The 70,798-nt window shown below is 45.9% G+C and overlaps 4 protein-coding genes across 18 annotated transcripts in view; 1 reads left to right on the top strand and 3 right to left on the bottom strand.

Moving 5' to 3' along the window:
• The window catches only part of PIGT (phosphatidylinositol glycan anchor biosynthesis class T), a 10,216-nt gene extending 4,712 nt beyond the window's left edge, over positions 1 to 5,504 (bottom strand). For 2 of the 7 annotated variants that reach the window (XM_054541460.2, XM_063720434.1), the window contains exons 1-8: positions 5,087 to 5,429; positions 4,735 to 4,912; positions 2,454 to 2,581; positions 2,038 to 2,138; positions 1,842 to 1,928; positions 1,208 to 1,295; positions 1,002 to 1,099; positions 738 to 903 (exon numbers count right to left, since the gene is read on the bottom strand). In XM_054541460.2, coding sequence (XP_054397435.1) covers positions 738 to 903; positions 1,002 to 1,099; positions 1,208 to 1,295; positions 1,842 to 1,928; positions 2,038 to 2,138; positions 2,454 to 2,581; positions 4,735 to 4,912; positions 5,087 to 5,273 — 1,033 coding nt within the window. In that variant the 5' untranslated portion in view covers positions 5,274 to 5,429. 7 annotated transcript variants of the gene reach the window in all.
• Positions 5,505 to 10,821: 5,317 nt separating this feature from the next.
• On the bottom strand, positions 10,822 to 46,174 carry DBNDD2 (dysbindin domain containing 2). 8 transcript variants are annotated; one of them, XM_054541373.2, is made up of 4 exons: positions 45,906 to 46,174; positions 12,823 to 12,969; positions 12,491 to 12,628; positions 10,822 to 11,491 (listed from the first exon to the last, which is right to left on the bottom strand). In XM_054541373.2, exons 1-4 carry the CDS (start codon positions 45,910 to 45,912, stop codon positions 11,283 to 11,285), a joined length of 501 nt encoding a protein of 166 aa, XP_054397348.1. In that variant the 5' UTR covers positions 45,913 to 46,174; the 3' UTR covers positions 10,822 to 11,282.
• A 129-nt stretch (positions 46,175 to 46,303) lies between these two features.
• TP53TG5 (TP53 target 5) lies at positions 46,304 to 52,045 on the top strand. 2 transcript variants are annotated; one of them, XM_054541364.2, is made up of 5 exons: positions 46,304 to 46,466; positions 47,016 to 47,090; positions 47,286 to 47,416; positions 49,073 to 49,586; positions 50,618 to 52,045. In XM_054541364.2, exons 2-5 carry the CDS (start codon positions 47,016 to 47,018, stop codon positions 50,720 to 50,722), a joined length of 825 nt encoding a protein of 274 aa, XP_054397339.1. In that variant the 5' UTR covers positions 46,304 to 46,466; the 3' UTR covers positions 50,723 to 52,045.
• A 3,350-nt stretch (positions 52,046 to 55,395) lies between these two features.
• On the bottom strand, positions 55,396 to 61,195 carry SYS1 (SYS1 golgi trafficking protein). Its single transcript, NM_001168576.1, is given in 4 exon segments — positions 55,396 to 57,699; positions 58,890 to 58,957; positions 60,563 to 60,727; positions 60,941 to 61,195. Coding segments are annotated over 3 exon segments (471 nt in total). The 5' UTR covers positions 60,725 to 60,727; positions 60,941 to 61,195; the 3' UTR covers positions 55,396 to 57,458.
• Positions 61,196 to 70,798: the final 9,603 nt, after the last annotated feature.

The raw sequence follows: 70,798 nt of genomic DNA, 5'->3' as shown, positions 1-70,798 counted from the left end.
CTCACGTACCGCTGGGCATGCAGGAAGGGTACTGGGGGGGCCTCTGTGTAAAGAAATGTCAACAGTTAACAGCTGCCAAAGGTAAGAATCACTCCCCACCCCAACTGCCCAGGCCATGTTCAGAGTCCCAAGCCAGTGAGTAGATGGAGGAACAGCCCTGCCACTGAAACTGGGAAATCTGGGTTCTGGAATCATCCCTGTCTTCCCCAGCCAACAAGCAATAATGACAATAAGTTGCTAGTATTAAAGTGCTTATGTGACGAACACCGTGCCCCCTTCGAACCCAAACCAGGTCCTCTCAGGATATTCTGCTCTTTCACTTGGTAAAGGGAACTGAACACAACTGTAATTAATTAACTGACACCTGCCCTAGCTAGTAGACATTATATTTCTTGAGTGCAGTGTCCTCTGTCGTATTCAATACTCTATGCCTGGCACTTAGTATGAATTCATAAGTATTTGGTTGATGAAGCAAATGCATGAACTAACTCCATTTTTCACATCATCTCATTCAATTCACTAAGTATACTCTTTATTTTTCAGATGTGGATGCTGATGCTTGGGGAGTTTAGGAACCTACCCAAAATCATAGAGCTTGGAAGAGCTACAGTCAGCAGCATATGACTCTGGAGATCTGGTCTAAATACAACCCTATCATCTTACGGCAAAGACGTGGGATTGTGAGTCTTTTCTCTGTAGCCGTTGCAACCCGGCAGTCCAACCACCCACCCACTCACCATTCTCTGGGGGTCTCTTCCACTTGAGCTGGATGTTGAGGTTTCGAGAGTTGTTGATCATGGCGCTGTCAAGCAAGTCATAGATGGCATAGGTCTTCCGAGTGCCTAGGATGACGTCCTGATATGTAGTGGTCGGGGATGGGTGCACCTCTAATGTCTCGTTGTCCTGGGGACACAAAGGCAGGGCTAAGAAGCAAGCAGAGAGGGTAGGCTGGTCTTGGGGACCAGGGGTGTGTTTGTGTGTGTGGCTGGAGACCTTGTTACCTGGTTGTAGTTGGTGATATCCACATAGACTCGGCTCTCTGAGGCCAGGGGGCAGGGCTCCGTGAGGGTTCGGGAGAACATCCGGAAGAGGGACCAGTCTGAGAAACAGAGAGCAAGGCTGAGCAGGGGCCAGGCCTAGGCCTAGTCCACATAGATAAGGCAGGGCTGGCATGGGTGGGTACAGATGAGTTGCCAAGGTAACTTACCTTTCTTCCCCTGCCCCGTGATGAAGGCATCAAATACAACTGACAGGGTCTGCCTCAGCTCCCAGGAGATGCTAGTACAGCGTGCATTCTATCACAAGGGCCAGATGGCAGCAGTGAGGGGGTATCACTCTTACCACACCAGCCCCAAAAAAGACTCCTACTCAGACTCAATCCCTCATCTATGTATCTTCATATCCATCGATTTGCTACCACCCACTGCTGAGCACTTGACCTCGTGCCAGACCCCGTGCTGACAACTGTATGTGCATCAGTTTGATAAACTATCACAACAACCCTAGAAGTGGATTCTACTATCAATGTCATGTGGCAGGGTGGGAAACCAGGCTCAGGGGAATGAAATGATTCACCCAAGGTTACGCCAGCTGGCAAGTGACTGAGCTAGCAATTGCACCCGCATAGCTATTGTTCTGAACCACTATTTTCCATGACAAATATTTATTCAGTGCTTGCTAGGCAACCACTGTTTTCTTGGTGCTTGGCCAATGCCCTGAATAACCGTCATCACATCTACCACTCAGTACTCACTCAGCCCGAGCCGGACACTGACCACATGCTTTACATGTACCTTCTCTGAGCCCCTGGATGGCAGCTTCCTCTACTCCCCATGACTTACTCTGCAAACAGGGCGGATATGCACTGCCTGGGAGTGGTAGCTGGTGTGGAACAAGCGATCTGCCTTCAGCAGCACAGAGAGGCCTGCCTGGAGGAGACGGAAAGAGATAAGAGAAGCCCTGTATGGAGCACTTGGCATGGGGCGCAGGCTCTCTATACACCCCCCCGCCCCTGGCTGCCAGGCTGTGCAGCCTCACCTTGGAACTACAGGGCAAGAGCTTCTTCCAGGGGGTGAGGTTTTCAGTGCAGACCACCTCCCGTGGCAGCACAGCATAGCGCAGAAAGTAGTGGTCAGTGTCTGAGGGAGACAGAGGTCTGTCTGGGGTGGGCCTTGGGCTCTGACCCCTCAGGGTCCACACTCCAGAGATGGGAATGACCCTCCTGCTCCCCACACCACCTCTAGCACCACAGTCTGGACAGTCCCAGCTGGGAGTGGGACTCCCTTCTCTCCTTGGGAAAAGGCATGCAGAGATGGCACAGTATTGGGGGCCTGCACACACAGGGGACTTAGGATCTAGCCCAGGCTGAGGAAGCAGGAAACTGAGGGAAAAGGAGGCAAAGGTTTGGGCAGGAGGTAAGAGGAAGAAGGAAAGGGCTGTAGGGGTTATCTCACCATTGGCCAGACCCAGGGGTTTGAAGGAGGCAGTGGGAGTGACCGTGTTGGTGGAGTCGATGAAGTTGAGAGAGGCGCAGAAGATCCCTGAGAGGACATTACTGAGCTCCTTCCAAGATTTATCCACACTGGATAGAGACACAAATCCACTCACTGTCCTGGGGCTACCTCTGCTCCCTCTTTCAAAGTCCACAGCTGGCTGCTAAACCTATGGTAGGAGGAGGCTGTATTCTTAACTATTAGACGGGCCAGTTGATGGAGCTGGAACATTGCTGCCCCACCCAGCCCACTTGCTGGGTCTCATCCTACTCAGCCCCTTCTTCCTCACTCTCCTCTGGACACCTCTGCATCCCCATGGGTCTCTGCTCAGGTGATTCTTCCTTCCTTGCAAGCTTTTGCTCACTTCTTTCTGCCTACCTTCATGATCCAGCTCCAGTTCTTACCTCCCCTCCAGGAAGCCTTTCCTGCCCTCCTTAAGCACAGTCTCCTCTGTGCAGTCACGGTTCTGACCACCCAAGCATCTTACTAGGTCCCTCCTGGGAGATGGCTAGGTGGCAGCAGCGTGTCCTGAGCACCTTTTCTCCCTAACTAGGCTGTAAGCAATTTGAGGACAAGGACCAGTCTGGGTCATCTATGTACTTCCCCTGACACCATGGAAAACGCCTCATATATCAGAGCTGAAATGAGCTCACTGATCTTCCTTGAATGTGCTGGGCTGGGCAAAACAACACATACTGCCCTGTGTATACTCTGGAAATAAAGGTAAGTCCTGGTTCTACTATCATGGTGAGAAGTCTTATATCCAAAAAAGCTCACTGAACATGGGAAAAACAGCTGTTCTAGGATTTCATAAAAACATCAAATTAAATTAATGTTCTTTTCTTGGAGAAATATCAAGAGAGATTTGCTCTCAGTAATAGAGAAAGCATAAAACTTAATAAGCACTAGAAAAAATTCTAAGCATTTGCTCCACATTTCAGGCAATTACGGGCTGAGGGAAGACAGTGACAGCAGAGTAGACAGGAAAGGGTAGGGGAGCCAGAGTTGAGGCAAGAGACAAAGTCTTGGCAAGCTGGGGAGTCATTGCTTATTCCTTATTCCTTAGTGTTGTCCAGTGGCTTTTGATAATTCTATGTTCAGAGCTTGTCAACTGCTCCAATCCTTAAGCCTCAAATAAAAATGGCAAACTTGAAGCCTGAAAGCTCTATTAAAACCATAAACACGCTTCATTTGGTATGCACAACATTGACCCGCACAGCACTTAAAAAATTTTTAAATTACTTGCTGATATTCGAATTTGCCAATTTTCACATTAAATTCCAGATTTCTGGTATCTCTTAAAAAATGAGGCCAGGTGTGGTGGTTCTTGACTGTAATCCCAACACTTTGGGAGGCTGAGGCAGGAGGATCACTTGAACCCAGGAGTTCGAGACCAGCCTGGGCAATATAGTGAGACCTTGTTTCTACAAAAAATTTTTAGAAACATTTGAGTCTGACCACATTAGGCCTCTATTCCCACATGGCAACAATCCATAGAAGCTGAGTGGCAGAGCTGTCCTCGTTAGAATGTCACACAAACTCTCTAGCCTGCCACAATTCCTGCTGCTCCCTTTTACTGCCCTAAAACTTGTTATATCATACTTGCACTATCGATTACTTATAGTGGGATGAAGAGGAAAATGAGATATATTTCTCATTCCTGCGTTTGTCCATTTTAAAAATACCTTTATTCATTTCTTACCTGTGTGGCCCATGTAGACATGTTTGCAACCACTGCACAGAAAGGTTCTATTCTAAACAGGATAGCCACAGCAGCCACTGGGAAATAGCGGTTTGTAGTAGGCACAGTAGCTAGACCTGCCCCCTCCCAAACAAAAGCAGTTCCTCTAACATTGTGATGTAGCATCCTGTTGGCCAGTTGTAACCCACAGATATGTTATGGTTGGCCTTTGTGGTATTTATTATCATTTAAAAAATATTAATGAATGCCTTTTAAAAGGTTATCCAGTTGCCAGTTTTCTACTGCCTTACCTCCAACTAAGCATGAATTGTTTGCTATTTGCCTCTCCAGAGATATGCATGTGCTACCTCAGGTCTGAAAGTTTTAGGATTGGGAAGTTTATTCATCTGTGGTAACATTTTTTACTTCCAATGCCAGCTCTACCCCCATGGAATCGCTGCCTACTGGAAATGCTGTCTACAAGAGCAGTGGCAGGATGACAACACTTTCCCAGCCACATTCCCTCCATGGCCTGCAACGGGACCCAAGGTGTGGACTCACTCAGTGACAGTGTCTTGGAACCAGACCCAGAGCTCTGCACCTGATGGGGCCTGCAGGAAGGGTGGCCCCCAGTATCGGGTCCTCCAAAAGCCTTGTGTGAATGACAGGTGCAGCTCCCGTAGAGAATACTTCGAGATCAGCTGCCCCAGGGCTTTGGGAAAGAGCCTGTAATGAGACACTGGGGAAACGGGAGCAGGTGAGTGACGATCCCCCACCTCGTCGGGGTCCACACCCAGCATCCCGAACTCCACCCAGGAATTACGCCCCGCCCCCAAAGTTTGCCTCCACCCCACGGCCGGCCAGCCAGCAGGCACTACGGAACTCTTTCTCTGGTCAGATCTCGCGCCCTCACCTCCTTCCCGCTGAAGCTCCGAATCCCAGCGCGTGCGGAACTGGAATGTTGCGGCTACGTCCCCGGAAGGCAGCGGGGTGATGACGAGTTCCTCCCGCAGGCTGTCGCGTGGGTGTTCTGCCAGGCACCAGCCGCCGGGCCCCAGGAGCAGCAGGACGAGCAGAGAAAGCGGAATAGCAGCCGCCATGCCTGCGGCTACTTCCGCCTACCCAGCGGCGCTCGGCCCCATGAAGAGCCGGTATCCAATAAGAAGGGCGTGTGAGAAGTGACTTCCGGTGTCGTCCCGGAAACCGGGATGCGGTGATCAGAGCGACCGCCTGCGCAGGTCGCGAAGATTGCCTCAGAGTTGGTGGGTCTAAGGGGGTACTGGGAGGACACGAGAGGGAGTAGGCAGGGCGAGTAACCAGCTTGAGGCCGCACCCAGTTCAAGGCGTTTCCACCCACCAGGAAATGCTTAATAATATGAAGCTCCGTCACTGCCATTTTACCCATTTGATAGTTGAGGAAACATTGACTGAAAAAGGTTAATTACTTTTGGGAAAACCCTTGTGGTTTTAATTTGTATTTCCGAAAGTAAGAGGAACCTCCTGCCCCTCTTAGCTTCTAGTGTCTCCATTTGCTGCAAAACCCCCAAATAAGTGGTTCTTTTATTACGAAAATGTTTAAACAAAATTGAAAGAATGAGCACCTGTTACAATAAACCTGTTTTCCACCACCTAGATTCTACTATTTACATTATACTATACTTGTACTTTACCACATATTTGTCTATACATCCATCATTCCATCTTGTGTTTTGGTGCACTTTAAAGTAAATTGCAGACATTAGTACACTTTCCTTTAAGTAGTTAAGCATGCATATAATTAACTAGAGTTCAGTATTTGATTGCGTTTTGATGTAAAATTCACATACAGTGAAATGCACAAATCCAAAGTACACATTCACTGAGTTTTGACACATGCACACACGTATGTAACCCGAACTCCTATCATGATACAGAACATTCCTAAAACCCCAGAAAATTAGCAATACCCTTTCCTAGTCAATCCCTGCTCCTCTACCACCTTCCAGAGTCAATTAGTACCCTGATTTTTTCCCACAATAGATTAATCTGTTCCAGAACTAAATATAAATGAAATCATATAGTATGGATACTGTGTAAGGCTTTTTTTTTTTTTTTTTCTCATGGGAATAATGTTTTTCAGAATCATCCATGTTCTTGCATGTATCCACAATTCTTTTTATTACTGCATAGTATTATTAATTTATCCATTCAACTCTTGATGGGCACTTTTAAAGTTTTTGGTTATTATTAACAAGGCTGCTGTCTGTGCAAGCTCCTTTGTAGACGTATATTTCTCATATCCTTTGGCCAGGTATTTAAGAGTGGAATTGCTGGGTCAGAGAGCAGGTGTATGTTTAATTTTATAAGAAACTGTCAGACCTTTCTCCAAAATGTATCATTTTATGTTTCCATAAACTATGAGTTTCCATTGTTCCACATCCTGGTCAGCATTTGAAGTTTCTAATTTTTTGTACTTTTTAGTTTTGACCACTTGGGTATGTATGTAGTGGTTGCTCACTGTGGTTTTAATTTGCATTTCCCTGGTAACTAAAAATGTTAAGCATCTGTTCATGTGCTTATTGGCCATTTATTTTTTAATTTAATTTTTATTTTTTTTTGTGAAAGGTCTGTTAAAGTCTTCTGCACCCTCACCCCTTTGTTTACTGGCTTGTCTTTTTATTGAGTTTTAGGAGTTCCAAAGTTAAATTCATGCTTTAGTTTTTCCACCTGCCCTACGGGAAACACATTCATGAAGGATTTCATGAACAGTCTCTTGGTAAAACTCATGGCCACACTTCTAGAAAGAGCCAATTTGGTGTGAGGCAGGTCTGCCAAGATATGCGCCAACCAACCAGACATTTCCAGAAAGGAAATGTCAGAAAGATGTCATCTCATTATGCCTTCATTCTGCCTACATCCAGTGTTTCTGCCCCATTAGACATGAAATATTAGGAAGGCCATGGGCTTAGATGTCAGAAAGACAGGAGTCCAAATCCCTATGCCAGCCTTTAATCCATATGAGCATGATCAACCCAAGTGTCACTTTTCTTCATTTGTATAATGAAGAAACCTACCTTCAAGGTTGTTAAGATGAGAAATTATGTACATGTAGAATATGGAATGTAGCAAGTGCTTAATAGTAACACTCAACGCTATCACCTAGGCACTAATATGTAAATGTAGATAACAGTGCCTAAGTGATAGGGCTGCTTGAGTGTTATTATTAAGAAGTACGTAAGAAGTACAGAAACTAATAACGATTACAATAAGTGATGGGGCTAGGACTATAGTCTACACTATCAAACCTCAAAATAATACTTTTTTAAAGGTAGCTGCCATCATTATGACTATTTCATACTTCTCTGTTTTCCTTTTGAAATTGCCCATCTCCATCATTCAGGACCCAGCCACCTCTAGTGAAGACTTACCTTCTCCTCCTCTAGTGGTCTACAGGCTTCATGTACTTCTGCTACATCCCTCATCACATTGTTTCCATTACCTGTGGCTGTGTCTGCTCCTGGAAGAGCTCATGGTCACCTTAGTATTTCTGTTGCCTAAGCAAGGTGACTATCACATAGTAGGTGCTCAGTAATGTGTGAATGAATGAACAAATAAGATGACATCATAGCACAGTTCTGTATTTTCTCTACTCTGCCATGCTGTTCAGTGTCAAGTTCTGTGCACTCCTGGGGTTGCTACAGCATAAGCCTTCTAAGGAAACTTTTTCTGAGCTGTGGTCCCTCCTTTCCGGAGTGTGTCAGGATGTCCACCCTATGACAAGTCTGTGCAAATATCAGAAGCCACGCTGTGGCTTGGAGACTGAAAGCTGGGCTCCCTGACTTAGAGTTGACTCCAGATCTTCCTCCCATCTCCAAAGGCACTGTGTGGCCTCAAAAACCAGACAGCTAGGCTCTGGGCTGGCATAAACCATGGCTTAATTTTAATGCAACACTATAATCAAATGGTGAATCTGAAGATTATCATTTTTTTAAAAAGTGACCATATTGAATATGGTGTTTTATAATCTTTTTCTTTCAAGAGTTATCATAAATGTCTTTCCGCTAAAAATATGTGGTGGGTAAATGATACAATCTTGGTACTATTTTGATTATTTTTTAAGCTGTATGATGAGAACATGGGATATTTTTCTTTCTAGACTTGTTGTACGTTTGAAACCCCCATAAGTTTTTTTAAAAAACCAAAGAAACAAAAAACAGTCAGCTGGAGATGGTGGTTCTGAAGGCCAGCCAAGCCCCTGTGGTTTGGCAGGAGAAAACGTTATTGTCCCAACTAGGAAGTAGTCCTGGGGTCTCAGCTGACACTAGACTTTTCCAGGCAGGGCTGGGGCTCATAGCAGCCAAACTGAAGGCTCCCCATAGGCTCAGAAACAATTCTACTTCCCTAGAGGGCTGTAAATCCCTCTCCCGAGGCAGGCTCCCCACAGTCTTCGCATCATGTGCCTGGGCTACTAAGAGATTTATTGACATGTTGACGGCAACCAAGCCAGTCTAGCTTCTCATCATTCACCATGGAAGGAAGGGGGGTGATCCTGGGAGCTAAGAAGTCCTGAACAGCAAAGCTATTGGGATCGTGGGCCGCAGTGCAAGAGATGGCTCAGCCACAGTCAGACAGGAGGTAGATAGAACCTTGCTACTCTAAAGGAAGGAGAGAAGCCACAAGAGGACAGAGATTATGTCTTCTGTGTGCAGCAAGGTCATAAGCAACCCAGAAAAACCCCAAAAGTTAATAGAGGACTGGGCCCTGGCCCAGCTCAGTGGATGATCTCAACTTGGACCTAGAGGCTTTTGCACAAAAGGTATTCACTCCACAAGCATCCTGGAGACAGGGAATGGCTGGTGGACACTCCTACTTCCCTGGAGTTCCCACAAGTTTCTCACTAGTGTTAGGAAAAACACTTAGGAACAGATACTTACACTGGCCTCCTGCAGGGGTGAGAGCAGGATGGGACAATAGGAAGACTGCAGCCTTGTCACTCAGCCTTTGGTGGCACAAAAAGCTTTAGGATTTTGGCTGAAGGTCACTGATCCCATGGGTGATGTTCAATGTGTGAAGGGAGGTGGACTGATTTTTTTTTTTTTTGAATATGAGAAATGAGTTGATGTTCCTTAAGACTGGGTCCTATAGCCTCTCCTTTCATTCAGCATTCTCTCCCTGGGCATTCTCTCCTGTCATTGACACCCATGGCTTCACTTACCACCTATACACTGAGAACTGATCGTTTTCTTTTTCCAGCTCAATCCTCTTATCTAAATTCCACATGCATGGGTGCAAGGGCCTACTCAACATATCCTCTTGGATGTCTCAAAGACATCTCAAACTCAACATGTCCCAAACCAAATTTATGGCCTTCTTCTCAAACCTGGTCCTTTCTGAAACTCCCCATCTGGGTGACTAGCCCTCTGTTCCAAAAAGGATGTAAGGAGCCAGAATGGCTGGCATACCCCTTCACTTGACATGCCAAGGAGTTCACGTCTATCTGGAGACACTGATTTGAGAGACTCTGCTGGAAGACTATAGGATGGTTGGTCAGGTGCAGTGGCTCACGCCAGTAATTCCAGCACTTTGGGAGGCCAAGGTGGGTGGATCACCTGAGGTCAGGAGTTCGAGACTAGCTTGACCAATATGGTGAAATCCCGTCTCTATTAAAAATACAAAAATTAGCCTGGCGTGGTGGTGTGCGCCTGTAGTCCCAGCTGCTCAGGAGGCTGAGACATGAGAATCGCTTGAACCTGGGGGTTGGAGGTTGCAGTGTGCCGAGATCGTGCCATTGCGCTCCAGCCTGGGTGACAGAGTGTGACTCCATCTTGGGGAAAAAAAAGAACTTCCAAAAATTTCTTCCTAAATGGGAATAGACTGGCTGTGCCCTCTTTGCCCATCCCCCATTTCCTTTCCTGCTTTCTGCCAGTCTCAAGGTCATGATGGCTGGGGCTTTGACAGCCACGTTAGACGTGAGATATTGCTAAGAATGCAAACCATGTGCAAAAGAGCAAAAAAGGAGCCCAGTGCTGAGTAACGATGGAGCTTTCATGTAGACCTGTACTTTTTAACTTCTATATGAGGAAATAACTTTATATCTTAAGTCATGATCTTTTACTAGCTGTCAAACTGAAACCTGATCCAGGCTTTAACGGATTTTACAACCTGACCTTTGTCAGTCTTAACTCTCCCTTCATTTCCTCAAATCCAACAATTCAGCCAAACGCAATGTTTTTTAGCTCCTCAAGGATATGCTCTCTCCGTTTAAAGTCTTCACGAGCTGCTTGTTCTGCCTGGCTTACGGGCCATGCCTGGCTAACTCCCAATCGTCCTTCAGCTAAAAACAGCTCTTCAGTGACCATACAAACTAGTTAACATGCCCCTATTTTCTGGTACCAGAGTAGTTCCTCATCATGCTATTTATTACACTGTGAATTGTAGTATTTACTTGATTTTCTCCTCCATAAACAGTAAACTCTGTGAAGGCAGGTATACAGTACAGCCTGTCTTGCTCAAAACTGTATTCCAGAAGCCTAGCGTGGGTGTTCCATAAACATTTCTTGAATAAATGGAATGAGTGAGTGATAGGAATGTGGGATCGGTTAGAGAGCTAAATACATATAGTGGGTTTGATATCTTTGCAATATGAAAAATGAAGTGGAATGCTTGGCATATTATTATTAGTTTATTATTTATACCGTGCTCTGTTCCAAAAAGGATGTAAGGAGGCAGCATGGCTTGAGTACCACCTTACTTGATGAGTTAAGGAGTTCACATCCATCTAGAGACACTTGTTTGAGAGACTGTATTAAAAGACTACAGGATGGTTTAGGGGAGGGAAGAGTGCTAAGAAAAGTAGTGGCATCTTGTCCAACCTCATCTTCTCTCTCCTCATTTGCAAATCTTATCTCAGGAGTAAGCCAAAAACTGGTGAGAGGGTTGCAGCAGGAAAAAATTAGCAGTAAAGCAGGAGAGGGTTAATTCTTAGAAAGGTACACAATCCCACCATCCTTCCCACCTCTGGTGCCTACTGCAAGTAAAGAGTCTGGTCTTCTCCCGACAGGCTCTGGCTGGGCCTACGGTCTCATGTGGAGAATAGCCAGCATGGTCAGTCTGTAGGCAGGGGCCCACTGCTAGCTGCAGACTCCAGGCTCTGCCCCTCCATCACCCCTTTCCTCCTCTTCATCCGACTGTGCCAAGGGCGTGTCTGCTCCATCATCACTTGGATTTGGGCTATGCAGGTTGGTGGAGGAATCGGAGGAGGAGGAGGAGGAGGTCCTAGATGTGGTCCTGTCTGATGTAGGCACCGGCAGGCTCAGCTCCTCCAAATGGTTGTCCACCCCTGCCCAGAGAGAAAAGCTGGTCAGGCCACAAACAGGGCTTCAGAGAACTCTTAAAGATTATCTGGCCAGGAGTAACTAAAGCCCACAGCGGGGCAGAGACTTGACTTGTCCAAAGTGACTTTGCCAATCCAGCAAAGATCCAGGATTAAGATCACCATCTCCTGACTGCCAGCTCCTTCCATGTCATTACACCTTGTCTGGGATCTAGAGTCAGGTCAATCAATGGCAAGAGTTCAAGTTCCACCTACCTCACTTATTGCTGCTGAGTGGCTTTGAGCAAGTCACTTTCCCTTTCAAGGACTCTGTTCCTCCTCTACAAAATAAAAGGGATACCTACATCCCCAAAGCGTTTTGGGAATAAAACCTAAGAATGCTTATAAAATGTCTGGCATAGTAAGCCATCAATAAATAGTGGCAGTTTTAATTCAAAGAATATCTATCTTACAAGTTAAGCATATGGGCTTTGCAGTCAGACACACATGAATTCCAGTTTATCTACCTTCTGGCTACAATGTGACTTAACTTCTCTGAGCCTAATTTCCTGCTTATAAAATAGGGATTATATCACCTACCCTGATAGGACATTGTAAGGATTGAGATAATACATGTAAAGTACTTTAGTACAGTATTGGAACCTACTAAAGTACTCAATACATATTAATATCATTATAATGACTAAAACTACTTAAGTTGCCAAATATAAAAATTACAATTTTACATTATTTTAATTATAGTGACTAATTATATTAATATAACAAATGTAAAATTAAAGAAGAGATTGACCGTTCCCAGAATTTTGGATTAAAGATGTGTAACCCAGTTCTCCCTCAGGGTCAACTTTCCCTAAAATCGGAACAGGCAGCTGTTTCATTGGTAGAAACACCCACTTCCAGCCCTTACTTGTGTACTTCCCCAGCCCAGCCTTGTAGCCTCGTTTCAGAGCCTGACATCCAGCTCTGGCTGACTGGCACTGAAGTCCCCAAAGCAGAGGGGCATACCAGATGACTGGGGGGTTGGTGGAGGATCTTCGCAAGGCAAGAACACATCTGCTCCATCCGGGTCCCCAAGGTCAATAAGTTCTACTTGCTCCAGTGTGTCCACATTCACTTCCATGGATGAGATACTACCTATGGGGGCTGCGGATCAAGAAGTGGGCAAGTCAGGAGGACCCAAGCTGCACACCAGGACAGTAAGAGTTACATGTCAGGTCCCAAGTTAGAAGCATAGAGGGCCAAGAAAACCAGAGGGGAGAGAGTGCCACAAGATTCAGGACCCACAGGACATCCTCCCTACCCTACCCCAGTCCCTCTTCTCAGGACTTGGGACTTACGTCTCTGCGACTCGAGATGCAGGTGGGACAGAGGAAAGACAAACTCTGTCTCTGGCTGTAAAATGTCCTCGAAGAATTTTTGCCGCTCCCGAAGGCGGAGCTGCTGGCGCTCCAGGGCGGCCCGAGGATTTGGGTCCATGTCAGCTCCTGCGGGTAGAGGAGCAAAACAAGTACAGCTGCAAAGTCGAAAGAGAAGACAGGGGAGACCTGGGCTTGGGGCGCCCCACTGCAGCCAGCATCCCAGCAGTGGGGCCCTTGGCTCCAGCCTGGACACCTCTGCCCTTGGTGACCTCTTTCCCCTTCCCTGAAACCAAGTGTGTCCCACAAACCAAGTCTCATGCAGAGGCGGGGCTTGCCCTGGCTCCACAAAGGGGATGCCAGTTCCAGGCACCGCAAGAGAGATACTCTGTATTCAGGGAACACAGCCAATGCCCAACTCTCTGTATCATGCCCTCCTGAGAGGGGTTGGAGGGATTGGTTCAGCACAAATTGAGAAGGTACGTTTTCCCCTTAATTGGCCCTGCTTGCCTCAGAAGGCCAGGGACAGGATAGGATAGAGACAGAGATCTCAGGGTGGAGGGTTCCCTTCCTCCAGTGCTGCAGCGCCCCCCTTCCCATCCTTCAAAACCCAGACCAAGGCTAAAGCAACTCCTCCCGCGCCCCTCCTTTTCTCTCCACACACACAAACACGTACACACGCGTGTGCCATCTACCCCAAACCCTTGCTCTGAAGTCACAGGCCTGACTTCCAGACTAGGCTCTGCCCCTAAGGAAATCACCTTTCTGGTCTTAGTCTCCCCATCTGAAAATGGCATAACCAACCTACCTGCCTCAAATACAAGACCTTGCTTGTGAAGGTGAGCTATTTAGGAGACGACCATCTTTCCTTTGAACTCCAACAGCTCTTTATGCGTCCCCCTCCTGGGACACATCTCACTGACTTATCTCCCCATTAGTCAGTGAGGAGCAATTGGAAAGGCGGGTTCTGGGTCCAGTTCAGAGCAGGCCTCCTGACCCCTAGGGCTGAGAAGCTGAGACCCGGCCAGAGCACTGGGGCTATGGGCCAGCCCAGGTCGGTGCATTCACTCCCATTCGCTCATCTCCTTCCCGACGTTCTGCTCTGAGCCCATCACCAGAGGCAAGGGAGTTTCTAGCTTGCGGATCAGACGTCATCCTCCGCAGACTGCCTTCCCCACCTCATCTGCACCCAGCGTATCCCAGACCCTGGCCAGCTCCACGGGCGCCACAGAGATGGAGAGGGACCCAACCCCGCGTGGGCAAGGCAGGGCCACGGAAGTGTGGGGAGATAGTGCGGCCGCGGGCTGGCGGCGGAGGAGCGAGGCGCTGACGCCGATTCCCGGGAAAGGCTCTTAGAGCTGCCGCCCAGGTCACAACGCTAAAAATACCCAGGGCCCCTGGAGCCTGTGCTCCAGCAGCGAGGAGGGGGAGGGAGAGGCCGAGGTGGGGGAGCTGACGGGGGCCAGGGGCTCCGGGACACCCCCGCTCTTTTCCCCTCCCCCTAACCCCACCGATGTCACGAGACTGAAGGAGCTGTTCCCCGGGGGGCCGCGGAGCCCAGAGCTGGAGAAAGGGAGTTGTTTACGCGACCTATAGGTACTGGAGAGGGGGTGAAGAGATTTGGGGGCAGGAGGCTGCCAGGGGCCGGGCAGGAGCCAGCGAAATGGAGAACTCCCTCTCTGTCTCAGCCCCACCCGCACTGGAGCCAGCAAGAGGGAAAAAATTCCCTAAAAAGGGACACGAGGCGTCGGCGGAGGACGGGGGGAGGGCGCTCCCCCACGGCCGTTCCCCTCGTGCTCCTGTCCCCTCCGCGGTCCCCCGCGGCACCTGCGCCCACCGCCGCCGGAGCCCCTACCTGCAGCGCTGGCGCCCCCGCTGACTCAGTCCGTCCGCTCCAGCCAGGCGGCGGCGGGGGCGTGGGAGCGAGCCGCGCCGGCCGGGGTGGGGCTGCGCCTCCAGGGCTCCCGGGGGACCGACGGGCCCTGGGAGCCGGGAACGAGGAAGAGGCGGGAGGCGGAAGTGGGGGAGGGGCGGTGGCGGGCTCACTCGCTCGCAGCTCGCCCGGCGGTCGGAGGCAGCCCCTGCGAGCGTGGCTACTGGTACTTCCAAGGCGGTCAAAAAGTTACCCGCACCCATCCTTCCTCCCTCCGCCCAGCCGGGCTCCTCTGCACCACCCTCGCCACCGACGCCGGTGCGCTCGTCTCCGCTCGCTCGGATGCACTTGCTGCGCCCCCGCCCCGCGCAGACCCGCGGCGGGCACCCGCGCCGGCTCTGCCCACGCACACTTGATGCTCTGCGCCTTCTGGGCAGCGCCCACGCAACGACTACGCACCCGAACCCTGCCTCCGGCACCCTTGGCCACACTTGCCACACTTACACGCGCGCACTTCTCCAGAGGACGCACGATGGGAAAGAGAGAGTTGGGACCCGCAGGAGGGGGCAGGGCACTGACCCGGTGCCGCCCAGCAGGGCAGGTGCAAGGCGGCGGAGGACCCCTGCCCTGGGACTCGCCCGGCTGCCCCTGATTCCTGGCTCTGGGACTAGACAGAGCCGCCGCCCAACCTACTAAGCACACTGGGCGGGGTGGGCGCCGGGCCGGCCGGGCGGGTCAGAGCTGGAGGGGTGGACCGCTGCGCCGCGCCCCCCGACGCCGGCAAGGAGCCAGCACCTCCACGGTGCTAAGAGGGGCGCTGCACTCCTGGCCAGGCGGGGGTGGAGGGGCGAGGCGGCAACTGAGAGAGGAGAAACGTTTGCCCTCTTTTTGCAGCGTCTCCTGGCTCAGACCAGTGCTAGAAGTGTCCAGTCTAGCAGCTCCTGGACCAAGACTCCGTGGCCATTCCCTTCCTCCTCCCTTCCATCCACCCCCTTACGGTCAGAGCTCCGAAGGCAGCGTGGTGACGGGTGCGGGGAGGGGAGTAGGGGGATCTCTCTGAGATACTTCTGCCTTGGGGTCACTGGATCATTCATTCGACAAACATCCGCGAGCAAGTCAGGAACTAGGAGTCATCCTTGCCACCTCCCTCTCCCTCGCTGCCCATATTAAAATACACCTCCACTTCCTGTCGATTCTCTTTCCTAAATATCTTTCCAGTCCACCATTCCTTCCGTTTGCCCCACGACCTCCCGCCTGGGCTCCTAATGCAGTAGCCTTGTATCTGGTTTTCTTGTACTCATTCTGGCCCGGCTACACTCCATTCCCTGCATTGCAAGTCAGCTGTCATTTCAGAACACAAGTCTGGTGTGCCCCCCTCGACCGCTCCGCCACGCGGCGTTGCCTAAATTCCTCCAGTTAGAATAAAATCTGGACGCTGATATCTGAGCTAAGTCTTGAAGACATGAGTTCAACAAGCAGAAAAGAGGGAGAAGGGCATGTGCAGAGGGAGGGAAGTGTGAACAAATCATTGACACATTCAGGTTTCCCTGTCAGGGGACCAGCACTTTGTACAAATACCTAAAGCACTGCCTCTTAACATTACTGGGATCTCAAAACAACCCTGTGAGATAAATACAGCATGCAACTTTCCCACTAGTTTACAAGCATGGAAACTAGTTTGTTAGAGGCAACAAATGCAGTGGTTAAGAGCACAGGCAATGCAGTCAGACCCTCTTGGGTTGTAAACCTATTGATGCCTCTAGCCAGCTGGGTAAACATTTCTCTGATCCTTGATCTCTTACCTACTAAATAGGAATAATTAATCCCTCCCTCTTATAAGATAATTTACATAAAATGGTTAGTTACAAGACTTGGGCACTTTGGAAATGCTCAGTAATCGTTAGCTGTTTTGATGGTAATGGGTTCTGAGAAAGGGAGGGAACTGCTCTCTTCCACAAATTTCTGAAATTATAGGAAGTAAGCCCTAATTGTTAACACTTCCACAGAGCTTATTATGTGCCAGTCACTATTATAAGTGCTTTACAAAAATTAACCCTTTTAATCCTCTTGTTGTTTCCACTTTACAGATACAGAAATTGAGATACAGAGAGGTGAAGGAACTTCTCTCAGGCCCTACAGCTAGTAAGTGATGGACCTGGAATTTAAGCCCAGGTAGACTGCCTTCAGAGACTGTGCTTGTAACCCTTTTATCCTGTGCCTGTTCCCCTTTTATCCTGTTGTAGTTTTCATCTTCTAAGAACTATTGCAGTGGGTTGCTTTGATTCTTATTTCTCATTAATGGGTAGAGTAGATACTTCATCTAATTTTCTAGCACAGAAAATGAGGGCCAAGTCAGGAGTATAGTGGAAAAGAGCTTGGCTCACTCCCAGTCATGTCCCCATTTTCAGAGATGTATCCCTTTTTTTCTTTTTCTTTTTTTTTTTTTCTTTTTGACAGAGTCTTGCTTTGTTGCCCAGGCTGGAGTGCAGTGGCACGATCTCGGCTCACTGCAACCTCCACCTCCTGGATTCAAGCAATTCTCCCACCTCAGCCTCCTGAGTAGCTGGAATTACAGGTGCACACCACTATGCCTGGCTAATTTTTCTATTTTTGGTAAAGACGGGTTTTGCCCTGTTGGCCAGGCTGGTCTTGAACTCCTGGCCTCAAGTGATCTGCCCACCTCAGCCTCCCAAAGTGCTGGGATTATAGGCGTGAGTCACTGCGCCTGGCCCAGATGTGTCCTTGAGAACATGACTCCATGGATTATTTTGAGCCCAAGATGAAGAAAGATCAGGAACCTCTGTCCCTTCTCTTTGCCAGATATTTGCCATAAAGAAGGAATGGAGAGGGGGAAACATCTAACCTGAAAATATTTCAGGGGGCTAAGCTGGAAGAGTGTCACCCAAAAGAAAGACCCAAGCAGCAGGCCAGGAGTAGGTGGCCAAAAGGTTGAATAGCACCGTGAAAAGGTAGACGGCTTGAGACTGGCTTCCATCTAGGATGCGGAAACCTGGGAAGAGCATCATTATCAAACTAATAACAGTTTTTAAAAATTGTTCGGTAATTTACAAAATCACAACTTTTGTCAAACTTATCAGAGACCTAAGGTTGCAGAGCAACCAATTAACCTGCATTCCAAAGAAGGACAGGAGCCTCCAAGAAGAGATGGGATGCAGGCACTCACTCAGTTGTGTAGCAAGAGAAAGACAAGCTCTCCTTACAAGTAGGTAAGAAGAGTTCAGCTAATGTTTATGTTTTTATTTTTCAGAGACAAGGTCTCACACTGTCCAGAGGCTGAAGCACAGTAGTGCAGTCATGACTCACTGAGCTCGAGGTATCCTCCCACTTCAGTCTCCCAAGTATCTAGGACTACAAATGCACATCACCACACATGGCTAATTTTATTTTATTATTTTTTTGGTAGAGATAGGGTCTTGCTATGTTGTCTAAGCTGGTCTCAAACTCCTGGCCTCAAGTAATCTTCCTGCCCCAGCCTCTCAAAGTGCTGGGATTATGGGTGTAAGCCAACATGCCAGGCCAAAATTTTTATGGAATTACTAAAGACCCAGTATAGCTAGCATGACTACATAGGATTTGTAGGAGATACAGACACTGAAGTAATCATAGAAACAACAAAACTCAAACCTAATTCAACTCCTGAAAAAACTGACTGAATCCCCCACACTAATGGCCTAAGAGAAGAAGAGATATGACAATTTCCAGGCAAAAATAATAATGAACTCAGTCCTTGCTATTATAAATGCTGCATCCAAAACTCAATAAAAAATTACAACACAGGCCGGGCGCAGTGGCTCACGTCTGTAATCTCAACACTTTGGGAGGCTGAGGCGGATGGATCACCTGACGTCAGGAGTTCGAGACAAGCCTGGCCAACACAGTGAAATCCCATCTTTACTGAAAATACAAAAATTAGCTGGGCATGGTGGCGGGTGCCTGTAATCCCAGCTATTTGGGAGGCTGAGGCAGGAGAATCGCTTGAACCTGGGAAGCAGAGGTTGCAGTGAGCCGAGATCACGCCATTGCACTCCAGTCTGATTGACAAAAGTGAAACTCTATCTCAAAAACAAACAAAAATTACAACACACACACACACAAATTTTAAAATACCAAAAAAACCTACTGTCAAGAGACAAAGCAGGCCAGGTGTGGTGGCTTATACCTATAATCCAGCACTTTGGGATGCCAAGGCAGATGGAATGCTTGAGGCCAGGAGTCTGAAGACCAGTCTGGGCAATATCGTAAGGCCCTGTTTCTATATTAAAGAGAGAAAGAGAGACAGAAAGAGAAAGAGAGAAGAGAGAGAAAAAGCAAGACCAGGTGCAAGATGCAGATGCTGTAGTTATCTGACACAGAACTTAAGACAACGATAAGTAATATGTAAATATGAAAGGCTCTTGTGGAAAATGTAGACAATATGAAAGAATGAAAGGGGAATTTTTGCAGAAATATGAAGACTACAAAAAAAGATACATAGAAAAATGCTAGAAATAAGAAAAAACATATATATAACAGATTTGAAGAATGCTGTTGACAGGCTTATCAGTATACTAGTCCTTTCTCACACTACTACAAGGACATGCCTGAGACTGGGTAATTTATAAATGAGAGATGTTTAATTAACTCACAGTTCCACAGGGCTGGGGAGGCCTCAGGAAACTTACAATCATGGCAGAAGGGGAAGCAAACATGTCCTTCTTCACATGGCGGCAGCAAGAAGTGCCCAGTGAAGGGGGAAGCCCCTTATAAAACCATCAGATCTCATGAGAAGTAACTTACTATCACAAGAACAGGATGGGGGAAACCACCCCCATGATTCAACTGTCTTCACCTGGTCCCTCCCATGACATGTGGGGATTATGGGAACCACAATTCAAGATGAGATTTGGGTGGGGACACAGTCAAACCATATAATTTTGCCCCAGCCCCTCCCAAATCTCATGTCCTCACAATTCAAAACACAATTATATGCTTCCAACAGTCCTCCAAAGTCTTAACTCATTCCAGTATTAACCCAAAAGTCCAAGTCCAAAGTCTCTTCTGAGACAAGGTAAGTCCCTTCCACCTAAGAGCCTGTAAAATCAAAAGCAAGTTAATTACTTCCTAGATATAATGGGGTTATAGGCATTGGGTAAATATCCTCATTCTAAATAGGAGAAATTGAAGGGGTAAATGGGCCCAAACAAAGGGGCTACAGGCCCCATGCAAGTCTGAAATCCAATAGGGAGTTGTTAAACCTGAAAGCTCCAAAATAATATCCTTTGATTCCAGGTCTCATATCCAGGTCACAGTGATGCAAAAGGTGGGATCCCACAGCCCTGGGCAGTTCCACCCCTGTGGCTTTGCAGGGTAGAGACCCCTCCCTGCTGCTTTCATGGCTGGCATTGAGTGTCTGCAACTTTTCCAGACACTCAGTGCAAGCTGTCAGTGGATCTACAATTCTGGGGTCTGGAGGACAGTGGCCCTCTTCTCACAGCTCCACTAAGCAATGCCCCAGTGGGGACTCTGTGTGTAGGATCTGACCCCACATTTCCCTTCTGCACTGCTCTAGCAGAGGTTCTCCATGAGGGCTCTGCCCCTGCAGCAGACTTCTGCCTGGACATCCACGCATTTCCATACAACCTCTAAAATCTAGGCGGAGGTTCCCAAACCTCAATTCTTGCATTCTGCACACCTGTTGGCCCAATACCTCATGGAAGCTGCCAAGGCTTGGGGCTTGCACCCTCTGAAGCAATAGCCTGAGCTGTCCTTGGCCCCTTTTTGCCATGGCTGGAGTGGCTGGGATGCAGGGCACCAAGTCCTGAGGCAGCACACAGCAAGGGAGCGCTGGACCTGGCCCAGGAAACCATTTTTCCCTCCTAGGCCTCTGGGCCTATGATGGGAGGGGCTGCTGTGTAGGTCTCCAGTATGCCCTGGTGACATTTTCCCCATTGTCTTGGTGCTTAACATTTGTCTCCTTGTTACTTATGCAAATTTCTGTAAGGGGCTTTAATTTCTCCTAGAAAAAAATGGGGTTTTCTTTTCTATCACATCATCAGGCTGCGAATTTTCCAAATGTTTATTCTCTGCTTCCTCTTGAATGCTTTGCCACTTAGAAATTTCTCCTGCCAGATACCCTAAATCATCTCTCTCAAGTTCAAAGTTCCACAGATCTCTAGGGCAGGGGCAAAATGCCACCAGTCTCTTTGCATTGCAAGAGTGAACTTTACTCCAGTTCCCAACTAGTTCCTCCTTTCCATCTGAGACCACCTCATCCTAGATTTCATTGTCCATATCACTATTAGCATTTTGGTCAAAGCCATTCAACAGTCTCTAGGAAGTTCCAAACCTGCTCACATTTTCCTGTCTTCTGAGCCTTCTAAGACTTTAGGAAGTTCCACATTTTCTTACATTGTCCTTCTTCTTCTGAGCCCTCCAAACTGTTCCAACCTCTATCTGTTACCCAGTTCCAAAGCTGCTTCCACATTTTCAGGTATCTTTATAGCAGCTCCTCATTCTACCAATACCAATTTACTGTATTAGTCTGTTCTCACACTGCTATAAGCACATACCTGAGACTGGGTAGTTTACAAAGAAAAGAGGTTTAATTGACTCACTGTTCCACAGGGCTGGGGGGGCCTCAGGAAACTTACAATCATGGTGGAAGGGGAAGCAAACACATCCTTCTTCATGTGGCAGCAGCAAGGAGAAGTGCCCAGGGAAGGGGGAAGCCCCTTATAAAACCATCAGATCTTGTGAGAACTAACTCACTATCATGAGAACAGGATGGGGGAACCACCCTCATGATTCAATTATCTCCACCTGGTCTCTCCCATGACACGTGGGGATTATGGGAACCACAATTCAAGATGAGATTTGGGTGGGGACACAGCCAAACCATATCAATCAGTAAACTCGACATAGCTGAGGAAATAACCAGTGAACTTGAAGATAGGTCAATAGAGAATACTCAAACTGAAACAGAAAGAGAAAAGAGTGAAACAAACAAACAAAAACCAGAACAAATATCCAAGCGCTAACATATAAGTGATTCACATCCCAGAAGCAAAAGAAACAGAGAAAAATATATATATGTAGATACAATATTTATTTGTAGATATAATAGCTAATAATTTTCCAAAAATAATGAAAGATATCAAACCACAGAGCCAAGAAACTCACAGAATCCAGAAAAGATTAAATGCCAATATACAAACACAACAAAGAAGCACATGCAAACACAACCTAATACATCATATTCAAATTGCTGAAAACCAAAGATAAAGAGAAAATATTGAAGGAATCTAGAGGAAAAAGGCACACTCCCTACAGAGGAACAAAGAATTATAGAAGACTTCTCATCAGAAATTATATGACCAGAAAATAATAGAGTCATATCTTTAAAATGCTGAAAGACAAAAAACTGCCAATCCAGAATTCTATACCTAGCAAAAACTTCTTTCAAACATGAAGGAAATACACTTTTTCAGATTAAAAAAAAAAAGAGAGAGAGAGAGAAAATTCATTATCAGTGGACCAGCAGAATAAGAAATGGCAGTGGAAGTTCTGTAAGCAGAAGAAATATGATACCTGAGAGAAACTTGGATCTACATAAAGAAATGATGATCTCTGGAAATGGATAAAATAAAGGTAAATATAAGAGACACTGTTTCTCATTTTTACCCACATTAAAAGGTAACTGCTTTACTAAAGCAATGCATTGTGGCCTCATAGCATATATAAAAGTGAAATGTATGACAATAACAACAGTAAAAATGAGGAGATGGAGGAATGGGAAATACGCTGTTAAAGGGCCCTGATGATATATAAGAAGTGGTATAACATTATTTGAAGATAGACTGATTAAAGATATAGTAAATTCAATAGCAACCACTAAAAAAAATTTTTTAGAGAAGTGTAAGTAACAAGCCAATAATAGAGAGAAAATGGAATCATAAAAATGCTGGAATAGGTAACTATGTGAGATAATGGATATATTCATTTGCTTCACTATAGTAATCACTTTACTATCTCTATTTATCCCATAACATCATGTTGTATACCTTAAACATGTATAATATAATTTATTTTTTAAAATGACTGTTGAACATGAAAACAAGTACATATAATAATTTTTTCTAATGTTGGGAGGCTTCCTCCCTGGGCCACTTGTATCCAACATGTCTTGCTGAGTATGTCAAGATCACAAGGCCCTGACCTCTCTTTCACCTGGGTCCTTGTTCAGAATTGTTAGTACAGCTAGAGTTTTGAGAGGTGAGATCATTTCTCAGACCAAGGCAGGCTTGCTTACTGCTTGCTATAAAAGTGTCCTGGGACCAGGCATGGTGGCTCATGCTTGTAATCCCAGCACTTTGAGAGGCTGAGGCAGGAGGATCACTTGAGCCCAGGAATTCAAGACCAGCCTAAGCAACACAGTGAGACCCTGTCTCAAATACATAAATAAATTAAATAAAATAAAAAGTGTTGGGCCTAGGTCCCTCAGCTACAATGCAAACCCACTGTGTGAATACCATGCATCTGGGCTCACTGCATCACCTGTTGAATGTAGGACCAGGGGAACCAATACAACTATGCTGATGTTCACATTGTTTGTTGTGCTATGAATAAAAAACTATTTCAATCAGATGCAATACATCTTGTCTACTTGCAGCACCCATGAGATTGGGAGTTTTCCTTTTCAAAACATAATCCAAATCAAGGAAGAAAAAAGAAAAAAAGCACAGATGCAAGATTAGAAAACAAATAACAAGATGATAGATTTTAATCCAGTGTATCAGTAAAAAGACAATCAATTCAAAGACAAATTAGCAGATTGGGAGCAAAGTAAGAGGCAATAATATGTGGTCCACAAGACCCACTTTAAATATAAATAAATATATGGGTTAAAAGTAAAAGGATGTATAGAGGAATTGGAACCCTAAAAAAAATGAATGGAATAAGATACACCATACAAACATGAAAACAAGTAAGTTGGAGTGACAGTATTGATATCAGACAAAGTAGATTTAAGAAGGACTATTTCCAGGGATGAAAAGTGGTATTATTTAATAATAGAAGGTTCAATTCACCAAGAAGACTTAACAGTCATAAGAGTGTATATACTAACAACAGAGCTTCAAAAATATATGAAGTAAAAACCAGTAGACCTGAAATAAGAAACAGAAAAAATCTATATTGCACCTAGAGAATTCAACTCTTCTCTCTCAATAATCAATAAAATAAGTAGACCAAAAAAAGCAAGGATATAGAAATCCTTAACACTATCATTAATTTCTCCTAATTATATTCATGACATTTTACCTACCAACAGCAGAATGAACATTCTTTTCAACTGCACATACAACATTCAATGAGAGATTCATCATATTCTGGGCCATAAAAACAATCCTCAACAAATTTAGAAGAATTTAAATTATGTTGTATGACCATAACAGAATTAAATAGAAATAATAACAGAAAGATAACTGAAAAACAATCCCAATACTTCAAAATAAAACATGAGTCAAAGACGAAGTCCAAGGGATACTAGAAAATACATGGCTGGGTGCAGTGGCTCAGGCCTGTAATCCTAGCACTTTGGGAGGCACAGGCAGGTGGATCGCTTGACCTTGAATTTGAGACCAGCCTGGGCAACGTGGCAAAACCTCATCTCTACAAAAAATATAAAAATTAGCTGGGCATGGTGGCGCATGCCTGTATTCCCAGCTATTTGGAGGCCTGAGGTAGGAGGATAACTTGATCCTGGGAAGTGGAGGTTGCAGTGAGCTGAGATGCCACCACCGCACTCCAGCCTGGGCAACTGAGTGAGACCCTGTCTCAAAAACAAACAAACAAACATGTTGAACCAGGCACGCAGCTCATGCCTGTAGTCTCAGCATTTTGGGAGACTAGCTGGGAGGATCACTTGAGCCCACAAGTTTGAGACCAGCCTGGGCAACATTGGCAGAAACTTCATCTCTACAAAATATACAAAAATTAGCCAGGCGTGGTGGTGCATGCCTGTAGTCCCAGCTACTCATGAGGCTGAGGCAAGAAAATCACTTGAGCCTGGGAGGTCAAGGCTGCAGTGAACTGAGATCACACCACTGCACTGTAGACCAGGTAACAGAGTGAAACCCCATCTCAAAAAAATAATAAAATAGGCTGGGTGTGGTGGCTCACGCCTGTAATCTTAGCACTTTGGGAGGCCGAGGCGGGTGGATCACTCAAGGTCAGGAGTTCAAGACCAGCCTGGCCAACATGGTGAAACCCCGTCTCTACTAAAAATACAAAAATTAGCTGGGTGTGGTGGTGGGTGCCTCTAATCCCAGCTACTTGGGAGGCTGAGGCACAAGAATCACTTGAATCCAGGAGGCGGAGGTTGCGGTGAGCCGAGATCATGCCACTGCATTCCAGCCTGGGTGATAGAGCAAGACTCAGTTGAAGAAGAAGAAGAAAGAAGAAAGAAGAGGAGGAGGAGGAGGAAGAGGAAGAAAAAAGAAGAAAGAAGAAGAAGAAAAAAGAAAGAAAAAGAAACGGCCAGGTGCAGTGGCTCATGCCTGTAATTCCAACACTTTGGGAGGCCGAGATGGGTGGATCATTTGAGGTCAGAAGTTCGAGACCAGCCTGGCCAACATGGTGAAACCCCATCTCTACTAAAAATACCAAAATCAGCTGGACATGGTAGCATGCATCTGTAATCCTAGCTACTTGGGAGGCTGAGGCAGGAGAATCACTTGAACTTGGGAGGCGGAGGTTGCGGTGAGCTGAGATCACGCCATTGTACTCCCGCCTGGGCAACAGAGTGAGACTCTGTCTAAAAAAAAAGGAAAAAGAAAAAAAGAAAAACATATTGGATGGAATAAAACTGAAATGCCACAGTCAGCCACCAAAACACCTCCCAATGTTCCTTACCAGCTGTTATGTATATCTGGGCAGTCCTCTCCTACACTGTACCAAGGTTATGTCACGGGATCCTTTGGGTGTCACTTTGTCAGCGCAAAACCTCTGTGGCTGGTGGTGCTTCTGCTGGAGTTTTGCTTGTGCCCACTCTTTCTGCCCACTCACCCGGCAGGCTGCGCTTGGCTAGTGCTACCAGCCCGAATCCCATGCCTGCCAAGGGTAAGCCAGGCATGGAGTGGTGGGGGGTGTGTGAGCAAGCAAGTGTGAGGTCCAGTCACCGCACACAGCCAGGCACACAAGCTGCCGCGGCCACGTGAGCAGCTCCAGGCACTGGCACAGGCACCAGCTCCATGAAAGGCTGTGGCTGGACCAGACCTACCCCAAGCGACTTCTGCTGTAGGCACCAGCGTCTGGACCAGGGGAACGCAGTGGCACCTGAAAGCTCTGAGACACCAGGAACTGCAGAGCCCCAAAGAGGGTGTTACAGCATGTCACAGCCCTGCCTCAGGGAGCCCCGAGATCTGGGCCCCCAGAAGGGCCGCAACTCTTCTCTCTTTCTCATCACTGGCAGCAGCTCAGCGAGGTGGGGGTGCTGTATTTCAGAGGGTGGAGTTTCAGCCCATTTGTGTTACTGCTCTTTCAGTCCCGCCGTCCTGCTCCGGCCTGTGGCTCCTGGGCTGGCCTGGCCCCGCCACTGCTTCCTGTTGCATGGGGTGGCAGCCCAGCGCTGGCAGAGGGCAGGAAAACTAGTGTGTTACCGCTTTGGCTCGGAGAATCCCGAGGTCTGGGCCTCCAGAAGGGTCTCCGCTCTTCACTCCAGCAGTTCAGGAGCGTGTCACCACCTGCACCTCAGCGAGCTAGCCAGCAACGTGTTACAGCCTTTTTAGCTCCCACCTGCGGCTCAGCGAGCCGGCCAGGAAAGTGTTACAGGTCCTTTTACTCCCGTATTTGGCAGGTCCTGAGTTCTTGACCAGCATCTGTGAAGAATGAAGTTACACAGACAACTGGAAGGTGAGCAAGGCAGAGAACAGCTTTATTGGGTGACCAAACAGCTCTCAGAGGAGAGGAGACCCGAAGTGGGTAGCTCCTATCTGCAGGCAGGTAGTCCCAACGAGTCCATGAATCTGGCTGGGTCAGGAAAAAGCACCATCTGATTGGCTGAAAGGCATCAAGGAAGTTCTCACTCCAGGTAGTGGACTCCACCCAGAACTGGCGGCCTGGCTGTCAGGCTTCAGGTCATCCCTGGCTTGAAGGTGGGGTTTCACCAAAGGCCCACCCCTTCCCACCTAGGAACCTGTCTGCCTCCTGCCACCATTAGTTTCCCTATGTGACCAACAGGATATGCCAGAAATGATGGTATGTCACTCTAAAATTCAAATTAAAAAAAAAAAAGACTGCAGCTTCTGTCTTTGGTGTGTACTCTATTTTTGGGGTCACTCACTCTTGGAGAAGCAAGCTGCCATTTTGTCAACAGCCCTATAGAGAGGCCCACATGGCAAGGAAAGGAAGCTTCCGGCCAAGAGCCCGTGAAGGCTGAGGCCTGCCAGCAACCACATGATTGAGTATGGAAATTGATAAAATTGCCCTAGTAAAATCTTGTGATAATTACAGCCCTGGCCAGCAGTTTGACTGAAACCTCATGGGAAACTTAGGCAGAACCACTCAGTTAAACCACTCCTGGATTCCTGATACTCAAGCACTTTGAGATAGTAAATACTTCTTGTTTTAAGCTGCTAAATTCTGGGATAGTTTATTATGCAGCAATGGGTAACATATTAAAATTCTGTTCATTGGAACATATAAAGAAAAAAATTTTTAAAGGGGAAAAGAAAGATTTTGGTACTGGGTAAAGTACTGCTGTAACAGTACTCTAATATGCAGGAGTGGCATTAGAATTGGACTTCGAGTGTAGTAAAAACCTAAAGCGCCTTGAAGAAGCTGTTGAAGAAGCCTCGGCCCTTAGATAAGGTGCAGTGAGGGTATGCAGGAAAGTGAAGTAAATACTGTTTTTCTGTTTTTTTGTTTTTTGGGGTTTTTTTTGTGTTGTTGTTGTTTTTTGTTTTTGACAGAGTGTTGCTCTTGTTGATCTCAGCTCACTGCAACTTCTGCCTCCCAGGTTCAGGTGATTCTCCTGCCTCAGCCTCCCAAGTAGCTGGGATTACAGGTGCATGCCATCACACCTGGCTTTTTTTAGTAGAGGTGGGGTTTCACCATGTTGTTTAGGCTGGTCCAGAACTCCTGACCTCAGGTGATCCACCTGTCTCGGCCTCCCAAAGTGCTGGGATTACAGGCATGAGCCACCATGCCCAGACAAGTGAAGTAAATACTATTGGAAACTATACTGTGACACAAAAATTAGCAACCCTGTTGCCTTCAATAAAGTGGAAAACAGAAAATGTGCCTAATGAATTTGATCATCTAAGTAAAGCAATTTCCAAGCAAAATGTTAAAGGCACCACCTGCTTTCTTCTTGCTGCCTATAGTGAAAGGGAGGAGCAAAGGGATAAACTAAAGCAAGAGCTCTCCAGTGAGAGTGACACTGCCTCCCAAGGGATATTTGGCAATGTCTGGAGGCATTTTTAGATGTCAAAGCTGGGGAGGTTGCTACTGCCATCTAGTTGGCAGAGGCCAAGGATGCTGTTAAACATCCTACAATGTATAAGGCAGCCCCCCTCAAACCACCCCAATCCCCCCACCAAACACACACACATCAAATAATTATCCTAGCTGAAATATCAATAGGGCTCAAGTTGAAAAACACTGAACTTTTTAAAAGGAAAGAATGTTAAACATGAAAGAGCTAAGACTTCATGATTTAGAAAATGCTTATCCTCTCCAAATAGCAGATGATAGTAAAATTTAAAAATGACTTCCTAGCAAAACTAAAATACAGGGCACTGCCAGGAAAGCCTGGTCCAAATATGAAACTGAGAATATTGATGTACAGCCTGGCCAACATGGTAAAAGCCCATCTCTACTAAAAATACAAAAAATTAGCTGGGCATGGTGGCACATGCCTATAATTCCAGCTACTGCGGAGGAAGGAGAATCACTTGAAACTGGGAGGTGGAGGTTGCAATGAGCCGAGATCACACCACTGCACTCCAGCCTGGGCGACAGAGCAAGACCCTGTCTCAAAAAAAAAAAAACAAAAAAAAAAAAACAAGAATATTAATGTAAAATCTTTTGTTAATATCTCAGAAAGACTTAAGGCAGTGCCTCAGAATACTATTCAGTCATATTTAAAGAGTCTAAACAAATTATGGATATGTCTCACAGATCCTCCAAATCAAAACAATAGTGATTCTGGAAATCTTACGGCTGATTGTTGTCTCTTAGCCATCTCAGCAGAAGCCTAGAGTAGAGAAGGGCTTATTGCAAAGAAATCTGTGGCCATATCTTTTGTCTAACAGAGTAATATTGAATAAGAGTCTAAGTGACCCACAAGTTTTAAAAAGGATTATATATCCAAAAACATCACCTTGGATTTGCAGGGATAAAAAGAGTACAAATAAAAAGAGGATTTCGGCTGGGCACGGTGGCTCATGCCTATAATCCCAGCACTTCGGGAGGCCAACGTGGGCAGATCACCTGAGGTCAGGAGTTCAAGACCAGCCTGGCCAACATGGTGAAACCTCGCCTCTACTAAATATACAAAAATTAGCTGGGTGTGGTGATGCACACCTGTAATCCTAGCTACTCGAGAGGCTGAGGCACGAGAATCTCTTGAACCTGGGGGCTGGAGGTTACACTGAGGGGAGATTGCACCACTGCACTCCAGCCTGGGTGACAGAGTGAGACTCCGTCTCAAAAAAATAAAAAATAAAAATTTTAAAAAAGAGGATTTCTAGTTTTGGACAAGATAGAGGAGATGTATTCCTTTCTATCCCTGCCACTATATACATTTAAAATGCTGGGAATTATATATAAAACAAGCATAAGAAGGCAGAACAGCCTGAAATCTCAGTACTGGAGGAATGATACAGCAGTGAGTCCCTGGGTTTTTCCTTTTCCAAAGCCTACAACCTGGAAATGCCACAGGTACAGACAAAAATGTCCCCATGAAAAGACTGCTCTCTCTTGTCAAAGGACTGGGGAAGGGGCACCCTAGCAAGACAAATCCTCCCTTTTTTTTTTTTTTGAGATGGAGTCTCACTCTGTCACACAGGTTGGAGTGCAGTGGCATAATCTCAGCTCACGGCAACCTCTGCCTCCTAAGCTCAAGCGATCCTCCTGCCTCAGCCTCCTGAGTAGCTGGGACTACAGGCATGTGCCACCACGTCTGGTTAATTTTTTCTATTTTTAGTAGAGATGGGGTTTCACCTTTTTGGCCAGGCTGGTCTCAAACTCCTGACCTCAAGTGATCTACCTGCCTTGGCCTCCCAAAGTGCTGGGATTACAGGCGTGAGCCACCATGCCAGACTGCAAAAGCCTTTTGATATTGAATGCCTCCAGCAAAATCTCAGGGGTGGGAGAGGGGGAACTCCCGCCCAAACTCCATTAGCACAGGTAGGGGAAAAAGCTAGACTTTAATCTTTGGTGATAACAAAACATTCCTCCCACTCACCTCCAGGTGGTGTCAGAAGAGGCTGAGTGGGAAGCCTGGATTTTCATCACTGCCCAGCATTAACTAAGTGCCTCTCTCCATCACCTCCATGATATTCGTGGAGGCCATGCGGAGAACCTGCACTGCTATCCCCACCCAGTAGTAGCAAGGCTCCATTCCTTTCCCTACAATGTAAAGGAGGACAACTGTGGAGCCTAGATTTCCACCTCTTCCCAGCAATAATGGAGCAACACTCCCTTTTCCCTATGGGGAGGTGTCAGTGGAGGCCATGTAACAAGGCTGGACTACCAGTTTCAGCAGAGGCCTGTTAAACAGAAGATGTAAATAAGATCTCATAACATAATATCCAAAATGACCAGATTATAAGTGAAAATAACTCACCATGCCAAGAACCAGGAAAATCTCAACTTGAACAAGAAAACACAATCAACAGATCCTAACACAGTTTGTTGGAATTAGCTGACAAGGATTTCAAAAGAGGGACTACAAAAATGCTTCAACAAGAAAGCACTTAAAAATATTCTTAAATAATTGGAAAAAATAAAAAAGAAAATCTCAGGAAAAAAGACACCCAGAACTAACCTCAGAATGTGACTTTATTTGGAAACAGGGTCTTTCCAGATGTAATTAAAGTGAGGTCATACTGAATTAGGATAATCTCTAAATCCAATGACTGATGTCCTTATAAAAACGCTATATGAAGACACAGAGAGACACACAGAGGAGAACATGTAGAGATGGGGCAGACATTAGAATGATGTGTCTACAAACCAAGTAACAACAAAGATTGCTGCCATCAGAAGCAAGGAGAGAAGCATGGAACAGATTCTCCCTCTGAGCTTCCAGAAGGAACCAACCCTGCCAATATCTTCATTTTGGACTTTTGGCCCCCATATTGTTAGAGAACAAGTTTCTGTTGTTTTAAGGCACAAAGGTTGTGGTCCTTTAATACAGAAGCCCTAGGAAACTAATACAGTAGCCAAAAATTGTTTAAAACTCACCAGATGGGTTCAATAGAAGGACAGAAATATGTAATGGACAGAATGTTGGTGTCCTCCCTCACCTCATTCATATGTTGAAGTCTTAATCTAGTGTGGTTGTATTTGGAGATGGGGACTCTATGGAAGCAATAAGTTTAAGTGAGGTCATAAGAGTAGGACTCTGATCCGATGAGTATCTTTATACGAGAGATACCAGTGAACTCTGTGTGTGCACACAAAGATGTCATGTGAACACACAGCGAGATGGTAGATGCTTACAAGCCAAGAGAGGAGGACTCAGAATCAATCTATCTTGCTGTCACCTTGATCTTGGACTTCCAGCCTCCAGAACTAGGATAAATAAATGTATATTATTTAAGACATCCAATCTGTGGTTTTGTTATGTGCAGCCTGAGAGGACTAATACAAGACAACCTAGGAAAGAATCAGTGAATTTGAAGATAAAATAATAGACGTTACTCAATCTGAAAAAGAGAGAAATTGGATTAAAAAGAAAGGAAGGAAGGAAGAATGGAAGCGAGAGAGGGAGGGAAGAAGGGAGAGATGAGAGAGACAGAGAGAGAGAGAACAAAGCTTCAGGAACATGGAAGATTACAACAAAAGATTTAACATTTGTGTCATGGGAGTCCTAGGTGAAGAGAAAAAAAGAAGGTGGAGCTAAAAATGTGTTCAAAGAAATAAAGCTTAAAATTTCCCAAATTTGATGAAAGACATACACACACAGATTCAAGAAGCTGACTAAACCCCAAGCATGATAAACCAAAGAAATCCATTATAAGACACACCATAAACAAATTTCTGAAAACTAAAGTCTTGAAAGCAGTTGCAGAGAAATTAACTTTACCAATAAAAGAGCAACAATTTAAATTGCAGCAGATTTCTCATCAGAAACCATGCAAGCCAGAAAGAAGTGGCACAACATGTTTAAGTACTGAAAGAAAAAACTGTCAACCCAGAATGCTGAACCAAGTGAAAAAATCCTTCAGGTATGAAAGTCAAGACATTCTCAAGTGAAGGAAAAACTAACATAATTTGTTAACTGAAGAACTATAGTAAGTCCTTAATGTCATCAATAGTTTCTTGGAAACTGCAACTTTAAGCAAAATGATGTATAATGAAACCAAGTTTATCATAGACTAATTGATATTAACAAGGTAAGTCCATACAGCATATTTCTGGTCACAAAAACAATACCACGCTTCTAAATAAATGCCCAGACACGGGAAGTGAGGAGCGCCTCTGCCCGGCCGCCCGGTCTGGGAAGTGAGGAGCGCCTCTGCCCGGCCGCCCCCTCTGGGAAGTGAGGAGCGCCTCTGCTCAGCCGCCCCGTCTGGGAAGTGAGGAGCGCCTCTGCCCGGCCGCCCCGTCTGGGAGGTGAGGAGCGCCTCTGCCCGGCTGCCACCCGGTCTGGGAGGAAGTGAGGAGCGCCTCTGCCTGGGCGGCCCCGTCTGGGAAGCGAGGAGCGCCTCTGCCCGGGCGGCCCCGTCTGGGAAGCGAGGAGCGCCTCTGCCCGGCCGCCCTGTCTGGGAGGTGAGGAGCGCCTCTGCCCGGCTGCCCTGTCTGGGAGGTGTACCCAACAGCTCTGAAGAGACAGCGACCATCGGGAGCGGGCCATGAGGACGATGGCGGTTTTGTTGAAAGGAAGGGGGGGGAAGTGTGGGGAAAGGAAGGAGAGATCAGATTGTTGCTGTGTCTGTGTAGAAAGGGGTGGGCATAGGAGACTCCATTTTATTCTGACTAGGAGAAATTCTTCTGCCTTGGGATGCTGTTGATCTATGGCCTTTCCCCCAGCCCCATGCTCTCTGAAACATATGCTGTGTCAACTCAGGGTTAAATGGATTAAGGGTGGTGCAAGATGTGCTTTGTTAAACAGATGCTTGAAGGCAGCATGCTCTTTAAGAGTCATCACCACTCCCTAATCTCAAGTACCCAGGGGCACAAACACTGCAGAAGGCCGCAGGGTCCTCTGCCTAGGAAAACGAGAGACCTTTGTTCATGTGTTTATCTCCTGACCTTCTCTCCACTATTATCCTATGATCCTCCCATATCCCCCTCTCCGAGAAACACCCAAGAATGATCAATAAATACTTCATAAATTAAAAAAAAATAATAAATAAATAAATAAATAAAAATAAATGCCCAGACACATCTAGTATTAAACATTAAAATAAATGTGAGCTATACATACATTTAAGAAAGATTAATAAAACAAGGAAGGTAGTTATTTACTCACCTGTTGGTGATGTAATTAAAGTGAGGTCATGCTGGATTAGTATAAGCAGTGAGTGACAGCAGTCATCATGGTAGTGAGTTAAACCAAGGAATAAATCTTTGCAGAGCAAAAATTGTAAGGAGTATCTCCTACCACCATGCAGTTCGAAAACAATAATAAATATGGCAGGCTGGCTGGGTGCTCTTATACCAAATTATTTACTGTTATGCATTTGTATGATTATTATATACCTTACAAATTTTATTTTACAATAATTTATATTCACTTATTCTTCATTTCCAACCTGCTTATTCCATTTCAGGGTCCTGGGTGGCTGAATCTTATTCTGGCAGCTCAGGGTGCAAGGCACCCTGGAAATGATGCCATTCCATCACAAAGTGCGTGCACCCACACACGCACCACACACACACACACACCACACACACACCCCTCACTCATACTTGGATAATTTAGATAACTTAGATACACCAATTAACCTAATGTGCACATCTCTGGGATGTGGGAGGAAATTGGAGTGCCCAGAGAAAACCCATACAGACATGACGAGAATGTGCAAACTCTACACAGACAGTGGCCATGGCTGGGAATCAGTTGTTTTTTTTTTTTTTTCTCATCAACATTATAAAGAAATGACGTTAAACAAAATAACATTATTTCAGGACCTGCTGTACCATAGAAGGATGGCTAAAGGAAGTTCTCCAAACATTAAGGAAATGATGAAAGAAGAAAACCCGAAACATTAGGAGTGAAGAAAGAACAATGGAAATAATAAAAATATGAGTAAATATAATGGACTATCCTTCTTCACTTGCATTTTCTAAATTATGTTTGATGGCTAAAACAGAAATTATATAACATGGTCTGATGTGGATTCAATTTATGTAATGAAGAGATTTAAGACAATTACATTATGAAAGGAGAAGGGTAAAGCGACCTAAATAGAGGTCAGGCTTCTATCCCTCACTCAAAGTGGCAAAAGTGTTGATACCAGTAGATGGTCATAGATTATGTTATGTATGACGTAATATGGAAAGCAACCACTCAAAAACCTACACAAAGAGATACACTTAAAAAAAAAAACCTCACCATAGATAAATAAAAATGGAATTCTAAAAACTGTTTAACCCATAGGAAGAGTGGAGAAATAAAAGAGAATGAAAAGCAGAGGGAACGAAAAGAAAACAATCAAATGGCAGGCTTAAACACTAACAAATAATTGCATTAACTGCAGGTGTTCTATAAATATAATTTATAACTCTGAGACTGGCAAAACGGAGTGAAAAAAATGACCCAAAATAAGCTCTCTATAAGAAACTCACTTCAAATATGACATAGGTAGACTGAACATAAGAGGATGAAAAAAGATACACCATACAAAGATTAATTAAAAGAAAGCAGAGTTGGCAATTTCAATATCAGATAAAACAGACTGCTGAGCAAAGAAAATCACCAGGGCCAAAAAAGACATTAAATAATAATAACAGGGTCAAATCACAAAGAAGACATAGCAATCATACATGTGTATGTACCAAACAACAGATCTTAAAAATCTATGAAACAAAAATTGGTAGAACTGAAAAAAAAAAAAAATAGACATCCACTATTAAAGTTGGATACTTCAACACATCTCTCTCAACACTTGATAGAAATACTAGACAGAAGGGTGGGCGTGGTGGCTCACGCCTGTAATCCCAACATTTTGGGAGGCCAAGGCGGGTGGATCACCTAAGGTCAGGAGTTCAAGACCAGCCTGGCCAACATGGTGAAACCCTGTCTCTACTAAATATAAAAATTAGCCAGGTGTGGTGGCGGGTGCCTGTAATCCCAGCTACTCGGGAGGCTGAGGCAGGAGAATTGCCTGAACCAGGGAGGCGGAGGCTGCAGTGAGCCGAGATTGTGCCACTGCACTCCACCCTGGGCAACAGAGCAAGACTGTGTCTCAAAAAAAAAGGAAACACTAGACAGGAAAGCAGCAAGGATGTATAAGAACTTTAAAAAGCCATCAACCAAAAGAATCTAATTAATATTTAGACAATACTTCACACAACAATAACAAGATTCACATTCTTTTGAAATGCTTATGGAACACTCACCAAGACCATATCTTAAGTCACAAAATAAAAGTCAACTAAAAAAATTTTTTTTAAAGAGACAGCATCTTGCTCTATTGCCCAGGCTGGAGTGCAGTGGTGCCAATCATGGCTTACTGCAGCCTTCAACTCCTATCCTCAAGTGATCCTCCTGCCGTGGCATCCAAGAGACTTGGGATTACAGGCATGAACCACTGCTCCCGGCCTCAAGGAATTTTTAAAAATCAAAATCGCACAGCATGTGTTCTGAGATAACAATGAAATCAAACTAGAAATCAATAACAAAAAGATAATAGGTAAATCTCCAAACATATGGAAATTAAACACCACATTTCTGAATAACACATGAGTCAAGAGGCGCAGTTGTGCACTGGGTCACCAAGGTGACTCTCCCAAAATATACTCCATCACACCTGGCCCCTCTGCCCATGACCCTCAATCCAGCTGAATATGACATATCTCCTCCACAAACTGCAACCTGAGCATTTGGCCATAAATCTGGGTTTAAACAGGGGTACTTATTCAGCACAGTGATCCTAACCAATGATGATTCATCGAGGGCTCATCAAACATCTTGGCTTAATTTGTTGGACTTGTGTAAGATCAGCACATGTCTATCCCAATTTCATACCCATTATCAAATACTCATACAGTAGCTCTATGTGGAATCGGATCTGTCTTTTTCTGGTGTTGTTTTCAAAACTGGTAGGGATAGGAAAGAAAAGCTTATCCACGAAGAAAAATTGGATCAAACATTTAACATCTCATATTAAGTCTAGCAATGATGATTTTATGTATTCCTGCTTAAATACACTTCTGTTAATCCAAAAATCCCACCACATTTCTAAATAATACATGTGGGCTGGACGCAGTGGCTCACACCTGTAATCTCAATACTTTAGGAGGCCAAGGTAGGTGGATTGCCTGAGGTCAGGTGTTCGAGACCAGCGTGGCCAAAATGGTGAAACCCTGTCTCTACTAAAAGTACTAAATTAGATGGGTGTGGTAGCATGTGCCTGTAATCCTAGCTACTCGGGAGGCTGAGACAGGAGAATCACTTGAACCCAGGAGGCGGAGGTTGCAGTGATCCAAGATCACGCCACTGCACTCCAGCCTGGGCAACAGAGTGAGACTCCATCTCAAAAACAAACAAACAAACAAACAAACAAATTTCTAATATTGGTAATTTGTATCTTCTTTCTTTTTTAAAAAAAAAATTGGTTAACCTGGCTACAGATCTGTTAATTTTATTGATAATTCAAAGAGACAGCTTTTGGTTTCACTGATTTTCTCTATCATCTTCTGGTTTTCAATTTCATTGATTTCTGCTTTGATTTTTATTATTTCCTTCTACTTACTTTAAGCTTAAATTGCTCTTATTTCTCTAGTTTCTTCTTTCTGAAGCTTAGATTGACTTTAGATCTTTCTTCTTCTCTAATATATGCATTTAATGCTATAAATTTTCCTCTAAGCATGGCTTTTGCTGCATCCCACAAATTTGGTAAACTATATTTTTCATTTTAATTTAGTTAAAAATATTTTTAAGTTTCTCTTGAGACTTTTTTTTGATCCATGTGTTACCTACTAGTCTAGTGTGTCGTTTATTCTAGAAATACCTTGGGGATTTTCCAGCTCTCCGTTATTGGTTTCTAGTTTAATTCCATTGTGCTTTGAGAACATACTTTGTATGATTCTATCATTTTACATTTGTTCAAGTGTGTTTCATGGCCCAGAATGTACTATCTCTTGAATACTCCATGTGAGCTAGATATGAATGTGTATTCTATTATTACTGTATTAGAATGTGTATTCTATTATTGTTGGATGGAGTGCTCTATAAATGCCAGTAGATCAAGTTGATTGATGGTGGTATTCAGATCAAATATATACTTACTGATTTTCTGCCTACTTGATTTATCAATTATTGAAAGAGGGTCGTTGAAGTCTTCAACTATAATGGGATTTGTCTATTTCTCCTTGGAGTTCTACCAGTTTTTGCCTCATATATTTTGGTACTCCATTGTTAGTGACATATGCTATATATGTCATATATCCACTCAAGATCAAAAATAAGGCAAGAATGTCTGTTCCCACCACTTTTATTCAATGTAGTGCTGGAAGTCTTAGCTAGTACAATAAGGGAAGAAAAGGAAATAAAAGACATACAAATTTAGAAAGAAAATATTTGCAAATCACACATCTTACACAGGACTCATATCTAGAATATATAAAGAACTTTCAAAACTCAAAAGTAAAAATACAGACAAACAGGTTAGGCACAGTGGCTCACACCTGTGCCCAGTGCTTTGGAGGCCGAGGTGGGAAGATGGCTTGAGGCCAGGAGAATTCAAAACCAGCCTGGGCAACACAGAAAGACCCTGTCTTGAAAGAAAAAAAATTAGCTGGGCATGGTGGCAAGTGCCGGCAGTCCTAGCTACTTGGTAGGATCACTTGGGTCCAGGATTTCAAGGCTGCAGTGAGCTATGATCATGCCACTGCACTCTAACCTGGGCAACAGAGCAAGACTCTTTTTCTAGAACAAACATCCGAACAGTCTAATTAGAAAATGGGCAAAGGATGTGAACAGATATTTCACCAAAGAGGATACAGAGATGGCAGATAAGCACATTAAAATATGTTTGTTTGTTCGTTTGTTTGTTTGTTTTTGAGACAGAGTCTTGCTCTGTTGCCCAGGCTAGAGTGCAGTGGCACGATCTTGGCTCCCTGCAACCTCCACCTCCTGGGTTCAAGCAATTCTCCTCCCTCAGCCTCCCAAGTAGCTGGGATTACAGGTGCATGCCACCACACCCGGCTAATTTTTTGTATTTTTAGTAGAGACGGGATCTCACCATGTTGGCCAGGCTGGTCTTGAACTCCTGACTTCAAGCGATCCACCTGCCTCAGCCTCCCAAAGTGCTGGGATTATAGGCATGAACCACTGCACCCGGCCTAAAATGTATTAAACATCAATAGCCATTAGGGAAATGTAAATTAAAACTATGGTAAGATATCATTACACACCTATTAAAAGAGGTAAAATAAAATAGTGACCATTCTAAAAGCAAGTCAAAACGCAGAGAAGCTGTATCAATGTATGAACATTGCTGATGTTCTGGAAAATTGTTTGGCAGCATTCATACTCCTTGAAGGTTATTCCAGAGAAATGAAAATTATGTGTGGAGACAAAAACCTGCATAATAGCCCTAAATTGGAAACAAACATTCTTCAATGGGTGAATGGCCAAACTGTGTTATATGTAACAGCACTCAGCAAAAAAAGGGACAAACTACTGATACAACTTGAGTGGATATAAAGGGTATTATATGGAAAAACCAGTATAAAAGCCAATCTTGAAAGGTTACATACTATATGATTCCATGTATATAATATTTTCAAAATGACAAAATTATAGAGATGAAGTGGGACTTTTAGGGATTGGGGTGAGAGGAAGGAGGGGTGACTGTGGCTATGAATAGCATGAGGAAGCCTTGGGATAATAGAACAGTTCTATACTTGATTGTGATGGTGGTTACATGAATTTATACATGGTTCTGATATTATACCAAAGGTATGTAAGATTTTCCCACCCATTGGAGGAAAATAAGCAAAGGGTACACAAAACCTCTATGTATATTTTTTAAAACTTTCTGTGATTTTTAAAGTACTATTGATACATGCAATAACTTGGATCTCAAGAGCATTATTGCTGAGTGAAAAAAGCCAACTTCAAAAGGTCACACACTGTATGATTCCACTCATATAACATTTTTAATACCTTCACTTGCTTTTATTCATATACTATTCTTGAAATGACAACAATTATAGAGTAGATAATAAATTAGTGGTTTCAGGCTGGGCACGGTGGCTCACGCCTGTAATCCCAGCACTTTGGGAGGCTGAGGCGGGCGGATCACCTGAGGTTGGGAGATCGAGACCATCCTGGCTAACATGGTGAAATCCCACCTCTACCAAAAATACAAAAGATCAGCCAGGCATGGTGGCATGCGCCTGTAGGCAGGAGAATCACTTGAACCTGGGAGGCAGAGGTTGCAGTGACCCGAGACTGCGCCACTGCACTCCAGCCTGGGCAACAGAGAGAGACTCCATCTCAAAAACAAAAACAAAAACAAAAACAAAAAACAAAAAAACAAATTAGTGGTTTCCAGGGATTAGGTACTGGATGGAGGAGAGAGGTATAGATGGCACAAGAGAGATCCTTTTGGTGATGAAACATACAAATGAGTGCGTGTAAAACTGGTACAATCTGAACATGGTTTGTATATTGTACTACTGCCCATTTTCTGCTTTTGATATTGTACTAGCTTTGTCCGGTGTTACCTCTGGAGGAAACTGGGTGAAAGGTACACAGGACCTTTCTATTTTTGCAACATCTTTGAATCTATAATCATTTCAAATTTTTAAAAAATCTTAAAAAGTAAAAAGAGGCCTTTGCATCCCAAAATTCTACTGGCAGGAAGCAGATTGAGAAAACAACTCAACTGCAAATGCACAGAAAAAGGAAGGAATGACTCAGAACAATGAACCCAAAGGGGAATCAAAATCCTAGTAGGATTTTATGTAGAAATCAGTAAGTTGATTTTAAAATTCAAAGGAGAGAGGTAGTCTTCTCAAAAAATCATGTTGGGGCTGGGCATGGTGGCTCACACGATGGGAGGCTGAGGCAGGCAGATCACTTGAGGTCAGGGGTTCGAGACCAGCCTGGTAACATGGTGAAACTCTGTCTCTACTAAAAATATAAAAATTAGCCAGCTGTGTTGGCACACATCTGTAATCCCAGCTACTTGGGAGGCTGAGGCAGGCGAATCACTTGAACCCAGGAGGCGGAGGTTGCAGTGAGCTAAGAGTGCAACACTGCACTCTAGCCTGGGCAACAGAGAGAGACTCTGTCTCTGAACAAAACAAAACAAAATCCTGTTGGAATAATTGGATATCTATAAGAAAAGAAGAACCTTAATCCATACCTTAGACTATATACAAGTTAACTAAAAAATAGGTCAAATATCTAAATTTAAAAAACTAAAACTATAAAATGTTTAGAAGAAAATATAGGCATAAGCCTCTGTGACTTCAGGTTAGGCAAATATTTCTTAGATATGACACCAAAAGCATAGCCCATTTAAAAAAGTGATAGTGACTGGGTGTGGTGGCTCATGCCTGTAATCCCAGCACTTTGGGAGGCCAAGGCAGGTGGATCACGAGGTCAGGAAATCGAGACCATCCTGGCTAACATGGTGAAACCCCATCTCTACTAAAAATACAAAAAATTAGCTGGGCGTGGTGGCGGGCGCCTGTAATCCCAGCTACTCAGGAAGCTGAGGCAGGAGAATGGCGTGAACCCAGGAGATGGAGCTGGCAGTGAGCCAAGACCGCGCCACTGCACTCCAGCCTGGGTGACAGAGCAAGACTCCATCTCAAAAAAAAAAAAAAAAAGTGATTAAAGTGATTGGACTTCATCAAAATTAAGAATCTGTTCTTAAATAGATAGTTAAGAAAACGAAAAGATAAACCACAGGCTAGTGGAAAATACTGGCAATTCATATACCTGATAAAGAGATCCAGAATTAGTGAAGAACACTCAACACAATTATATTTAAAAGAAACAACTTAAAAATGGGCAAAAGACTTGAATAAAAACTTCATCAAAAAAGACAGATGGCAAATAAACACATGAAAATATGTTCAACATTATTCGTCATTAGGGAAATGCAAACTAACACTACTGTAAGATATGATGACATACCTACTAGAGTGGCTAAAAACAAAACAAACAAATAAAAATCTAACAGTACCAAATACTGCCAAGAATGTGAGTCAGCTAGACCTTGAATATATTGCTGGTGGAAATATAAAATGGTACAGCCACTTTGGAAAATTCTGGCAGTATCTTCTAAAGTTAAACATATAATTACCATAGGATCCAGTAATCCCACTCCTAAGTATGTATCCAAGTGAAATAAAAACTTGTATTCCCACAAAAACCTGTACACAAATGTATTTAGTAACTTTATTCATAATCACTGAAAACCAGAAACTAGCCCAGATGTCCTTTAATGATTACATATACAAACTGTGGCATATTTATAGACTGAAATACTACTTAACAATGAAAAAACCCCAAATTATTGACATATCCAACATGTACAAATCTTAAGTGAAAGAAATACAGATTCAAAGGGCTGCATACCGTATGATTCCACCTATATGGTGTTTTGGAAAAGGCAAAGCTATAGAGACTGAAAACACACATCAGTTTGTTGCCAGGGCTGGGAGTGGGAAGAGGAGTTAACTACAAAGAGGTGGCTTGAGGGAACTTAGGGGGGTTATGAAGCCATTCCATATATTAACTGTGGTATTCTACGCTAGTATGCATTTGTCAAAACTTAAAGAACTGTATACTAAAAAAGGTAAATTTTACTGTATATAAAATATACCCCAGTAAACCTAACTAAAGAAATTAAAGAACAAAGTATGAGAGGAAATAAAACAAAAGAGTGGAACTCCCACCCATTAAGATGGCTACTATCAAAGAAACAGAAAATACCAAGTGTTGGCAAGGATATAGGGAAACTGGAATCCTTGTACATGGTTGGTGGGGATGTAAAATGGTATAGCCACTGCGAAAAACAATATGGTGGTTCCTCAAAACATTAAAAAGGGAATTACCGTATGATTCGGCAGTTCCACAGTTCCACTTCTAGGTATATACACAAAAGCTGAAAGCAAGGCCTTGAAGAGATGTTTGTATATCCTTGTTCACAGCAGCATTATTCACAATAGCTAACAGGCGGAAGAAACTCAAACATCCGTCGATGAATGAACAGAGAAAGAAAATGTGGCCTATACATACAATGGAATATTATTCAGCCTTAAAAAGAGAAGGAAATTCTTTTTTTTTTTGAGACGGAGTGTTGCTCTTTTGCCCAGGCTGGAGTGAAGTGGCGCAATGTTGGCTCACTGCAACCTCCACCTGCCAAGTTCAAGTGATTCTCCTGCCTCAGCCTCACAAGTAGCTGGGATTATAGGTGCCTGCCACCACGCCTGGCTATTTTTGGTACTTTTAGTAGAGACGGGGCTTCACCGTGTTGGCCAGGCTGGTCTCGAACTCCTGACCTCAGGTGATCCACCTGCCTCAGCCTCCCAAAGTGCTAGGATTACAGGCATGAGCCACTGTGCCCGGCCAAAAGAAGGAAATTCTGACACATGCTACAACATGGAAGACATGTTAAGTGAAATAAGGCAGTCACAAAAAAAGACAAATATTGTATTAGTCCACTTATATGAGGTTCCTAGAGTAGTCAAATTTATAGGGACAGGAAGTAGAACAGTGGTTGCCACGGGCTGGGGGAGGTAAAATGGGCAGTTATTATTTAATGGATACAGAGATCCAATTCCATAGGATAAAAGAAGTTTAAAGATGGATATCCATGATGGTTGTACAAACAGAAGGTACTTAATGTCACTCAACTACTTTTTTAAATGGTTAGGGCTGAGTGTGATGGTTCACACCTGTAATCCCAGCACTTTGGGAGGCCGAGGTGGGCAGATCACTTGAGGTCAGGAGTTTGAAAGCAGCCTGGCCGACATGGTGAAACCCGTCTCTACTAATAATACAAAAATTAGCTGGGCATGGTGACGTGTGCCTGTAGTCCCAGCTACTGGTGAGGCTGAGGCACGAGAATCACTTGAGTGCAGGAGGTGAAGGTTATGGTGAGCCAAGATTGCACCACTGCACTCCAGCCTGGGCGACAGAGTGAAACTATGTCTCAAAAACAAAAATAAAAATGGTTAGAAGGTAAATTTTATGTTATCCGTATCTTACTATACATATTTTTTTTAAAAAAAAGAGTGGAGGTTTTCACTCAAGAGTCTTGGATTTAGTCCACAAGGCTTATCAGCTGTGTGTCATTGGGTTAGGTCTCTTTACCCACTTCTCCAGTTTTCACCCCTGCCACTCTTGGCCCCTGCTTTCTATTCCAGCAACATCCAATATACAACATAATTCCATTCCACACTCATATTCTTTAAATTCCCTCTTTTGAGAATGCTCTGCCCACCTCCCCCGACCCACCCCATACCCGTATGCTTAGCCAACATCTACTCATCCTTCATTCCTCCTCACCATCTCTAGGAAGATTCCCTGACATCCTCAGCCTGGGTTGGGAGGCTCCACCTCTGCTCCCACAACCCTCAGTATTACCCGTATCATGCTATTTATTTCATTTTTCAAAAAATACTTTTTGGGCATCCATTGTCCACCATGCACTTTTCTAGGATCTGGTGGCTTATCAATGAATAAAACGGACACAAATCCCTACCCCTGAGGAGTCTACCTTCTGGGGTACCTATCCCCTTGGCCTGTGAACTCAGAGGCATGCTCTGTCTATAATGTTGCTGTCCCTCAGTGCCTAGCACACAGTGATTCCCCAGCCCTCGAAGCTCAGGAGTTGAGTAGTGAGTATAGTTGATTCTGATACAGCCTGCCAGGCACCAGGGCCTCAGAGCAGCATTGTTCAGTGAAGTCCAGTTGATCAGAGCTGAAATTGTGTGCAAGGAGGGAGATGTCTGAACAGGCAGAGCAGCCAAGGAGTATGGGGGTAGACAGAAGAGAGAGAGGGTGTACCCTCTGTGTCTTCCTTGCCAGATCACCACATTGGTTTCTTCCCTAGGCCACAGCAGCAGTTTAACCCACTACCTAACCTTCACTCTAATAAGAAAGGATATTTATATGTGAGAAGCTGTCCCACAGCCTAGGGTTGGCCCCTCACCCCTCCATTCAGAGCTAAGCACCCCCTGTGCATGTACATCTCTCCCCACTAGAAGTGGAATGGTGTGGAGTGGGTCCCACATTTGATTGGTTATCTGACTGGCCTGCTGAATGGGGTGGTGCCCACAAAAATGCTTTTCACAAGCTCTTCATACTATTCTGATGCAGCCAGCTGGGCACCAGGGATTCAGGGCAGCCAGCGCTCTTTACGGCCTGTTGTGATCTGCCTAACCCACCACAACTCCCTCTCTGCCTCATCTTCTCCCACCACCATTCATTCTCCTCTTCCCTCTCTCTCTCAGGTGTCTGCTCAAATCTCATCCTGTTGGTGAATCTTTTCTAGACCACCTTTTTAATATACCAAACCCTCTACCTCTGCCCTCCCTGTTCCCTTTACCCTGGTTGCTGTTCTCCAGGCACTTATTTCCATCTGACGTAGCACTGGCGTGCTGGAGCTGACTCATAAGGGTTCACAAAAGTCTACTGTTACACTTCTAGGAATTCTGCAGGCTGGTTGTTAGGCATGGCCATCATTAAAATGTAATTGATAGCAACTTCCAATTAAATAAGTGATATTAAAAACATAGGGTGAAAAATGCTTAAACTTGTCACTTTCTATTTTTTACTACCTTTTACTATTATCTATGTTCTTAGGATTCTTTATATCTGTCTATCTGTAGAGTAGAAATATATCATATATAAATCATATATAGAGCTGAAAAAAGACCCCCCAAAAACAACAAAAAAAGAGAAAACATAAGCAAGTGTCCTGTCCATAGCTACTCGATTGTAAATAACAAAAAGAATCTGAGAAATATACCTCCAGTATTCGAAAACTATGGTCTAATTCAGCAAATAGGTCAATGAAATCCTTGATAAATGAGTTAAATTTCAATATCTCTGTTGTTTCACTTTTTCACCTTCTTATTACGGTTTCGTGTAAATGAAAATACCAACATTAATGTTGGTATTATACTTGTTTATCCATTACAACCATAGGTTGGCTATAAATAGAAGGGTTAGGCAAAATCCAAGAAAAGCATACTATAAGAAGCAACTCATTAATAGAAGTTACAATAAAGAGTATTATAGGATTTTATTATTTGTTGATTTCTATCAGTAAAATTTATAATACAAACATACATTTTGCTTCAGAGAGCCAATTATTAAACACTTACAAGCACACACACTGTTTCCCCTCCACTAGAATGTAAGCTTGAGGGCAAGAATTTTCTGTTATTCTAGCACTTAGAAAAAGCACCTGGCAAGGCCAGGCATGGTGACTCACACCTGTAATCCCAGCACTGTGGGAGGCGGAGGTGGGCGGATCATGAAGTCAAGAGATCAAGACCATCCTTGCTAACATGGTGAAACCCCATCTCTACTAAAAATACAAAAATTAGCTGGACGTGGTGGTGGGTGCCTGTAGTCTCAGCTACTTGGGAGGCTGAGGCAGGAGAATCGCTTGAACCCAGGAGGCGGAGGTTGCAGGGAGCCAAGATCTCACCACTGCACTCCAGCCTGGTGACAGAGCGAGACTCTGTCTCAAAAAACAAAAAACAAAAAACAGAAAAAAAAAAAAAAAAAAAAAAAAACAGAAGAGAAAAGAAAAAGCACCTGGCATGTAGCAGTCGCTCAGTCAAAACAGGCAACATGACTGAATGGATGAGCATGGTTTGGGAATCCCTGGTTTCATGGGTTGACTATCAGACCTTGGTTAAGTTTCCAGCCCACTATGATCTAGCTGGGCTAGATCTAGTGTGGCCTTGAGTAGATTATTCAACCTCTTTGAACCTTGGCTTCCTCATTTAAAAAGAGGGGATAATCCTCTTACCTCACAGGGAGGTTGTGACAATGCACACAGCTGTCTGTCGCCTATTGTCTATATTTCTTTCTCATCCTCTACCCCTCACCTCTGCCACATACACTCCTTGGAGACCCAGCCCTGCTACTGTCACATTTCAGTGATGTCACAGCTGCAGGTGGTACAGAGCCAGCACCATCATCTGATGCCCAGCCTGAATGCTGGCTGAACTGAGAGGAACAGGGTGGATGCCTGGCACTGGTGTTGCTCCATTCGTCTGTGAGATCTCACAGCCCCAGCATGAGTCCATCAGCAAAGAAGAGGCCCAAGAATAGCAGGGTTTCCAAGGTCAGACTTGGGACTAGACCCTGGGGGTGAGTCCCTAGAGGGGATCTTAACAAAGAATCCACCATGCCAAGGACAGGGGCTTTCCAGCATGGGAGAAAAGGGAAAGGTGAAGGGTGAAGGGAGGTCAGGAGAGTTAAAATGGTCTCCCAGTTCTGTCCCCAGACCAAGATGACAAAACTCCCAGCCTAGGATTGGTCAAACCATGCTCAGCCAAATGGAGAGGCACATGGAGGAGTTCAGGAGGATTCCTCCAGTGCCTCACTCTGTCGCCCAGGCTGGAGTGCAGTGGCGAGATCTCAGCTGACTGCAGCCTTCACCTCCTGGGTTCAAGTGATTCTCCTGCCTCACCCTCTTGAGTAGCTGGGACTACAGGGACATGCCACCACACCTGGCTAATTTTTGTATTTTTTTTTAGTAGAGTCAGGGTTTCACCATGTTGGCCAGGCATCTCAAACTCCTGACCTCAAATGAGCCACCCACCTCAGCCTCCTAAAGTGCTGGGATTACAGACATGAGGCACCACACCTGGCTGATTCCTCTGGGTTTATGTCTCTCTCTTATCCTCTGTCCCTCAGATGCAAGACGAGAAACTGCAGGACGAGACAGAGCAGCCTGTGAGCAAAGTAATTGAGCGGAACCGTCTGAGAACGGTGAGATACCCTGTTTTGGCCCCAGCTTGGGGAAGCTCATATACTCATGCAGTGCTGCCCTGGTTGCCAGGCTGAGTGGCCCAGGGGAGCCAGTAGGCCGGCCCTTGGCTGAGCGGAGCCAGAGGCAGGCAGGGGAGAGGGAGTCTGTCCAGGAAAGCTGAAGCTTCTATTTACCTGGTTTCCTGACCTTGGCAGGTGTTAAAAAACTTGTCACTCTTGAAGCTACTCAAGAGCTCGAACCGCCGGATCCAAGAACTGCATAAGCTGGCCAAAAGGTGTTGGCATTCACTGCTCAGTGTTCCAAAGATTCTCCGCATCTCCTCTGGGTAAGCTGGGGCCTGGCCCCCATAATGGACCCAAATGCCGTCTTTCTGGGAACAGGCATTGTGCTAAGGAATTTAGAGAACAAGTCTACTTTTCACAAAGCCTCTGTGAGAGAGGTATTTATTAACTCTATTTTACTGCTGGAGAGCTGAGGCTGAAGAGGTGAAGTGACTTGTCTCATTCAGTTAACTCAACTGATAAGTGGCAGAGCCAGGATTTGAAGCCATTCCTGTCTAATATTAGAGCTGTGGCCATAACAATGGTTGTAATCATCCAGTTGTGGCACTCACCTCACCCTAGGGCACTGAGACAGACAGGTCACTCCTCCTCCTCCTCCCCTACAAGTCAGTATAACCCAGAGAGTCACCTTCAGACTGACCCCTGAAATCTGAAGATTAATCTTGCTGAGGCTCGGTTTCTTTATTAATTTATTTTTATTTTTATTATTTTTTTTAACCATGCCTCCGAGACAAGCTCAAACCGTTTCCTCATAAGTCACAGAGTATTAAGAAAGCTCACATTGATTGGTGCCTGCTAAGTGCCATCCTACAGTGTTAAGCACTTAAGAATTTTCCCATTTAGTTTATTCTTCACAACAATCCTGTTAGGTAGACAGAATTATCCTAGTTTTACAGATAAGGAAGCGGCTCTGAGAGGTTAAATATCTTGCCCAAATCACACAGGTGGTTAACAGGCAGAAGCAGAATCTGAGCCCGTTTGTCTGAATCCAACACCTGTGCTCTGTAAGCCATTCTGCTTCACTGCCTTCTACTTCACAGATATAGTAAGGATCCCAAGTTGTAAGGGTCCCAAGTCTGGCACAGAGCGAGGACTCAATCAGCGGGAGCCGTTATTATCATCACAGTATTGCCATTATCTGCAGCCCAAGGCCTCATCTCTCTCCACGCCCTTGGCTAGGATGGTGTTGCCACTGGGGGTTTACAGGGGGCCCAGTCTGTTACAGACACCCTTTGGGAAAGTCTCAGCACTTAATATTTCTGTCAAGGCCACCTTTCTGGGCTCCTCTTTCTGATTTGGCCTCTAGTTGCAGGCAGTCAGGAAACATAGAGCTAGAAGGATTAGGATCATCTAGCTCCATCATTTTCCAACTTAAAAAATTTTTTTTTTGTATGGAGACAGTCTCACCATGTTGCCCAGGCTGGTCTTGAACAGTTTTCCAACTTTATTAAAACAGTGAAACCTCTGTTCAAATATCTATTTCCAAGCCCCAATTGTGTTGTTATGAGCTGGGGGGAAGTATCCTGCCCCCAGTGGGTCAGGGGAGGTGACATTGAGACACCTCCTCAGAACCCTAAGGTTCTTGGAGCACAATTTAGAAAAACTACTGGACTGTTCACCCTCCCAGCTGAAGTCCAGAGAGACAGAACCCTAATCTAGTGGCAGATGATGTAGACAATATCCATTCTTAGGGGCCTTAACTACTAGTCATGGCTTTAACCTTCCCAATCTCTCATATCCCTCTGCCAGTGCTCATCACACCTCCTCACACCAGCACAAGGCCTCTGGGCAGTAGAAAAGTTTCTTTGCAGGCCCCTCTAGCTTTCTTAACAGACTCCCCTGAGCTGGCTACATAGCAACTGTCTTGGGAACCAGGGCCTCGGTCCTGCTGTGCTGACTGCCTTTCCTCTCCCTGCCAGGGAAAACAGTGCCTGCAATAAAGCAAAACAAAATAATGAAGAGTTCCAGGAGATCGGGTGCTCCGAGAAGGAACTCAAGTCCAAGAAATTAGAGTCCACAGGGGACCCTAAGAAAAAAGAGTACAAGGAATGGAAGCCCCAGGTGCAGTCAGGGATGAGGAACAAGGCGAAAACATCATTGGCGGCAATGCCACAGAAAGAAAAGCATATAGAGCCTGAGGTTCCAAAGACATCGAGGGATGATAGCTTGAACCCTGGAGCCCAGGGGAGGCAACCACTCACCGAGGGCCCCCGAGTCATCTTCATTAAGCCCTACCACAATAGAATTCCCATGGGGCACATGAAGCAGCTGGATATAGCCGACCAGTGGATCTGGTTTGAGGGGCTGCCCACACGAATCCACCTCCCGGCACCCAGGGTGATGTGCAGATCCTCCACCCTGCGTTGGGTCAAGCGCCGCTGCACCCGCTTCTGCTCCGCATCACTTGAAATGCCTATGTGGCATCCATACAAGGTGGGTGTGACAACAACACTGCCAGGCTAGGTGAGACGCAAGCCCCAAGCCAGGCCCAGAGCTGGGCCCCAGAGTCAGGGCTCAGGATCTGGAGTCTTGAGTGGTGTGTGGCTGGCAGTGCTGGGAGGCTCCGCCTTCATGTCCAGAGAGGGAGAAGCCTTAGACCAACATCATACAGCAGGGTAGTGACTAGGTTGAGGCGTCTCAGGATACAGCTAGGAGATGTGTGGAAGGAGGGGCACTGAAGTGAGCCATCTCACTGCCTGAAGGCCTTAGCAGAGGTGGAAACTGCTGTGGCTGTGAATCTCACAGTCAGAGGCCTACATAAGTGGGTTTAAGGATTTCCAAATGTGGGAGGGGAGAGATGGTCAAGTAGGGCTTTGCTGCATCTCATTCCCTCTTAGATCAATTCAACTCTCCATTTATGTTTGATTTATTCATGCCTCAAATAAGATTTACTCTGAACAGGCTAGGCATGGTGGCTCACGCCTGTAATGCCAGCACCTTGGGAGATCGAGGCAGGAAGACTGCTTGAGGCCAGGAGTTCAAGACCATCCTGGGCAACATAATGAGACACTGCCTCTACAAAAAATTTAAAAATTAGCCAGATGTGGTGGCTTACGCTTGTAGCGTCAGCTACTCAGGAGGCTGAGGTCAGAGGATCACTTGAGCCCAGGAGTCGAGGCTGCAGTGAGCTGTGACTTCACCACTGCGCTCCAGCCTGGGCAAGAGAGCAAGACCCTGTCTTAAAAAAAAGAAAGGAAAAAAAGAGATTTACTCTGAGCAGAAAGTTCCTTAACAAAAAAAGAAGAAAATACCGCAGCCCTTTCGTGGGAGAATGAAAGTCCCATGAAAGGAAGCGGGTGAGTGCCCACCGGGTCTAGCTTAAAGGGAGGTTTTTCCTTTTTAGCAAAGCCATTTCCAACCTACCACAGACACCACGGGCACTCTTGTCCCTGCGCCCGCTCCCCAAACGACCAGCGCCCCCTGGGGACAGTCTTAGCGCCTAACACCGAGGTTTCTGCTGGCAGGTTGATGTGACCTGGACGGGAGCCAGAGGTGCGAGCAGAGGGTGGAGATCGCGCAATCAGCTGAAGGGAAGGGATGGGTGGCGAAATTCACGAGTCTACAAATAAGATCTAACATATGGCACCTAAGACGAATACTGCTTACTCTGCCTGTTTGTCTGGGGCTGGGAAGGATGAAGGAAAGAGGCCTTCGGTAGAGGGAGCCTGTGTCGCGACTCCAGGCTTCCCCCACCCCCACCCCGAGGCCCCTAAGATCAGTCTAGAACCAAAGAAGCCAGCGAGCAGCACCCCTCCCCCACCTTCGCGAGCTGGTCTCCTGAGTGGCGCGCTCTATGAAGTCAGGGCGCTCGTGTGCTTCCTGGGTGCAAGGTGCCTCACAATCGCCCCGCGAGCTCGCAAGAGGAAACCGCGGCGTGGAGGCAGAAAGTAACTTGTCCAGGCTCACTCAGCTAGAAAGTGGCAGGAGCAAGGGCTCCTGGTTGCTCCCCATTCCATTTTCCCAAGAAAGGGAAAAGGCGAAATGAGAGCCTGCTCAGAAGTCACGAGGCAGGCGGAATAGTGCCAGCACCCTGTGGGTCATGCGCATGCATTGCGACCTGATTGTCAAAAATTGATTGTCAAAAACTGATTGCACTGTGGCTGGTGTCAAACAGTGGATGTCAGCTGGGCCTCCAAATGTGTCCTGCCTTGGTGACAGATCATAGAAGGCACCGGATCAGGCGGGGGAGCTGGTACTGCATCTCTACTGCTCCAGCGTGACATGGCAGGTCCACCCTCAATCCGAAGACCTCAACCCCAAGCCCTGGTCGACCCCATCTGGCCGGGGTCACCCTCTGTCGGTAGGAGTCACAGGGCCCTAACCATGCCGTGGGGGAGAGCAAAGCCAAGGGAGCCGGAGTTTTCTCTGGACGAAGACCTCCATATTCCCCAGAGGCAGGCTGCGTGGAGTGGGCGCCCTCGGGAGAGCAGGGGAGCCATCGAGGGGTTGAGCTCTCCGGGGTTGAGAGTCAGGGCAGCGATGAAAATGGATCTCCAGTTTGGGAGAGAGGAAGAACGATTGGATGGGCTCCCCCCACACTCCTCTCCACTATTACTGGGCACCAAGACTGGGCATCAGCAGCCGCGCGGACCAGCCTGGGCGGAGCCACAGCGCGGGGACTGCTTAGCACCGCATAGTGGCTGCTGCGTGCTCCCGAGCTCCTGCTCCCAGCGCAATCTTCCCGGAGCTCCCCTACAGTCGGTGGCTACCTCCGTCCCCACCACCCCGCTACTTCCCGCGCAACTTCCACCCCAGTAACCTCCACTTCCAGCAGTCTTCTCACCCAGCTTGCCCTCCAGCCCATTTCCTGAACAGTCTCCATTGTGGTTCCCTTGCTGGGTATTTTCAATCCCATCAACTGTCGAAAATAATCTCTCCTCACTCTTCCCTTCCATCAACCTTTGCGTGAACTTCTGTCCTAAGTGCGCTGTCAGTGGGCAGTCAAGACAGCGCCCTCCCAACTAAAAAATCTGACCCTTTCTGGGGAGCCCCCTTGCACTAGCCTTCGTGGGGGCCTGCCCAGGGAGCCCCAAGTGGAGGCTGGATTGGGTTGGGCCTGAGTGAGACTGGCAACTTCCACTTTGCTCCAGAGAGCTGGAGTTGGGCCCCAGTTGCCCACTGGGAACGCCACCGAGTATATGGGAGGGCTGTGTGCGAAGGCGGGGACTCAGCATGGCCAGGGCAGCAAGGGCAGGCCTGGGAGTGAGAGAATCCCAGCAGTACATTCTTCCACCTAATTCCACCTGCCTCCCACAATTCCACAACCGGGGTCTCCCCACTACCACCCTCCCTTTGTTTAACCATTTCAACCTAAAGCTCCTCCTCTGGGCCCAGTAACACCGATCTGGGGAGGAATCCACCCTAGAAATGGCTGCTTAACAGTTAACTGGGAAAAAATTGAAGTGTTTGAATCTGATTTTATATTGAGTGACTTTTTAGAAGTCACATGACCTCTCTGAGCCTATTTCATGTTTATAAAATAGTGATACTAATGTCTGTTTCAGGAGGTTTTAAGCAAATCAAGCTTGAGGTAGGAGAAGCCAGTTTGTGGGGCATTGAACAAATGTTTGGCCTTTTCCCACGCCACGCCAGGGCCATCATAATAAAGCCCTGTGGCCAGTCAGTCCCGGCTCCATTTCTCACTTATCAGCAGCTACCTAACTACTCACCTTTATGGAACTAGCTGCTTGTTAACAAGCCAAACGTTATGTTTATATTCACAACCTTTTGCTAATACGGCATCTAGATCCCTAAGACTGTCCGTCTCACAATTGTCTGGATCACACATAAACATAACTGGAACATGAAAAGCGGATGAGGCAGACAGGCCTAGCTTCTTACCAACTTTGTAATGGGGAAAAAGTTGTTTACTCCCAATCCTCTGTTTCTTTGTCTGCAAAATGGGGAAAATAGCGGTGCTTACCTTACTGGACTGAGTAAGAATACACATAAATCACTTTGCAGTACATGCCAGATAGGAGCTCAATACTTGGTAGTGGTACCTAGAGGACTGGCAAGCCTATCCCCCAACGTTTGAAAACACAGGCTCAGAAGAAAAATGTCTCCTGTTCTGTAAAATGGATACGGGGGCGGTAGCCTAATAATTGTCTAGAATTATGGATCACTTCCTATGTGCCAGGGGCTGAGCTAGGCGCTTTACACATGACATCTTATTGCATCTTCACAATAAAACCAGGGAGGGAACACTTTTTCCATTTTAAAGAATTAAGTGTTGACCTACCAGAAAACAAGACAAAACAAAACAAAACCGAGGGAAATAAGTACCATTATTACCCTCATTTTACATATGAGGAAATCTAGGTAAGGGAGATAACAGCTTACCCAAGATCTCACAGCTAGTAATGGGACTCCAGGACTTCGCACTCCACTGCAGCTCTCTAAAGCCTTCCAGAATTGGACCCCTATGACTGTGACTTGCCCAGGTAGTGGCAGGGCAGGGATTAAAACCCTCAGCTCCCTCTACTCCCTCCTGCCTCAATGCTATTTCTACCACCCTTTATTGCTTTACAACAGAAAACCTTAAGACAGTGGTTTTTAATCTCTCCACAGAGGAGTTCTCTTGTACCTTGATTCCATCCCTACTCCTCCTGACCTAGGTCCCCAGGGACCTGCTTCTGAGACTCCATGGTCCCTGGGCTGCCGGTACAAGGAGGTGTTCCACATCTGTGCACTGACTGCCTTCTGGGGCTGGCAGAAGGAAGCTACTCTGACCTGGGAGTTGCTGAGGAAGGAGTCCCAGGGGATTCCTGTCCAGGGGAGACTGTTTGAGCTGTGTACCCTCCAGGATGTTGGGAGTCCTGGAGCTTCCCATTGTACCCCCTGATGCCTGCTGGCTGCCATCTTGGCTCTCATTTGGTACTGATATGGACAGGGCTGCCTAGAGCGAGGGGTTAGAAATACCCTCTGAGCCAGACATCCCTTTTTCCTTTCCTGTCCTCCTTTAAGGGTTATAAACTATTCTGACCATCAGCTATGTAGGAGTCTCCACTTCTCTCTCTGAATGGCCAGAGTTCAGGTGGTGGGTGGGGAAAAGGGAGGTCAACTTCAGACACCTGGAGAGTTAAGGGATATGCCAACTCAGTAGTGGGCTAGTACTCTCTTATCTAGGTACCTTCTTTTATCCTTTGGAAATAGATTTCCCACATTCCTAAGATCGCCTGAAAATCTCTGGCCAATGCTGGGCACATTGGCTCATGCCTGTAATCCCAGCACTTTTGGAGGCTGAGGCAGGTAGATCACTTGAGAGGCCAAGAGTTCGAGACCAGCCTAGCCAATATGATGAAACCCCGTCTCTATGAAAAATACAAAAATTAGCCAAGCGTGATGGTGCCAACCTGTAATTCCAGCTACTTGGGAGGCTTAAGTATGAGAATTGCTTGAACCCAGGAAGCAGAGGTTGCAGTGAGCTGAGATTGGGCCACTACACTCCAGCCTGGGTAATGAAGTCAGAGTGAAACTCTGTTTCAAAAAAAAAAAAAGGCCAGCTGGGCTTGGTGGCTCACACCTGTAAAATCCCAGCACTTTGGGAGGCCGAGGCAGGTGGATCTCTTGAGCCCAAGAGTTCGAGACCAGCCTGTTCAAAGTGGCAAAGCCCTGTCTCTAAAAAAATACAAATACAAATACAAAAATTAGCTGGGCGTGGTGGCATGTGCCTGTAGTCCCAGCTACTTGGGGGGCTGGGGCAGGAGGATCATTGAGCCTGGGAGGTTGAGGCTACGCTGAGCCAAGATCACACCAGTGCACTCCAGCCTGGGTGACAGAGTGAGACCCTGCCTCAAAAAAAAAAAAAAAAAGGAAATCTCTGGCTATATTTAATGTACTGCATATTAGCTTTTCTTAGAAAAGCTGCATATAGCTTTTCTTAGAAAGCTATATGTTTATAAGCTATATGTTTATAAGGTACTATTCATCCTTGGTATTTAAAAAAATACAACAGGATAAGAAGATATGATTATAAGGTGATAGACTATTTAACCAGACTGTTTAACCAGTCAGAACTCATACATCCCTAACTACTGACCTCTTCAAAATGAGCTTATTAGTATCACTATTAGAGCCCAAATCCTGGTTCTGCCAGCTCCTAAAAAGTCACCTTGGGTAAGTTCCTTACAGCTCCCTCATCTGTAAGATATAGATGACGTTACTTCTTACTTCAGAGGGTTCTTGTGAAGATTTTGAAAAGAGACATAAAGTACTCAGCCCACACTGCTGGACACCTCTTAAGCACTCAATAGATGTTATTCATTATTAAAATGACAAACATGTCACTGCCATTGCCCTGCCCTCTCTGGAACTCAACTCTAAAAACTGCTTTTATTGTTACTTTAGAAATCATAAAAATCTCATTAAGGTCACATATTTTTGATCCCCAACTACCATGCAGCTCAGTCTCCGTATTACTAAAAAAAAGTTTGGATCACGTGACTTTTGGCCATTTCTAAAGATCAAATTAACACTCAGGGGACAGAGATTTGTCATCACAGAAGATATGCAGAAAAATAGGCACAAGACCTTGAAGTGAATCCCAAAGAGGTGCTCCAACCACAGATGGAGTAACCATCACCACAGCTGCTCAAGGGTGACAGCAGCCACATGATGGGTGTTCTTTCACAGTTAGTCACATGCCTGTAGAGTTTGTGTTGTCTACAGGGAAACTGATTAACCCAGGGAAGGTCATCCCAGCTGGTCTTACCTCCTAGACCCTGCAGCCAGGATTACTGTGCCCCATTAGCAAACTGCTTCCTTCCAACTTGGCCAAGGTACCATGAGTTACTGAGGTGCCTCACCCTAGAACCTTCCCAGTCTCTTCTCAGGCATATTTACTCCTAAACCTTCATCCTGTCAGCATCAACTCCCTACTCTGTAGGGCTGAGAGCCAGGAGGTCAGATGGGCTTCTCAGGGAGATAGCAAAACTCATTTGTGTTACCACAAACTCATTTGTGTTACTGACAGCTGAAAACTGACAGCTCTCTTGGGAAAGCTCTGAAGAAACCAAAGAGGAACAGTGAAGGTTTCAATGCAGAAGTGGGTCTAGACTGTGTGCCGCTCCATTGAACATGTTCAGAAATCACTAGCAAGTAGGAACGGAAACCCAAGAATTATGTGGTTCACCTGAGGCATAGCGGGGCACGCTGCAAGTGAAGGAGATAGGATGTAAGAGTTCCCTGCACTGAGTATTTTAACCAAATGGACGAATGACTCTGGGGTCCAGGAAAGGGAGAAGGTGGCCCAATAATTCTTTAAAGTTCCCTTGCCTGGCTGCGCTGATCTCTCTCAATCTCAACCGTGGCATTACAAAGTAAGTACAGGCAGAACCATGGAAAATACTGTATTTGTATACACAGGAAGGACAGCTGCAAGCCCCTCACAGAGGAAACTCCACCGCAAAGAAAAATCTTAGCAGCAAATTCCTATCTCCCTCAGCACTATCAGCACAGCCCAGGCCAGAAGGTTGGGCTTCTTGTCTCTGGGAACCCATCATACCCTTCCCGCCAAAGAATTCTAAATAAGGCAGGAAAAAGAACTGGAGTCCAGTGGGAGCTGGGTGCCTGGTCATTCCTAGAAGACAGGCAGTGTCTTTATGATGGTTAGACTTTGAGCAACGCTGGGATTCTTCTGTGGGTCCTATGGCCTGCTATGTTGAGAGCTGGCAGCAGGATGGGGACCTGGTAGAAGGAACTGGAAGAAAGTCATAGGTTCTTGGGTGCACACGAACGTGTGTATAACAGGGCACAGGTTGTGCATTTTCCTTGTGCTTGATGCCTCCATCTGCCATCCTCTCCCTGACAGCGGCCTAATACTTCACACCTACATTTCTTTCTGTGGCTCTGGATCCGGAAACCAAGCGTTTCTCCAACAGAACTGCTGTGATTCGGCAACACTGCAAAGGCAACAGCTGTCCCAGGGAGGTAAGACAGATGACTAAAGAAGTGGTTTGCTCCAATCAGATATCCTTGATTTTTTTTCTCTCTTAAAACAACAGGCTGGTGACAGGTATTGTGGCTCAAGAGTGGCATGGTTCCAATTCTGTTATTACCCTCAAAGAGGTCCCCTTCCTGACCTCTCAGATACCAAGGCTTCAGCAGACAGAGGCCATTCTTGTAGCTGTCATGCTGACTGCTACCTGCCTTCTTTGACAGGCCCTCACTATCTCTCCCACACCAACAGAGACTTCACATTTCCAGGGTTCCTCTCAGATCTGGGCTGGACCTCATCTGGAGGGTCTGAGCAGCCCAAGGTGTTAAGGGGCCCAAGTGTCAGCAGGATGTCCAAAGGGCCTGATTCTAGACATTGGATTTAGGGGCTGAGTTGAGGGGTATCTCCTTGAGCTCCGTCCGCATGCACAGGTACTCCCCGATGACAGCCATGAGTGCAATGCACACGGCTTGGACCAGCCACCAGGTCAGCGCCGAGGGGAAACGGGAGCTGTAGAACCAGCAGCCCAGGAGGTGAAAGAAATGGACAGTGACAGTGAAATCCAGACACTGCTTTCCTCGCCGGATGAAGTACAGCAAGCCCAGGGCACTGTGGGGAGAGGACAGCAGTGAGTTGTCACTGGGTTGTCCTGGCCTTAGGTTATCTGGGAGGGTAGGGACAATTAGGACGGCAGCATAGTGGTCAGAAGTGACGAGATAAGTGTGAAGCAAGGGTTATGATATTAGACGCCTAGAAGAACCTGGCGGGTAATGTCAAGAGTGAAGCTGACTGAGTATGAGCTTGATGATCAATGGCAATTGTCACTAGGGGATCCTAGGAATTGGTGGGGATCGTGACACCCTGAAGCATACATGTTCTAGCTAAAGTGGGGGCAGTAGCTACTTGCATCTAGGCAAATCTTATCATGCTAGAAGGCTGGCCTGGAATCAATCAGTCATTCCATTATTCAAGAGAAGCCAGAAATCTGGATTTTTATATAAAATAGCCTGATTTTCAACTAAGTGAAAAAAAATGTTTTAAACACCATGTGTGGGCTGACATCTATGTAAGCCAAATAGAACCTATCCGGAAGACAAATTTAGGTCAAAGTCAGCCCACCAGTTTTCAACCTCCGGTGTAAGGACAAGAATAATAATAACACACAAGGCACTGTTCTAAGTCCTTCTGTGAATTAACTTATTTAATCCTTACAACTATGAGGTAGGTAATATTACTAGCCCCATTTTACTGATGAGGCAACTGTGGTAGATTAACTTGTCCAAAGTCACTAGACTAGTGGTAAAGCTGAGGTTCAACGCCAAATGAGTCTGCCTCTAGAGCCTGAGACCTTGACCACTATGCTAAACTGCCTCTTAAGAGACAGGCAATGATTACGTGTGACCTTAGACATCACTGAGTCCAACCCCTCATGGACAAAAGAGGAGCCTGAGGCCCATGGCAAGTAACTTGGCCAATGGCACACAAACCAAGAACAGAACCCAGTTCTCCTGTCTCTCGGTTGAATCCTTTCCTCAGCTCACTCCACATCAGGGAAGTTATCTGAGATGGAAGTTGTCTTGCAGGCAGCACAAACATAGTGACATAAGAGCTTTCCAGGTAAGTCAAAACAGCAATGGAAGGAGGCCCATTATACAGCCGGTCCCAGAACTGGCCTCTGTCACCCACTTTACTCCACCACTCCCCAGAAACAAGTGCCAGCCTTTCTCATGTTCAAACTTAGGAAGTTAGTCCCAGCACTAAGAGCCCAAAAGCTGGATAGCAAAACTGGTGATACTCACCAGGTGAGGGCGTTGAGGATGAAGGACATCATGGAGAGCCGGCCTGGAGGGGTGGAAAAGCCCAGGATCTGAGGGGGAATCACAAATGGAAATATGCTGGAGAAGTGACTTGGCAGAGCCCCAGGATCTCAGCAAGCCTCCTAAGGAACAAGCATTCTTCCCAGAGCACAGAAGATAATACCTCCCTTCATCTGTACGGCAGCCTATTTCCAATAGGTGCTTTCATAGACATCCATTATGGGATTTCATTTGTTTCTCACAGTAGGTGGAAAGGGATTATTCTCATTTTACAAAGGAGGATGTAAAAGCTCAGACAAGTTAAGTTGCCCAAAGTAATAAACACCAAGAGTAAAGTCTAGAACCGTGTTCAGCTGACTATGGCTCCGTAGGCCAGGCATCTGCTCCTGTACATAAAGTTTTATTGAAACACAGCCACACCCATTCACTTATATATTTGTCTATAGTAGCTTCTGTGCTACAATGCAGAGCTGAGTAATTGTGACCTAAAATCCTTACTACTTCACCCTTAAAGGAAAGGTTTGCTGATCCCTAGTCTAGAACTCAGGTTGTGTGCATCATATGGCTCTTCAACAAAGCCCGGCATTCCCACAGCTCTTCCCAGGAGGATAGAGGCTCCTACGAGACTACAACTAGGCATATGGTGGGTGTGCAATCTCCACTATCCAACACGATACCATCAAATGCCAAACATCTGCACCACACTTTCAGCTGACAAAGAAAGGTCTTTGACATACATAATCTCATATTATCCCTAAGAAAACCTCACAAAGCCATTCTTCTTTTTATTCTTATCACTTTTTGGATAATAACTTGCCCAAGGGCTACACAGAGAACAAGCAGCAGGGGCAAGTACTCCATCCCAGGTCTCCTGGCTTTAAGAACTGTGCTCATCACCACATGCCACGCCTGCCTCTTAGATGTAACAACTTACAGGCCTCCTTTACACTTTACAAAGTACTTTCTTATTCCTAAACCCCTCTGGGCCTTGTAACATTTTGTTGAGGGCGACACGGCAGGAGTATTCTACCCACTTTTCAGAAAAGGCTCAGAAAGGGGAAGCAACTTGCCCAAGGTCCCACAGCTAGTATTATATGTTTAGGCCTAGACTGAACCCTTGCTTTTCTGAATCCAAAGCACATGCTCTTTATATTGCAGTCCAGACCTCTCTGCAACTAGTCTCATGGTTTTGAAGACAGGAAAGCAAGGTCACAGAGGTGACATTTGCCCCAGGTCACACAGCTAGTAAGTGGATCTTAAACGGAAGCCTGTCTGACCCCAAAGTCCAGGCAGTTTCCACTGTACCCGCATGAATGCTCTTTTATCCACCCCTCTCTCCGGTGTGGCACCTGAGAACCTAGCTCAGAGAAGTTAAGTCACTTTCCCAGAGTATCAGAAAGGAAATGTATCAGAGTTGCCTGCAACACAGACGTGTTTATTGTATTAACATCCAGGCCCTTTTCTTTGTACTAATCGGCCTCTGCTGTCATTCCATTTTATGGATGAGGCAGCTGAGGCTCAGAAAGGTGAAATCCCTTTCCCAGGGCTACAAAGCAAGAAAGATGACCCAGCCAGGTCTACAGCACAGTAGTGCTGGGCCACAAAGCCTACTAGGGGAGGCCAAGACCCCACCCGCGCCAGTCCGGGGACCCTACCTCGGCGTCGAACATCTGGTCCAGCGAGGGGCTGCTTCGCACTAGCCCGTCCACCAGCGCCAGCCACAGGCCCAGCGAGCCGTAATACACGGTCTGCATGAGGACGATCTGCGACAGGATCAGCAGCGGGTCCCACACGTAGCTGCGGAACTGACCCGCCATGCCCTGCAGGGACACGAGCCGGGCCTCAGCCAGCGGCCCGTCGCCATGGCAACGCCGCCCCGCCCGGGAGGAGGGACTGGAACCAAGGGGTGAGCCCATTCCAAGAGTTAGGGGGAAGGCGGGGCGGACAGAGCCATTCTCAGAGTGAGGGGAAATCCAGCCCATTCCGCCTGCGCGGCCCCCGCCCGTACATGAGCTCCTCTGGGGTCTACTCACCAGTGACAGACTCGACGATCGAAGTGTCCGAGCGTGGCCCGGCCTCACCGGCGGGCTCCCAAAACAGCGCTGACAGACAGGACCATGGAGGAGAGGCGCTGCCGGCCTAGAGAGGCAAAGCTCCAGCGACCACAGCGGCAGGAGCGGCTGCGTAGGAAAGAAACGTTTCCGGGGAAAGCAGCGGAGGGGCGGGGCTGAGGTTGCGCAGGCGTAGTGGGTGCAACCTTTGCCTGAACCGCCTGAACGAGGTACAAGCAGCCGGATAGCGAACTGGGCACATGCGCAGAAGGAAGAGTGAAGGCAAACGGAAGTGAGGAACGAAGGCCGCAGAGCTTGCGCGCCCTCTAGAGGGGAATTTTTTTTTTAAAGGAAGGCGGCTAGGGGAGAGGGAAGTGGGGTGGTTTAGGACGCGGTAATGATGTTTGGGAATTAACGAGGTGATAAACTGTGTCGCTATTTTCAGCCTAAATTCTCTGTTTTCTTCTAGTTAGAGTGTGATAACTTGAAGTGGACCTGCAAGCTCCTCCACGTAGGAGTTTGCCACTGTTCCCGCTGTACAGATAGTTAAGCTAAGGGCCAGAGAAGGAAAGCAACATACTGTTTCAACGACACAGTTAGTAGCAAAGTAAGGATTAAAATTCAAGTGTTGGTCGGGCGCGGTGTCTCACGCCTGTTATCCCAGCACTTTGGGAGGCTGAGGTGGGCGGATTACCTGAGGTCGGTAGTTCGAGACCAGCCTGACCAACATGGAGAAACCCCGTCTCTGCTAAAAATACAGAATTAGCTGGGCGTGGTGGCGCAGCCTGTAGTCCTAGCTACTCGGGAGGCTGAGGCAGGAGAATTGCTTGGACCCGGGAGGCAGAGGTTGCGGTGAGCCGAGATCACGCCATTGCACTCCAGCCTGGGCAACAAGAGCAAAACTCCGTCTCGAAATAAATAAATAAATAAATAAATAAATAAATAAATAAATAAAATTCAAGTGTTTCCTCAACACTACGACATTGGTTTCGCACCTACTGGGTGGCAGGAAGGCTAGAACATGTACATATAAGACAGTCCCTGCCCTGAGACACAGTTGAACTATATTAGAAGGCAGAGTAGTGGGTGTTTTAAAATGTGGGTGTCCAGTAGAAAAAAGCACAGGTTCTGAAGTCGCACCTAGGAGTAAATCCTGACCCTCTCTGCTGCCATGACTGTCTACCTTCCAAATCCAAGTAGTGGACAGTCAGTAAGTATTTGCTAATGAGTTAAGAACAGAGAAAGCAACAGCAATTCGATAACTCACTTATTCCTACTCCAGCAGACGAAAACCCATCAACTTCATTGATCCTAGGTTCCCCCTCTCTCGAGTGGAAAGACGGGAAGTAACTGGTTCCAGGAAAAGAATTCGGGTTTTAGGGCCAGCTATGCCACCCAGTGTGACCAGCAAGCCACTTCCTTCTTTAAACCTCAGCTTCCCTGTTTATGAAATGAGGAGTTGGACATGATTAACATTTTCCACCATTTAATCTACCTTCCAGTAATTATTTTCTCATTAAAAAAAAAACAGGCTGGGCGCGGTGGCTCATGCCTGTAATCCCAGCACTTTGGGAGGCTGAGGCGGGCAGATCACAAGGTCAGGAGTTCGAGACCATCCTGGCTAACACGGTGAAACCCCATCTCTATTAAAATACATCTCTATTAAAAATACAGAAAGTTAGCCGGGTGTGGTGGCAGGCGCCTGTAGTCCCAGCTACTCGGGAGGCTGAGACAGGAGAATGGCGTGAACCTGGGAGGTGAAGCTTGCAGTGAGCCGAGATTGCGCCACTGCACTCCAGCCTGGGCGACAGAGCAAGACTCCGTCTCAAAATAAAAAACTTACCAAAGAGCCATGTAACTGCCAATCAGAATTTCTGAACAGCTTGTGATAGCCATGTTATCACCTTGAGCTGATACAATTCCAGACAAAAGTAAAGAAACTTGAGACTTTATTGAGAGTGTGCGATTGTCCTTATCATTTGGAAATACCCTGAACAGTTCACTTGGATTCCAGTTTGGGAGTTATTAAGGCCCAAAGATTTCTTAGGTGCTTTCCAGCTCAACCATTCTTTTAGGCACCTCAATTCAGTTCAACAAATATGTATTTAAATTCCTCTAGTTCACTGATTATGCACATGATCTAGTGTTTCTGAGAAAACATCTGTTTCTTAAATGCCTACATGATCTTGTTTAATTCTCACAATCTGAAAATATAGCTATTGTCCCCTTTTTATAGGGGAGGAAACAAGGCTGGGGGGGAGGTGGTGTGACTGTCTAGGTCAGAGAGCTCACAGGGAGCAGAGCTGAGATTCAAATTCAGGACAACTGACTCTAAACATCAAGATGCCTTTTAGTTTAGTTTTGGTTTGGTTTAGTTTAGTTCTTTGAAACAGGGTCTCAATCTGTCACCCATGCTGGCATGCAGTGGTGCAATCACGGCTCACCGCACCCTCAAACTCCCAGGCCCAAGCCTCGGCCTCCCGAATAGCTGAGACCACAGGCATGTGCCACCACACCTGGCTTTTTTTGAAACGGAGTCTTGCTCTGTCGCTCAGGCTGGGGTGCAATGGCATGATCTTGGCTCACTGCAACCTCTGCCTCCCGGGTTCAAGCGATTCTCATGCCTCAGCCTCCTAAGTAGCTGGGATTACAGGTGTGTGCCACCATGCCCAGCTAATTTTTGTATTTTTAGTAGAGATGGGATTTCACCATGTTGGCCAGGCTGGTCTGGACTCCTGACCTCAAGTGATCTGCCCGCCTCAGCCTCCCAAAGTGCTGGGATTATAGGCATGAGTCACCACGCCTGGCCCACACTTGGCTTTTTTGATTTTTCATTTAATTTTATTTTTTTGTACAGACAGGGTATCCCTATGTTGTCCAGGCTGGTCCTGAACCCTGGGCTCAAGCAGTCCTCCCACCTTGGCCTCCCAAAGTGTTAGGATTACAGGCATAAGCCGCTGTGTCCAGCCAAGATGCCATTTTAGAATAAAAGAATAGGAAAGAAGGGAGGAAGGGAGGGAGGGAGAGGGAAATGAAGGAAGGAAGATAGTAAAATAGTCAGGTGGCGGAGTAGCAGGAAGTGGAAAAGGGGCAGTGAATCTCTCTGCTCAGTTAGCCCTGGGGTGAGGGATTAGGGAGAAATGGGAGGAAAGGCTTAGGAAAAGGGCTGCAGAGGTTGACAATACCCAGGGCAGCTGTCTTCCTTGCAGGTGCTGGAATGCGTGGCTCTTCCTGGACTCTGCCCCCTTCACATCACAGCTGGGCCCACTCCACCCTATCTCTTCCCAATAGGGAAGGCCCTCCCTACCCATTCTGCTGAACTAGAAAACACAGGTAGCTTTCGACATTAGGGCTGGCTGGAATGTCTGATGTCATCCCTGGAGTCCGGAGCTCACCTTTGGGAAAACCCCACTGGGCGTGCAAGCTAACCTCCTGCCTTTTCCTTTCCCCTTTGGGAGTTCAGTTCTTGGATTCCCGCCTTGCCAAGCTTCGGAAATGCACACCATCCTCCGTCTTAATTTGGATCCAAGAAGGAAACCAAGAGCTGGGGAAAATCATGGCAACCCCCTTGTTTAGCTTCATTGGCCCATTTTCAAATTTGACCACAAGCAGTCTGCTTCAGACCACAGAGTCTGAACTAGAGCCCGACTGGCTTGCTATGTGACCTTGGGCGAGTCCCCTGGTGGGTCCCAGTATCCCAAACTATCAAATGAAAGAGGGACATTGGACTCCGACTTGCAGATGCTGTCGTGGCCCTGTGCCATCTGAATCACCTGAGGAACATACTGGATATTCAAATTTCCAGTCCTTGTTTGCAAACCTAAGTCCAATCCAAGTCTCCCAAAGCAGAGTGTGGAGATCTGTGTATTTAAAGAGCTCCCCAAGTGATTCAGAGGTGCACCCACATTTGATAACTACAGCACAAGATGATCTGTAGTTGACCCTAAACCGGCTCCTTCATCCAACAGAAAACTGCTCTGTGACCTTGGCAAGTCACATTCCGGCTTCAGGGTTTTCTTCCATCTGTAATATGAGGGGGTTGGATTTGAATAGCTAGCTGGTCTCCGAGGGTTCTTCCTACGCTGCCAAGTCTGTGGTTCCAAACTTATGAATGAAATGTTAAACTTTAGGTCAGAGGCAGAGTGACGAACAGCCACAAGCTGGGACAAACTGTCCTCTGGGTGGAGGGGAGGGGAGTGCCTCTGGTCACTTGGTCTCTTTCGTCACTCTCACACTGGGGCCCCACTGCATGCATGTAAGGACAATCGCTAAGGTCGCCTTCTGGATCCACCCCCATAAATCCCTTGGGAAAGTTCTCCCATAGGCCCATAGGCTTGAGAGCCCTGCTTAGATTCGAATCCTGGCTCTCCAGCTGTCTTGCTGTCCTGGTGGGTGACCTTGGGAAAGTTACTTCATGTCTCTGAGTCTCAGTTGGTTTCCTCTTCTGTAAAGTGGAGTTCAGAATAGTACCCATGTTATGGGCTGTCCTGAGGGTCAAATGTGTGCTTAGTCCACCGCCTGATATGCAGTGGGCATTATGTTAACATCAGCAATGTTAATATGATTGTTATTATTTCTTCCTTTGGAATGTGGGAACGGAAATGCCTGATCTCAGATTTATGGCAAGGATCTAACGATGTATCAGACAAAACAAGCCCGGTGGCTGGCCCATAGTAGGAGCACAGTAAATGTGATACGTTCTCTTCCTCCTCTCACCCCTACTCTCGTGTTCTCTAGATCCCTCCCTCTCTCCCTTCCTCCCCCGCTAGGCTGCCCTACTGCCCTTCTCACATGTTTCCTTTCGGGGAATATTTGATGAAGACACTTCAGTAGAAACACGTGTCTCAGGGACAGGTTATGCAACTCTGTGCTCACAGTTTTTTGGAAACCCCACATGGGAGGCTTGGAGTTGGCTGCCTGTCCTCTACATCGGTGACCATCCTGGGCTCTGGCCAGTGAGTTCCTCTCTTAGAAGGGAAACTGGAGAGAGAGCTCATTAGCTGCCAGTTTTCTCCTCCAGACTGAAAACCCCTTTGTTACCCAGGTTGCTTTAAGTGCTGTTTGTGTCTGTGTTTGGGGAGGAACATTTGCTGAGCATCTACTGTATGACAGGCACTTATATAATTTAATCCTTATTTAATTTCTAAAACAAGCCTGTGAGTTGAGAACTATTAATAGCCCCACTGAACACATGCAGATCCTGAGGCTCAGAGAAGGGATATTTACCCAAAGCCATGCTGCCAGTGAGTGGTAGAGCTGAACTCCAACCCAGGCCAGTTTGACTCCACACACTATTCCTTCACAGTGTGTAACAAAAAGTGCACTGGACAAAAAGTGGTTCACGCCTGTAATTCCAACACTTTGGGAGGCTGAGATGGGTGGATCCACCTGCAATCAGGAGTTCGCGGCCAGCCTGGCCAACATGGAGAAACACTGTCTGTACTAAAAATACAAAAATTAGCCAGGAGTGGTGGTGCATGCCTGTAATCCCAGCTACTTGGGAGGCTGAGGCAGGAGAATTGCTTGAACCTGGAAGGCAGAGGTTACAGTGAGCTGAGATCGTACCACTGCACTCCAGCCTGGGTGACAGAGTGAGACTCTGTCTCAAAAAAAAAAAAAAAAAAAAGGCACTGGACGTTACAGTGACATACAGCTTTCATCTACCTGACCTCATCTTATTGTTGCAACAGCCCCAGGGATGTAGGTATAAACATTGTCCCCATGTTACAGGTAAGGAAACTGAGGCTTAGAGAAGGAAGTGACTCACACTCAGCACACATTGAGGTGTGGCGTGTCTTGTCAGCTGGAATAATCAAAAGTTAAGAAACATCTGGGGTGTCTGTCTTTCCACTCTAACTTTCCATCCAACCTCCCTGTTCTTTCCTTCACACCAGAGGGAGTCAGGAAACTGGTTTTCTGTGTTCTGTGTCTAATGATCAGGGGTTTTCTGCAAACCCTTTCTCTATGCAGGGTGGATGATGCCAGGCATGACAGTGGGTGGAAGGACCTCTGAGTAGAGCCATCCCTCAGCATCCATGGGTGGTTGGTTCCAGAACTCCTGGCAGATATGAAAACCCAGAGAAGCTCAAATCCTTTATATAAAATGGTATAGTATTTGCATATAGTCTATGCAATCTTCCCACATTCTTTAAGTCATCTCTAAACATCTAATACAATGTAAATAGTTGTGATACTATATTTTAATTGTTTATTTGTATTATTTTCATTGTTGTACTGTTGTTTTATTGTTATTGTTTTATTTTATTTTATGTTTAAGACGGAGTTTCACTCTCATTGCTCAGTCTAGAGTGTAACAGTGTGATCTTGGCTCACTGCAACCTCCGCCTCCTGGGTTCAAGCGATTCTCCTGCCTCAACCTCCTGACTAGCTGGGATTTACAGGCGCATGCCACCATGCCCGGCTAATTTTGTATTTTTAGTAGAGACGGGGTTTCACCATGTTGGTCAGGCTGGTTTCGAACTCCTGACCTCAGGTGATCTGCCCACCTCAGCCTCCTAAAGTGTTGGGATTACAGGTGTAAGCCACTGTGCCCGGCCTTTGTTGTTATTTTAGAGACAGGTCCTTGTTCTGTCACCCAGGCTGGAGTGCAGTGGCGCTATCATAGCTCACTGCAGCCTCGCACTCCGGGGCTGAAGCAATCCTCCCACCTCAACCTCCTGAGTAGCTGGGACTACGGGTGCATACCATCAGGCCAGGCTATTTTTATTTTATTTTATGTAGAGAAGGAGTCTCACTATGTTGCCCAGGCTGGTCTCAAACTTCTAGGCTCACGTGATCCTCACGCCGTGGCCTCCCAGAGGGCTGGGGTTACAGGCATGAGACACTGTGCCCAGCCTCACACCTTCAAGTTTTCTTACCTTGATTCTTGACCCCATCATGTACTAAACTTTCTGTCCCTACCTAGAAATTATTCTTTATTCTGACCTTAAAGGACTCAGGGCTTTGTTTTAAGATGAAAAGTTGTTTTTTCCACTTCCTTTTTATCATTATTTATTCATTCAATCATCTACTTGATAAATATTCATTGAGCATTTATTATGTGCCAGAAACGGATCCAGCTGGTATGGATATAAATGAATAAAGTGAATAAAGAGAAAATACTCTAATCTCGTAGAGGAGAGAGATGATAAACAAGTCAATCAACAATATAAAATCTAGCATCAAGGAATGTCAGTGTACTCAGAACATCAACAGTGCGGGATTCTGTTATAACATCAGAAATGGATGAATACAATATTTATCTCTGCTCCTTTTAGGACAGGACACTTGGGAATCAGGAACAGGAATCAGGGCTGTAAGTTCAGTGAGACAGCATGGTGATGCAGACAGAATCAAAGAAACTTGAGTTTGAATCTTGTATCAGTCAGCTTTTGCTACATAAGAAACACCCCACAAATCTCAGGGGCAACAGCAATGGATTTCTCAATTGTAGGTTTGCAGGTGGGTTAGGGCAGCTTTGTTACAGTTACGGTTTTGTTGTCATTTCTCCTTGCTCAGCCTGTTTTCTCATCTATAAAATAGAGATAAAACTACTTACTTCACAGCATCCAAGCGAAGATGATGCTCAATACTCCTTTCTGATTAAACATACCCTCTGCTCAGGGTATGTGAGAAGCTAAATATTCACCCTCTAGGCCAAATAGTAATCCAAAAAGTGGTCTGGGCTGCAGGTGCTCACTTAAGGAATAAGGAAGGCCATTGGCCAAGCCAATGAGTCTTGTGGTCCCCTCCCAAAATTTAGACTAGAAGAGAGAACCAGTAAGTCAGTAAAAGAGAGAGAGGCACACATCCAGGAAAAAGAAGAGTCACTCTTAAAGAAAGAACAAGCAGGCTTAAAGAGCAAGAGATAAGTCAGCCAGCCTGTGGCATCATCTCAGTCCTCGATGTTTCCCTTTCAGTTTTAACCTTTAGCCCTCCTGGTCCTCCTAATAACTCCTAAGCCTTTTCTTAAGGAGTCCTGAGTGAGGCATATTTCCTCGCAATTGCAAGAACTGAGCTAAGACAGAGAAGATGCTTAGAAAGTTGCCAGCCCACAGCTTGGCATATAGTAGATCCTCAGTCTACTGTATAGCTGGCAGCTATTGTCCGCTAATCAGGGAGCTGCTTAAGAACACGGACAGGTCTTGTTCACCAGGATTTATCGAAAAGCTTCTCACATACAAGATATTCATCAGATGTTTTTTGGATAAATGACCAAGTGAGTGAATTGCTACATCTGAGCCTCTAAGGGAAAATGTCCAAATGGCATTCATCCAGTTATCCATGCGACAAGTATTTACTGAATGTAAACCTCTGCCAGACCTTGGAAAAGGTGCAAGGGATGCATTTGTGAACACAACAATGTCCTTGCCCTCATGAAACTTACACGTGGCAGAGAAAACAGAAAATAAACAAGTAAAAGAATAAGCGCGTGATGGCAGGTAAGGGAAATGTTATGACAAAAAATAAAGCAAAGCAAGTGGAAAGAGTAATTGGAGGTGTTATTTTTAGAATTCTTCAAAATGCCTGTGGTGGATGCTGACTCACCGTGTGGGCCTCGGTTTGCCTATCTTACAATGTGGGTACTGTTGGATTGAATGATTTGAGAGGACCCTTCTGGGCCTAGTGTTCTCAGTTTCTGTGGTTATGCAAGGCAGTGGCTGGACATTCCACAGCCTCTGGAAACTCTAAGCTGTCATTATCTGTAGCTGGAGAGAGATTTACATAAACTGAGGAAGACCAGAAAGGGTTGGCACCATTCTGGGAGAGAGCCCTGTGGCCCAATCCTTTTTCTGTTCTGAAAATAGTAATGTGTTACCTGTTATTAACCATGTGTGAGGAGCTGCTGGGGAGGGGAGTAAGTCAAGACTCTTATGGGGAGGCCCCCTTGATTATAAAAATAGATAACACTTTGATGCTCCATATTGTGCTAAGCACTGTAGTTTTAACATTTTTATGATGTTAAGAACTATAATGACCCTCAAATTACATGGGGGGACCACATGAGAAAACTGAGGCACAGAGAGAAAAAGTGTCTTGCTCCATACCACCAAGATTGCAATCTAGGTCTCTCTAACTTTGAAGACTGTGCTTTTCTCCTAAAACTAACATGAGTGAGAAAGGGATGCCTGCCCAAAGAGTGGGACAGATAGAGTCCTAGAAACCTCAAGGCAGGAAGAAATGAGAATTAAAAGAAGAGGATGGAGGCTTCCAGGAGAAGGTAGCATTTAAGGTGTCTCTGGATGTACCAGGTGTGCACCTAGCCTTGGTTAACTCTGGCCTAGGAAGTCTGAGAAAAGGGGGAGGGACACCACCTCTGCTGTAGGCTGGGTCTCAGCTCATTTTTTTAGCTCCATGGGAGGGGGCTGCCTGTTGATGTCCTGGATCATTTCCTTTTGCTTGAAAGGAAGCTAGGGGGAGGATGTAAAGTGTTTGACCAATGCCATCTCTCAGACTCACTCAATCTCAGGTTAGAATACACAGAAAGGGTGCTGGACCCAACATAAGTGAGTAGGTATTATGTGTTCACCACTTCACCTTATTCCATTCTCCTAATTAGTTCAAGAGGGAATTATCTCCATTATAGGGAGGAGCAAAGGGACTCACAAACTTTCCTCCAGTTGGCAAGTCCTGGAAACAGGATTTTAATGAAGAACTTCTGGCTCTAAACACTGTGGGTTTTGTTTGGTTGTTTGGGTTTTTGTACCTAAGCCCCATGCAGGAAATTAGGAACTCCTATTCAGTATTACAAACCTTTGACTACTGCATTTTGTTTTTTGGAGGCCAAAGAAGGACCCAATAAAACTTCTCAAAGAATCTCAGGTTTTGGACAAATTATTT

Source organism: Pongo abelii, chromosome 21, assembly GCF_028885655.2.
Source record: "Pongo abelii isolate AG06213 chromosome 21, NHGRI_mPonAbe1-v2.0_pri, whole genome shotgun sequence".
In the NCBI taxonomy this organism is placed as follows: Eukaryota; Metazoa; Chordata; class Mammalia; order Primates; family Hominidae; genus Pongo; species Pongo abelii.
This window is presented reverse-complemented; position numbering and strand designations above follow the sequence as displayed.

Bases quoted from the DNA above. Each gene is read 5' to 3' on its own strand.
- DBNDD2 (XM_009233633.3), bottom strand. From the start codon at position 14,976: ATGGGTGCGGGTAACTTTTTGACCGCCTTGGAAGTACCAGTAGCCACG. The intron at 13,097-14,817 runs GTCGGTCCCCCG...CCAAGGGCAGAG, and splicing joins GTTCCCGGCTCCCAGGGCCC to GTGTCCAGGCTGGAGCCAAG. The intron at 11,492-12,490 runs GTATGCCCCTCT...CTCTCTGGGCAG, and splicing joins ACCAACCCCCCAGTCATCTG to GGGTGGACAACCATTTGGAG.
- TP53TG5 (XM_054541364.2), top strand. From the start codon at position 47,016: ATGCAAGACGAGAAACTGCAGGACGAGACAGAGCAGCCTGTGAGCAAA. The intron at 47,091-47,285 runs GTGAGATACCCT...TGACCTTGGCAG, and splicing joins AGCGGAACCGTCTGAGAACG to GTGTTAAAAAACTTGTCACT. The intron at 47,417-49,072 runs GTAAGCTGGGGC...TCTCCCTGCCAG, and splicing joins ATTCTCCGCATCTCCTCTGG to GGAAAACAGTGCCTGCAATA.